Below are 72089 nucleotides of genomic sequence, written 5' to 3'. Positions count from 1 at the left end.
CAAGATTTCTAAAGTGACTTTATTGATTAAACTCTTCCCTCTGGTGGGTTTAGTCTTTCTTGTTAACAGCAAAAATCAGATTTTACTGGGCACAGCTCTATTGATCTTTCCATCACATGATACTGTTCAAATTCATGTGAAGGACTGACCTGACTCGTTCGGCTGTAGAACAGCAGGAAACTGTTGGTCTTATTTGTGTGTCTGTGGCAAATGTGGTATAATACACTTTGTTTAACTGTGTCAGACCTTGTGTGACGTTAATCCTGGCGGGACAATAGTGACACTTCAGATTGACAAATCCTTTTCATCTCACTCTTTCATAACACACTATGTCCTCGTGGAGAGGACCTCAGATAAACCATAGCCTTTAGCCCACGTCACGCACGGCTCTGTGAGAATAACCTTGGGCACTCTCCTTTGATGCCGCCGACACATGGAGATTAGCAGCCTGGTGTCAGTGTGTCAAAGCTAATCTAAGTCCAGTAGCTTTCTCTCTGATGATGCCTACTGTCTGGGGTGGTGTATGAGCTGGCTAGCAAAGCTATTAGAGCTCTTATGAATCAGGTTGCTAGGCAGAAACCATGTCTTGAATCACAGAAATATATTTATATGAAGCTAGAAGTTCTTTTTTGCACTGGATAAAGATAGTCCGACACTGGACAACCTCCACCCCCCTGACATTTCGGAAAACCCTAATGCGGCCAAGTTTGTTGCCCAAATGTCAGGAGGTGGGATTAGAGGAAAAAATTACACTCTTGCCTGAAGCAATTCATGTTTAACCTATATAGTTACCAACAAATAAACCCACTTGTGGGCCACAAATGTCCAAAAAGGCCCCACTTGCACCCCCTTGGCTCAGTTATTAATCCACATGCACATGCAGTCCAGTGAAGTATAGTCAAAGCAACAGTTCACCCCAAAATCAAAATACTGTACATTTTTTTTCCTCTTACCTGTAGTGCTGTTTATCCATCTGGATTGTTTCGGTGGTATCAGGTGCACATTTAACAGAATGCAAAATGCGAGGTGAGTTTTTTAAATTATTATTATTATTATTATTATTATTATTATTATTATTATTAGCCTTACACTGATATTGCTGTAAGTAATAGATTCTATAACTTTTATTTTGGCTATCTCGAAGTTGTTAACTTCCTAGATAGTAGTCACAGGAAGCAGCATCAGCTGGATGATGGACAGTTCAAGTTTTTTTGGGGGGATGACTCAGGCACAGTTTGACAATGACGTATGATGCTTTTCTGCTACGAGTTGAGCTGAGCTCTGATTTCCGAGGAGTTAAGAGCAGTCCTGTAAAAACACGAGGCCCCCAGGGCAAACAACTGGAGAAAGACTTGTCTCACTGCGAAAACTGTGCTCTGTCTGATCGGGCCCTTCAAGGTCTTGTAGAATATGGTCAACACATCTGACCCGAAACATAAGAAATGTTGCTTAATAAACTGGGAATTTCAAATTTCACAGAAATAGCATAACATAGCTAAAATTACAAAACATTATTCCAATGACATTACCCTAAAAGACCCTAGAAAGTTCTGTCAGATTGGTTAGCATATGCCTAATTGAATATTTCCCACTCCAGCTCTAAACTACATGGAAATTGCAACTTCCTGTTTGCATAGTTAAGTGCTTTTAATTAGACAGCTCTAGATTTTAATTGTGACAAACACTTTGGTAAATTACTAGTTTGAAGCTAGCTAGTTGTTGCTAAAGAATAGTTAGTCAGAGGAAGGGGGGCATGTAGCAGTTGGAAATGACTGCTGGACCCACTTGGACAGACAAACTGTACAGAGTTGATGGACAAACTGTTATTGGATCCAGCACATCAATATCACATGGGAGGCTCACATGGACATGTCGACCATTTTATTCAACTGTTCTTCCACCGGGCATTCACTTCTGTTATTCATAGCACTTAGATGCAATCAGAGTGCCAGGGACTGGAGCTCATTTGCTTTAAGACTTGATTAAAACAGGTCCTCAATGAGAATACCAGTGTTTACTCGGATGATAATGGTTCTTGCATGTAGGTCAGTCTGTGTGTAGTTGTGCATGTACAGTTGCGTCACAGTGATGTCTCATGTGTAAATGCAGCAGCATGTGGACTCCAGGGCATCGAAGTGGGTTGTAGAGGGACGCTTTCAGCTCCCTTGTCTCCCTCGTCAGTCATCATCCATACCCGAGTGCTTCTTTTTGGTTTGGCCTTTAGTGAAGTAGTCCATTGTGCACCAGGGTATGAGCCCATGACCCTGCTGTGCCCCCCAGGAAAATATACTGTTCACACTGGTGCAACAGAACAGTTACAACTAATATGTCAGTGATCAGTGGCTCTTTAATTCAATACACTCCATCATTTAAAAGCGCCTTTGTGTTTAGATTTCGCTCCTCGGGATGCTCCAGGGCTACAGAATTGTCTGTCGTGGTCACAGTTGCCTTTATCTCAAACTGAATGAAATGTGGCTCCAAATCCTCCCTCGAGGCTATTTTTCCCCCACGAAACCTGTATGTCCACGGGGTAGAAAACCATGCAATCCCCCTTTCCCTGGGCACCACTAATCACCTCTAAATCAGATGCCTTTAGCAATTTCACAGGACAATAGTGTTGCCACTGTTAAACCCTGAGGCAAATCACCATACACAACAAGAGCAGGAGGTATCTGTAGCAAAAATGGAGCACCATATGTTTCTCAAAGGGTTTTTTTTGATAATAGTTTTCCATGATATGAACACACACACACACACACACACACAGAAAGAGAGGGAGAGGGGAAGAAAAACTGAAGCCCAAAAGGCTCAGGGTGCAGGAAAGCCCTAGATTCGCTCACCAGACAGGCTTTACTGATGAAAGCCCTGTCAGTGTCACACACACACACACACACACACACACACACACTCACACATCATCACATACATGTATACACACAGTAGACAGAGCCCTGGGCCAGCATGGACAGACTGCTGATTACAGTAGAGAGCTCCATGTTCATGGTTCAGGTGTGGTGCTCTTTCTGAAGTCACACTAAATGAGATTTCCTCAGCCTCTCAAGTTAACCTCACTGGTGTTTCTTTTCTTTTTTTAAAGATTTATTTCTTTTCTCCTGAAGAACACTCTAAAGATCCCCTCAAGATATATTTTAAGACTTAAAAAATTCTGCTTGAATTAATAATGTGAGTCTGATATGGCTTTTCCACAAAAAGATTCAATGACGGCCTATTAATATGCAAATTGTGTTCTTTTGAAGACTTAAACTACATCGTCCAGTTATGTTTTCATGTCACTAAATCATGCTTGAACGTATATGTTTTAAACACAGAGTCAAGGTGAATACAGAATATTTCCCCCTTCAGCAAAACACATTTTTAACATTAATGAAGCAACAAGGTCAGCGCATGAATACCAAACATTAAAGGGACAGTTCACCCCAGAATAGAAAATACATATTTCTCCTCTTACCTTTAGGACTATTTATCCATCTAGATTGTGTTGATGTGAGTTGCTGAGTTTTGGAGAAAGAGATGTCTAGAGATGGAACGAGATGACACTAAAAGCACAAAAAAAAAAAATGAGAATCTCAACAGCAACTTCTCTCTCCAGAAATCGTGGCCCGGTTGCTCAAGATAATCCACAGACCTTGTTGAGAGCAGTTTCATGTTGGAACTATTTTCTTTCTAACAAACTACACCCACAAACCATATCACTGAGCAGAAACAGGCGTGCATCCATTGAGGCATGTGATTGTGATTTTGGGCCATATAAATCATTTTGATTTGATTTGATTTGTTGACAATGCTAGCTAACTTATAGCTCAACTGAGGAGGCTGCCATTAACATTAAAACCCAATGCTTACTCGAGCAAGGTTCTTGTGAAAACATAAGAGTATCCTGTCTTGTAGACTACAAGAAGAAACTCCAGACAAGTGACATTGAAAAATGTTCATTTTAAAGGTTCTGGTAGGAGGATTTTCAACAGAAGCAGCCGAGTTGTTTTCCCCCTGTTCTCAGTCTTAAGGCTAAGCTAAGCTAAAAGGCTGCTGGCAATAGCTGAACATTTATTCTACAGACATGAGAGCAGTATGAATTTCCTCATCTAACTCTTGGGAAGAAAGCAAATAAGTGTATTTCCCAAAATGTCAAACTATTCTTTAAACTGCCAATAGACATAGAAGTGTTCCGCTTTAAGGTATCATTGTGAAGTAAATGCTGATTGCACAACATGATGGCTACAGAATAATGAAACCCTCTGAGTTTAGATTGGTTCCATTTGAACTTCACTTTCACTGAACAATTTTTGTCCACCGGCCACGAAACCTCCTGGGAAAATGAAGGTAATTGGCGTTTCAGTCAGGTTCGCAGCCTGGCACCATTTTTTATCTTCTTTCACGTCTCCATTATAAGCTAAATGACTGAATAAACCCACATGTTGTTATCTGTGACTCTGAGGAAATCAAAAATGATCCAGTTGTCTTTACAACAATGGCACAAACAAGTTGTCTGTTCCAAGAATACCAAACGTACTCTATTAAAACCAAGCTGCAGTGTCATGGACAACTCTCTGCTGGTTAGCCATGATTTCCATCAGCAACAGCAGGTTAATATGTTGATGTGTTCTGACAGTTAAAGCAAATCTGCTGTCACTCTGAATGTCTCAGCTGTGCGATCCTGACAGCCAGTGCATACAGACAGAGACAGAGGAAGAAGATTAAAAAAAAGAAACAACCAAAGAATTCAGTCTCATGTCTCAACCTACCTTTAATATCGTGCCGTATTGCACAGCAGCAGAATTAATATTAAATATTTAAAGATTTATATTGACTTTGTGTGTCTTGTGCTCCATTATGATATCGCTGTGAATTATTCTGCCGTGGCAAGCAAATGTAAGGTTCTGAATCAAGACAACACGGGCTGTATCTGTAAGAGGTGAAGGTCAGAGACTGGCGCATCAGTCATATCTAGACAATGGCAGCACTGGAGAGCGCTGGCTTCTGCTGAGGAGGAGAAAGCCTCAAGGATCCCCCTTCAGCAGATGGGGGTGTGTTAGCGGGGCAGAGGCAATTAGGCCAGTTATAATCCTCCATCTGCTTTCCTCCATCGTCGTGCCTCAGCTAGAAACAAGGCTGCCCCCAAACCCAGAAGACCGGGCACCTACTGTAGCAAGAAAAACCCTGACAGAGCACGATGAAGCTAGATAAACTCTGGTCAGCTCTTTTTCCATTTAATTGCACTCAACCGCTTTTTGCTCCGTTTTCTTCACCTGCACCTGCGTGGGCAGAACTGAGACGTGGGCATCTTGTAGCTTCATGGTGGTTCTGTACACATACTGGATATAAATAGTGAAGAAGGGACGCAAACATATTTTACTGGCGGTGTTAACATATTGTCACATTAAGATACTGTATTATATATCTCAACATAAATAACACCCTACCAAAGCGTGCAGCGTGTTCCCATTTAAATTATTATCACATCTCGGCTGGCTCTATGAAGGCAGGCTTTTTACCACTCACTGGTACCACTGGAGTTTGTCCGTTTGGAACAGATAAACATAGTTATGCTAGGGGAGGGTATGTACCTGCCTGCCCGCGCAAACTCTGCCCGTGCACTGGTTGCGCATGGGAGCGTACCTATGTTCCCCGGTCCTATGTTCCCCGGTTTGTTCATCAACCGGCAACAGCGGGGAACATAGGACCCTTTTTTAAAACAAAGGTCCTATGTTCCCCACTGTTGCCGGGGAACATAGAAAGGGTCCTAACTAACTAACCCTAACCCTAACCCTTTTGGGGGAAAGCGGGGAACATAGGACCCTCTTACTAAAAAAGGGTCTTATGTTCCACGGTCATATACACAGCGGGGAACATAGGACCCTTTGGGTGAACAGCGGGGAACATGGGACCCGGGGAACATAGGGATGATCCCGTTGCGCATGACTAGATATACTGCTAAAGCTAACAAGCTAGCAGCACCAAAAAGGCAAGCCAAAATATCCCAATGCTAACATGCTAGCTTGACAGCTGAGAGTACTGACAATAGAAATGTTCATTGTTTATGTTTGTCACAGTAATGATAAATGTTTCTTCATATGAGAATAAGACCTGAGACAGTCGGATACGGTTAGCAATGACAATGATGCATTCTTCTTGGCTTTTGAGAGAGGTCTATAGGAGGGGGTTTTACTTTTTTGGTGGGACACTTTCAAAATCTAGTTCACTCTCTATGGGTTCTCCAACGTTAGCAACCCCAGCTTAAAGCCAGAGTCCTTTTAGGAAAGTCTTGCTACTCAGTAGCCATCTTGGCAATGCCCCCGGAAGTTATTTCAGGCTAACAAGACCAGGCCCCGATCTAAATGAATAGGGAGAGGCACATAACAAACTGCATGCACAGAACTACCAGTTAAATCTGATTAAAACAAAAGTTAAAAACTACTAATACTACATATGTGCACAGTTGTGATGACACCAACTCCTTTAATGGCTCAATACAAAGTGCCACATTGTGAAGTTGTCAGCTCAGCCCACCAGAGCTCTCAGACAAGTGTGGGGCTACGGACCTCTCTATTCAAAATGCCTGAAAAGTGATCTGTCTCTTTCTTATAATGTCCCTGTTAAATTATAGTTTCTGCATTCACATGATGGCAGGGTTTCACAAGATGTACATTTCGCCATACAACCAGGGTACATGACATGAAGTGTGTGTGCTGAGAAACAAGCGTGAACAGGTTTGCAATCATTTTTTTACCATATCCGTCCCTGTAGACATGGTTGACCGACCATTTGTGCTAGCTAGTTCATTTCAAGCTTACCCCAACCTTTAGCCCTGACACATTGGACCGCTGAAATTACTTAGAGTATTTGTGGTGTGAACTTTGTACCACTGTTCAAAGTTCAGGAAACTTAAGCGAAGATGGAAGAATAGCTGTTGAATAACCGCTGATGGCTTGTTCTTGTCTGCTTGGCCTTTTTGCCTTCTGTCGCATTCACGTACCAATTGCTGTAATTGTGCCTTTATCTATAAACAGGGCTGAGATTAAGTGCTTTTCCATTCATTCATTCATCCATTCAATTCAAATTCTAAATTAAAAATGTGGCAAAAACGGAGCACACTTTCTCGAAGTGTCTTCGTGTCTTCGAGAAAAATGTTTTTTTTAACAGCAAGAAGCTTTGAATTGTGAAGAAAATGTACTTGATTAGATGAAATTGGGGCTGAACTGACCTTGCCTCCGAACCACCATTGTCACCGATGATTGTCAACGCTGCGCATTTTGCTTGCCGATGTTAGAATCAGCCAGGTTTTTGTTCTGGATGGAAACCACTGAGCGAGAAGGAAGTCACAGTGACTGTGCATATGCTGAACATAAAGAGACCATCTGCTGGAGTCTTAAGAAAAGACGTGACATTTGCTGGTTCATTTGAGCTGTCTGTTACTTTAATTTGTCTTTTGCTGTCAAAGCGTCTGTTAGTTACTGTTGTGAGAACGGATTATAATGTGCTCGAGCAGTTAGAATTCAGATAGTGGCTGGTGTGGCTGCTTATTTAGCCATTGTGTATAGAAATAAAGACGACTAGCACAGAGAGGATTTGACAAAGATAATTTTGTACATGACGGCTTTAAATCCACAGTGTGGCTCACTCCAGAGAATATACAGTAATAAATGCTTGACACGCTGCCTTGTGGGACCAAACAGAGATACAGAATATACTGTATTAGGTGTCAGCAGAGCCAGGATAGCCTATATATCATACGGGCTGTTTTCTTAACGCCTACCTGCCCCAGGGACAGTGTCAAGCAACAATATATAAGTGTTGCCATTGCCACCAATGGTGCATTGACCTTCTGCAGTGTTAACAGGTCACAGGGAGTACAGTTTCTGCCTCAGGACGAATCCACAATCAGCCTGACAAGAGTGGACAGAAACAGCATACCAAGCATACGTGTCAATCAAATGAATAGCCTTTTCACCAATTACAGCAGTTCGTGGCACCTGGTTTTACTTTGACTTCCGATTTATATTAAAACTAATTTAATCTTGATACAGTGAGCTCCACTCTGCACAGTCACCAGAATGACCAACACCCAGAGGAAATGGAAAATGATTCACTCAGCTAGAAAAAAGTGAGCTCTCTTATGTGTAGTCATGTTCCTCCACTGAAAGAAAAGGCTTTTTTTCTCAGCTGTATGGAGGTTTGTTCCATCTGGCGCTCTGTCCGGGGGCATCAGCCCTGCTCTCTCAATGGTCTGTGCATGAACACAGGTTGAGGGGTCAGTGCATTAGTAGCTGTTATCCTCTGAGTCTGCAACACAGAGGGAGCCAAGAATAAGGCCAGATGGAGGAATGGTCATGTTCGAGGTTCATTTTGGAATTTTTAATACAATGCACACAATTTTGAGTAGTTACAAGGGGTAAGTAAGGGATACATACTTTACCAAACCGTAGACAGACAAAGTCAGCAACTACCCGGTCAATATATCGGCACATTTAGCAGCAGTTGATGGAGACCAAAAATAGAGCTACTGAAAAAGGGGCATAAATATTGGATTTAGATTCACTAGACACAGATACAACTCCAAATAAATGGCACTGACAGTGCACCTGCTTGATGTTTAAAAAAGTGAGTTTACTATAAATAATTTCAAAGCTGATAATATGTAAATGTTGTATATACAGCTTATTACATGGCAGTCAAATGGCCAAAAAATACATTAATTCAGGTTTTACAAAAGTTACTTAGCTAGTTACAAGCCCTGCTATGCTACTGTTAGCAACATGTGGAGGCTTGACCAGAGAGTGACAATAATCCAGAGGCATATAGTCTGGAACTGCAGACCAACATTTTACACTACACTCAACAAAAATATAAACAAAACACTTTTGTTATTGCTCCCATTTTTCACAAATTGAAGTAAAACAATTTAAAACATTTTTATGCACACAACAGAATAATATCTTCCAGATTTGGAGCAAAAATGTGTTAAAATCCTTCTTCTTAGCTAAGATAATCAATCCACCTGACAGGTGTGACATATCAACATGCTGATTAAACAGTATGATGAGTGCACAGCTGTGCTTTTGACTGGTCCCAATAAAAGGCAACTTTAAAATGTGCAGTTTGATGTTAAAAAAGACATTTATTAGACACTGAACTATGGGCTATGTAATTATGTACAGATTCTCGCAACATGGGGCCGTGCATCATCATGCTGCAACATTAAGTGATGAACAAATGGCACGAAAATGGGCCTCAGGATCCCATCATGAAGCCAGATATGGAGGTCCTGGACTGCCGCGGTTACACGCAGTCTGCTGTTATGAGGTCGGTTAGACATTGGAGACAGCTTATGGCAGTGAAATAAACATTAAATTCACCAGCAACAACTCTAGTGCATGCTCCATCAAAACATGGAGGCAAGAATGCTACAGTCTCTCTGGGCAGTGTCTCCTCACCTCCCCTTTCACACACTATGTAACCACAGCGCCACGCCCCCTACAGTGGTTGCCTTGTGCCGTCCTCTGCTGGGAGGGAAGGATTTAGAAGAATTTGGGTGTGCAGTTACACTTTATAGTTCACATTGTCAACAGCGTATGAAAAACAAGTTGGACAAGGCTTGCTCCTGTAAATCGGGCTTTGGTTCCAGAGATTCTATTTCACAAAGTAGGTGTCAAAACTCTGGACTGGTCAGGTTTGTTTTCAGCCTCGGCTTGTAGTCTGGAGCTGCAGTGCAGAAGATCTGTCAGGTCCTCACTCTGGGGTAGATGATTACCCTGCCATGCCAGTAATAGTAGTAATAGTGAGGATCTCTAGTCAAAATGGCCGTGTGGAAAATAGTCTGATAAGGTATCAAAGACAAGATGTCACTGCTAGGTAAATGCATTACATGGTTATGTTTTGATATTGATTAAATCAACTCCACACAAGCCTGCCAATGACATACTGAGGTCATTGTATGTCCCTATATATCTGCACTAGACCCTATGAGCAAAATGCTGTCTGTGTTGTTTTTTGAGACATCCATCTTTTAGCGCCTCCACCGAATGTGAAGTATATTTTTAGCCCCAAAAAAAACAGAACTGTTTCCCCCAGCAAACATTTTGGAACAGGGAGAGAATCATCCTGTAATGAATATCAGTCTTATGCACCATTTTGGCCCCTAGATAGAAAAAAAATTACATCTGGCATGCACTAGTGGCTTGGGCAATCAGCGCAGCCATGGCCACACTTGATGAAATGCCTTCTGAAAAGGCCACCTCTTCACATTTGTAAAAGTCACCTTTCATTATCTTCCAATTGTGGGAGTCGGCTGTTCTTTGAGCTCTGTAATGCTATCTTTTACAAGTGTGGCAGGACCAGCCTGACATTTGTAAACAGTCTCTTTACATCCTATTCCCTTGATTCAATGTCTTTATGACCAATCAGATATGGCTCCTGTTCTCCTTATGGCTGGGGCTGCAGCCAGCTCAGACTCACCGTAAGAAGCCTTCCAAAGCTGCACTCGTCTGTCGAGCTAAATGCCACAGTGTCATCGCGCTGGTATTTCTCAGAACGGCTCCTCCAAATCATGCGTCTCATCCCACTAAACCGAATGTGACTGGATTTAGACGAAACACACTGGACTGGTAATAACACGGCAGTGTGACTGGTTGGCAGTTGATTTCAGATATAGTGTGTGGGTGAAATGCAATGTGTAATTGGCAGAGAGAATTGGAGTGTGTGAACTGGAAGTGTGAAAGACAAGCAACAGTCCCCTGAGCATATTGGAAAATCTGCAATCTGTTGTGGTTTTAATGGTCGGACAAGAATCTGAATTCACCCAGTATGATGATGATTCGCATGTGTGTTCAAAGTGAGACACTTTCTTGTGCATGTTTCTATAATCATTACCCTATGATGATCGATGATGCAGCTCTTCCTCATCTGTACTTCTGCTGGTTTTCATACTTACAAGCTAATTACAGATATTTAAAGGATCACAGACTGTTGACAGCTTAGCCTTTCCAAACTGGAGAGAGCTAAATTACTCTCGGCCTCTGGGAAAAGAAGTAAAGATTTTTAAACTGTATTAATTCTCACTGCGTTATTGAATATTTTTCTTGTTTCCATGGACACTGTACGTCATTGCAGGAAATTGACCTGATCTGATTGACTTAATAAGTTACAAGTGCAACAGTCACATAGCTGTAATTACAGTATTATGAAAATGTAAATCTGCTCTTCAAAAGGTCAGTTTTGTCCTTAATTATACGATTTATGTTCCAACCATTAGTATACTGTATATAATAAAGGACCAAACACAATCATAGACCTAACCGCTGAAACCTGTTTAACTGACTCAGGGGCAGTAGAAACACACTGTTAACTCTAAACTAAAAAGCTAACCTTTGATGGCACAAATTCACACATCCAACACATATGGAGTAACATTAACATTAGCATTGACTAGGATCTACATCACTCATCTTCCTGTGGGTTTATCAGAGCTGCATGCTGCTGCTGGAAATTAGGTTAATGACTAAAGTTGCATCCCATAAAACCAAAACAATGAGTTGAAAGATGCTAAAACGCTCTGTAGAGCTAAACTGAGCTGCAGGGTTGCATAATTACCATTGGAGCCTCCTTGGATTGAACACTGGGAAGACAAAAAAATGTAGGAAATGTCAGACGATGTCATATTGTGAGGACACTCTGCATGCTGCAACTGAGTTTGGGTGCAGAAGGGGCAAAGCAAGATAAAGTCACCCGGCAATCAATCAGCTGATCCTCTTCATAAATACATAGGCGGTTGCTGCACGACATGTTTTTATACTCTACCCATGATGCTTCATTCCCTTTTTGCATATGTTGCTTTTTAAGATCTGCACCGCCAAACTGTACTTGGAAGACCTCAGGTTTTAGGCTATTTTAATTTACATTAGCCTTGCTGAAGCCACTCTGCTGTGAAAAATGCAGGAAGACACCGTAGTAATGTTGCATGAACACTGACTTTTAATTTCTCTTCCAGCAAGAAAACATGATACACAACCCTTCAGAAACTAGTAACTCAAGGGCGACGGCGCATTCTCTGTTGTGGATCTGTTTAACAAACTGCCCCGCTACATCACATCAGCCACCTCCATCGAGCCGTTCAAAGGACGGCTCAAGACCAACATTTTTTCTATGGCTTTAAATCAAACTTAAGCTGCTACTTTTTACTCGGTCCATACATGTTGTTTCAAAATGTGCTATAGAAATAATTTTGACTTGACTTGACTATTATGCTGCAACATGAGCATCTGGACTCTTTACTGCTGACTAAAGTGACTTAACTACCCCTGATAGCATGTACTTTTCCATGGCTGTGGCACTTGCTCCCTCACTCCCCACAGCAATCTCACCAGACTACATCGCACACACACTGGTAACGCAAGGTTAAGAGCAACAAATTAACCCACTAATGTATTCCTCATCATGTAAATCTAACATTAAGGACGGGGCTCTGACCTGGCCCCTGCAAAACAGCCAACAGCGTTTTAGTGTTGCCAGACGTTGCCCACCCATCTTTAACTTCAGCAGGGCAATGCCACCGCGTAGATGGCGCCAATGGTAATTACTCTGTGGTTCATCACTATGAGAGAAAAACACAGTAATCAGATCAATTGGTAATATACAATGTTCATTATAGCAGTTTAATTTTCATATGACAAACCATAACCACAAAAGGATGTTTTTTTAGCCCTAACAATGCCTTAAAGTTAAATTAGCATATTTTCTACATTACTGAGCGCGCTCCAATGCCATGAAAGAGGAAAGAGAGTGGGCTGACAAGGACTCAAGCCCACAAAATAATAATCCCATTGTTTAGACCCCATCTGGCTGATTCATCGCAACGGCCTACACAAAGCGTATTCATCAAAATAGTGCAAGAAAAAAAGTGCAAGTACAGTCATGTAAATTCTAGTGCAGCTGCCAAAACGCATCCTGTTGGACGTGTGCATGAAGAGGAAGTGGTGCTGTGCTTCTGGCAAAATCTCCACTGGTAGCAGCTAATGTAGCATGCAGAGCCTTAGAGACTCACTGCACGTGCTGTCGTTCATTTCCATTATCCCTGAGTGGGAGTGCCAATGGAGATATCAATCAGTCTGTGGATACTCATGCTGAAGCTGTCATGTGCCACCACGCTGGAGTGAGCTGTGACGGATAAAGATGGATGACACGTCCCGACACGGGGAATATCCTTAACAGGAGAATAATTAGCTGAATGCAATTCAAGCAGGACTCAACACTGGATGAATTTAAATTTGGTTTGTGTGGGAAAAACATGATCAGACTCAGAGGAGAGGAGCGATGCCCATCAGATTTCCAGAGTGATGCAGCAGAAAAAGTGATGACAAAGATAACTGTCCTCCTGTCGGTTGACTCCACGCATGTTCAGGTCCACCAGCTACAGAAGTAGGTCACAGTGTGGCAGAGAACACTTGAGCCAATCACTGGCTGGCAAACAGGATCAAGGTACTCTCGCTGGAGCCCTACAGCTTTGATGGAGCAGCGTCAGGTGTCTTTTCAAAAGCTTTATAAATAGCACATAGCTGCTCCCCAAGCTGCAGATCTGCCTCCCTCTCAGTGTCATTAAGCCCAATTGGAGCGGTAATTGCTTATAGCGAGGCAGTCAACCACATCACTGATGGATGGAAGGAGCCGAACAGACTATTTTTGGCGGAGCTGCCATGGCTGTGCGTGGCAGTAACAGGACACCTTTTTAGCAGCGAACCATTTACTCATCAAATTTTACCTTACAGGTGCTGCCAAACCCCAAATCTAATTTCCTCATTACAGCATTTAATGCATTTATGCATGAATGGAGAGAAAAAACTAGATGGAACTGAAAGATGTTTCGCTGTATCATTTCCTCTGTATGCACGGCATCAGTGTCAGAGATCAGAGTCTTATTGTTGAGCCTCCACACAATGAGCTATTATAGCCTCCCTGATTGTTTTGTCACAAACATTACTAACCTGAACAGCAGCAGGCCGCTGAAACGAGAGCACCCATCAAAAAGAAGCAGAACGATGCACCTATCTTTTTCAATTCTTTGTCTTTTCTCATGGGGGTTCCTCTTTTTGGAGCCACCAGCCAGAAGGTTATTTTTCACCTCGCCAACTCACCTGTCCTGCAGTCTGCTCGCTGACAGATAAGCCCAGTGGGTTTGCTCCGAGTCTTGTGCCTGCAGATGGCACGGCGGTGCTGATGGGGCACTCTGTTGTGCGCAGACGGGAGGTCTTACAGAGTGTGAGTAATAGTAACACTATCTGGACTGTGAAATGCCAGCGAGAAATGTAAAGGATGGATGAGCCAGCGCCATGGCAACAAAAACAAAGGGAGGCAGCATAGCTCAGACTCCCAAGGCGGCTGTTCATGCTCTTTTCCTGGATTTCCCTTATCACCAATAACAAGATGTTCATTGGGGCTGACAATTCATGAATACTGTGGGGTTCATATGATTTTTATACAACATTTGTATATATGCTGCGAGAATAAATGAGGAAAAACAACACACAAGCTGCTATTTCACCATTTTTGCCGGTGCAGATTATTCCCAAATCAGATACAACTTCTTTTGGATGCAAAATTAATTAGATTCTGCCTGAATAATGAACCGTGTGTGTGTGTGTGTGTGTGTGTGTGTGTGTGTGTGTGTGTGTGTGTGTGTGTGTGTGTGTGTGTGTGTGTGCTTGTCTGAAATAGTTTTAACAGGTTTTTAATTAAAAAAATGTTTTCCCCCTCTCACTTTGTAACAAATGAAGCAAAGACGAACGTACAAGCAAAAGATTCTGAACAAATCAGCAGAGAGAACAGAAATGGGAAAGAATTGAAGGTAGACTTCAGGCCTAGCTGTTCCCACCATGTTCATGATCTCAGGGTCACACAGAGACAGATTCCCCTGGGTGGTTACAAAGGGCTCCTCAAGTTCACTGCCTACACTGCAGGAGGAATGGCTGCTTTAGGAAACCTCCTGGGGAGACACAACACAGTGACCTCATGGCTCTGCAGCAGAGCAGGATATGGCAGCCTCCTCCACTGTCCCTCTGCCAGCTGTATATTATTAATCTGCCGGCTGTATATTAATAAACCTCAACGACCTCAACTCAAAGCGCCACTGCATGTTTGCTGTTTGCTTGTACTGCCCTTGAAGCTGCTGTGGTCTTAATTCATAATGTTTCATGATGTTCCAGACTGGACAAGGTCAGTGAGGTAGGAGGACAAAATGCAGTTTGTATTTGTTTCATGCTGCTGCAGATATTTTGGAGGGGGTCGAACTGAGGTCATTTAAAGAGAGTTTGTTTTCAGCCATTAAGAGTCCCTTAACGCCTCAGTTATATCAATAGATTTTTGAAGAAAAACAGAAGTAGATATACATATTTATGTTTGGGGATTCCCAATAGGATAAACATGTTTACTGGCAATTAAAAGTGATAAAACAAAGCACAAGTTGCCGTACTTTTTAAAAATAAATGACCTAATGGTGTCTACTGCCGATAGAATGATACTGACATCCCCACAATTAGAATGCTAACATGCCAATGATCAGCAGGTATAATGTTTGCCATGTTCATTGTTTACTAACACAAATTTACAGGAAAACTGAGGCTGATGGAAATGTCATGATTTTTGGCCTTGGACAAATTGAAACTCTAACCTGATGATGGCAGAAGATGAACAGCCCCATCCTGAGCAGAACGTGAATGTATGTACAAAACGTCATGCTAATCAATCAAATAGCTGTTGAGATATTTGAGTCTGGACCAAAGTGGAGGAGCTACTGTATACTGACCTGACAGTGACATTATAATCCATAAAGCCATACCTTTAGCTGGGCTGCAGATTACATCTAGACACACATCCTGGTATATTTACATGTACACAGTCTCCTGTATGCATGCTATGATGCTAAGCAGCTTATTGATGGTTGTGTGTTAAGATCAACACAGACCGTCAGACTTAAGAGACTGTATCAATAAGGATCATTAAACTTCTGCACACTAAGAACCAAGTGATTTTGTTGCAGTATGTAAGGTATAAGGTATTTTCCTTAAAGTAAACATAGCAAACACTATTGCACTGCTATATTGGAACATCTGTAATAATCGTTATGATATGAATTCAGGAAAGCGCAGAAGAAGCGAAAGGAAAGCTTATTTTCAGTATAAAATTCAAGGTTTTATCAACACCCACCTGATTTGCTGAGACTTCAAACTGAATGAGGAAATGTGTCAAAAAACAGAATTCAACATTTCTACATTCAGGTTCAGCTGCCTGGCTTCTGAGAATCCACAGATGTTAATCAGTTCTGTATTGTTAAAGGACTGTATCTTAGCTCTAAGTGATATATATCGTAGGCAACTCGGCTCGTTTCAGTTTCTTGAAGACGTTCACCTCTCATCCAAGAGGCGTCTTCAGTTCTAACTTGCTGGTGGGGAGTTGCAGGCTTTAAACCTTGTGTGGGTGTGAACCCTTACTGAGCCATTAAGGTACATGTGAATAAATATACTGAAGCAGCATGCATATTTTTGTATATTTATAGTGTAGTTAATTTATAGTTCTGCTTAATGTTTGTTGTGTACATGTGATACTTGATTGCTTTTTCTTCACGAGTAGATTAAAACTACATGATGGATTGGTGATTAAGGCCTTGACCATATATCTACAGTATACCAATAAACACCTGGATTAATATGCAAGTGTGACATGCAACCAGTTTATGATACAGTATGTGACTGTGAGGTGAAACTGGGGTTAATTCAGATTAAGGTGATTTAGGTTATGCATTAGGGTATTTGGCATGGGATGGGATGTATGTATTGGACTTAATCTATAAATGTGCCACTCTAATCAAGAGACATTCAGCAGGCACGTCTCTGATTCCCATGACTGAGAAAGCTTCTACCTCCTGCAGGAGTTTTAACAGATGGTGCTAACAGTCCGAGTTTCTTGCACTCTGGTGCCCGTGTGGCTATTTATACAGTTGTGAAAGTTACTGGAGCAAACTAATATATGAAGAGGAGCCACTGCAGGACAAAAAAACACCAGGATAGTCAAATTAAACTTGACTAACACAGGTATATAAACCTGTTTTGGATGATTCTCTTTTAGGTTTATACTACAGTACATTCATTTCCCATTTTCATTGTTGGGAGACATAAATCCAGTTCTTCTTGCACTCAAAGGAAAAAAAAGTCAGTGCTTGAGATTGCCTGTAAATCGAGTTTGTGCCTGAGGTAAAATCAGAGCAGAGACTTTTCTGTAAATATAGTGAGCCCTCGTGTCAGTGAGCACAAGTCTCCAAACATCGCACAGATCTGAAGTTGGTATAAGAAATCTACTACACTGGATGATCCCTGTGCAATCGCACACACGCACATTTTATAACTTGATTGCTGTGTTTTTCTTGGTGTCATGACACCATACATGCAGCTTTAATCCACTCTCCAGCTCTGTGATGAATATTGATGTTTCCATTTAAATTTATCCTGTGTCCTGTAGCTGCAAGTCTGCTTACCTAGCTTTAGCACTTCCATTTCATTTGTATAATTCATACCGAAGGATTGTCACGCACATGCAGGCAGCTGTAATTCTAAATATTTGTAGCCGTACAATATGATTAATATTACATCCAGGGACATGTGCTACCCTGCCATGGCAAAACATTTCATAACTACTTGGTTTTGTTGGTGGAGAGGAGCTGCAGATTCCAACAGTCATCTGTTCTCAGAAGTGTGTTACTGCCTGCATCTTTTATAGATATACATCCTGCCCTACAGGAATACTCGCATCACTATCCGTTTTTTCTGTCATTCTCCATTTCTTCCTCTCTTTTTCACCCTGCATCCATTTTAAATTCCAAATGGCACTAATGTCCTTGGGCTGCTCTTCATCATCTATTTGTTGCGTTAGTGTGTGCGCGGTGAAAGAGATGGGAAAGTTTAAGAGGGGCCGTGTGGCTGCTCTTGACACATTTATTAAAATGTTGCATATCTCAAGGCTAAATTTCTATAAATAGTTTGTTGAGCTCTTGTAAAATAAACTGAACATTGTGTGTGTGTGCTATGAGTGAACGCAGAGTGACCATCCTGTAATACTCTATTACCCGTGGATCCGTGTGATGTTTATCACACACACCTGAAGCTAAAAATGTCAAATTGCTTGGTAACAATTTAGATGAATATTTTCATTCACACCAAGGTTTTATACTCTTACTGTGAAGACATTTTTATTCTCCAGTGTCAGATCAAACCCACACAGTGACCCCTTTCAGCTGGATAGGCAACATAAACCCAGTGCGGTGTCAACCCGGGGTCAACTCAGCAATCTGTTATGTGAAAAGGCTCCATATTAACAACCTTAATACCAGGTCACAGAGGTCAGCAGAGGAGCTATCTGAAAAATATGGCCAAATGGTGATATGTGTGCTTAAATTACGCAAAGTAATAACATGGCCCCTACACTGATGATGTATTGGTCCAGTATTGACCCTTTTATTAATATATGAAGCAGTCAGTGGAGTCCAGCTCTTTAATTCCTTAGACACAGTCTGTAAAACCTGCACTGACATTTCATTTAGACATTCAAATTAGCATGTTAAGTTGTAAATACATTATTAAAGCCACTAATGTACTGTTTTCTATATTCCCCAATGGTGCGTTGTGTTAACTAGCCTTATACCATGGTCTGGGTGAATACTCGAGTCTGATTGGCTGGAGGGTGTGAATTAACTTTTGAGGTACGGACACATCTGGAACACCTCAGGTAGTTCCGGTGAAACTGTCTGTTCACCGTTCTAAAAATAATATAGCCTGTATCTAAAGAGTGGCGTTGGCATCAGCTGGCCGCAGACACCTTGACGAATTGAATAGAAAAATATGAATATCTTATTTACAACACAAAACGTAGTCCTTCAGCGCATCGTCCTCTGAACACCAGATGAGTCGGACAGTTCTGGCTTCTGGCGTCGTCCATTACTTCCTGATCATGGACACCTTGTCGGGCGGTATCCCGAACCTAAAGTGATACTTTTACTCATAATCTACTTCAAGCACAGCTTTGAAACTTTGAGAACAACAGTGAGGCATGAGTGCACTGTATTCAGCCATACTTTGGCACAATGATGACTTGAACTATACGAAGCATACTGTACAAACGATGACTGGATGAGTGCACTTTGTGGCTTTCCTATTATTAACAGTATAAAACCAGCAGCACTAGCAGAGGTGTTGCAGGCATTAGTGGCCATTTTGGTCACTTGAGGGCAGAGCAACATCAGCATGTTATCACCACATAATGCCACAGCTAACATACCAATACACCCATTTACACATTAAGCAGACACAGCGCGACGTTGTGTTCGTGTCCTCATGGCAACATTTACTCTCCTTTTAGCTCCGTTTTGGTCTCTACCAACTTAAGAGGGAGATATCTGGCTTTTCAGCTGCTAAATGCTCCACTGGTGCTGAGCAGGGAGCATATTGTGAGTTGTTAGAGCTTTTTTGCTTGCTGCTGTGAAAAAAGAGCAGTCGATGTGAACCAAAACAGTTAAATTGCAAACTACAGAACCAAAACAATGACCTTAAAGACGCTGCAAAGGCCCATAAAGCAGCGGAGAATTGCAGAATTGGTGAGACCCCTTTCATATCACACATAGTAATTTAATCCATTGTTATAAAAATGTTGATAAGAGCAGCTTTACATATATAATATATAACATTTCTGCACAAAAATGTCTGTACATATTGTTATTGCATACTCCTATTATCCCAAATGTTTGATAATAGAGTGAGAAAGGTAACGGTGTGTTTCATTTGGTTGCCTGCTGCTATAACTTCCGGGAGAGTCAGATTGTGTGGTAGGAAGTTGGGTGGTTAGGTGTGTTATTTTGTTTTGATTGAGAAAGTCCTCGCAGCAAAAAGTACATACTGTGCTTCTGAACTGTTATCACCTGGAGCACAGAGTGTCTATATTTCTCTTGCTCTGAAGATAAAACACCAGCAGTCCTGGATTCAGAACCACACCCAAAAAGTGAACTTCACATACTGTGCCGGTATGTCATATCCTGACTTTCCTGTTCTCTGTGGGTGCAGGCTGGTCTAGACAGACTGACAGACTGACAGCTGCTGAGAAGCAGCATCTCACATCAGCACCTCCCTCCCCTGGACAGGAGCTCCTTTAGGTCTCATTAGGTCAGACTGGCAGCTCATGTGAAAGGAAAGAGGGCCACGCGCCCAGCCTCCCATGGCAAACACCTCCCCATCGCTCACAGGGGCTCTCATTACTTCTCTCCCCTTCCCTCCGTCCCCCGGTCCCTCTCCTACAGGCAGCCGGCTCCATCCATCAGATCTATCGATCCTGTCTCCCCCTGGTGTGGTACCTGCCTGTTTTTGAGACTAAGTGGGAAGGATGGCAGAGCTGGCATGATATTTCAGCTTTCCAGTGACAGCCACGTCCCCCAGGGATTTTACAAGGTGAACCAGCGTCTGGGCTTCATGGAGGAAGTGCTCCCCTATAGATCTAAATGGAGGAGCTCTCCCTCGAGGAATTACTAACAATATGGTTTTTCCTGCTTGGACATCGAAGTGATAATCAATTCTCCGATGCTTCTGCTGCTGGTTGCTAGAAAAAAAAGGGTATCCCATTCCTCTTGATACTACACATGCAATATCAGCATGAAGCATCTGTTGGCTCAAAACAAACCAAAGCTCCTGTTTTTTTCAAAAGCACAGTCACAACAGTTGTGTGAAGCTTGTCAGGGATGTTTCACAAAGGAACATGGATAGCTTAAATCTCCTTAAAGAGATGTGATGGTGTGTCACACAGAGCTACTCCTGGCTTTGATCTTATTACTCTGATGGTTTTTGGGCAGAGAAGCAAGCATAAGCTTTTAAAGCGATTGCCTTTGAGAAAACCATTTGAGAGCAGTCTGACATGAGCACTTGCTATACTTCAAACTGGGATTAAATTCACAGGATCCAGCATTTTAAGGAAATATTTCTCTTTTTATAAAAATCAATCGAAAATGTGTCCAATATGTTTCTTGAAGGTCAGTCATAGTGTGTCGTCTCTATGTAACACAGCCATTTTTGTATGTTTTGGCTGAGACAGAGACACCATCCACCCTATTACAAGACACTGTACCATCAGAATGATTTTGAAGCTGTTATTTTAAGGTTAACAGTTATATAATGTTACCTTAAAGGTGTAATTCGTAAGAAATGGCCAGAATTCAAAGGTAGCTCCATGAATAAGGGGCAGTATAACTGCATACTGCTGCTCACTACACTACACTGGACTTGACGCTCTTTGCTCTAGCTATCTTTGGCTGTAGCAACTAGCTGCAGTTAGCAAGTAGCTCAGTTAGCTGTGGAACTTAATAGCCCCATTAGGCGACTGGAGTCTGCCTGGACCTTGACCTCGGATCACAGTGGCAGTCACCGCGGGCGACGGGGCTCAGCTCAACAGTATGAAGATGGCTGGACACCAGACAGGGACTGAACACAACCTCTGAGACAGACAGAGGTCGGTTTGAAGCCCGGAGATAGAGTGATTCACAGCAACTCTGATCTGGACTATGACTCTGGGGATGAGAAGACATGGCAGGCGGGAACAGGATCGGCATGAAGCGGCAGAGGAGAGAGAAAAAGTGCATCAGCAGTAGGTAAAAACTACATATAGAGGTTACTTGCATTTTTAAAATGTTGCTAACTACCAAGTACTTCCTTGATTTATTCCAAACTACTGAAAAATACATCACTTATTGTGTGCCAGAGGAAATAGCTGCAAAAAAAATAGGCAATAAAACATTGATTGGTTCAATCACTGTTTGGTCCTCTTCCATACAGTTGGAGTGTGACAGAGCTTATGATTGTCCCGTTGGTGCTATTAAATAGTCCTGTTCTTCAGTGGTCTTCTTCTTAGTATATTATTATCATCATACCACTTCCACCATCAGTCCTGTAGTGGCTCTCAGTACTTACACAGTCTCTCATTATTAAGGAAGGAATCATCAGAGATTTAAATATATTTTAATGTAGCTTTCTGTTATTTTTTCCTCGGGGGTCTTACTCCTCAGATAGATCACATGCAGGCTAATTATTCCAAATTCAGTCTGAATGATTAAATATGTAAATGAGTAATATTTCTGATTGGGCTCCTGCTGGATCACGCTGCACTTGCTCAGACACGTGTTGCATACTCATCCTCCACTTCTGCTCTCTCTTCTGAAACTCCTGTGTTTCTCCAGAAGGACTCGCAGTTTTTCTTTGTGTAATATCTGAAAGGGCCAGCGTGTAAATTAGACATATCAAAATGAGGATGAAAATAGACATGTGGTGGCCTCTCCAAGTGCATTTTCCTCCAATCCTGTGATTTCTCATACAGCCATAAGTGATGAAATAGGTCTGTTTCTGAGGAGACTGCAGCTCCCACTGGCACAGTGTTTATAATTAAGTGTGATTTTCGACGTCAGGATCAGACCACAGGAAAATGAAAAAGGCAGGCTACTTCCTCTTTTCTGTGCGCCATCCACTCTGTTGTTCATTTGTGTTGTATTTCTTTCCTGGTTTGACATAGAAATATGCAGATTTTGAGTTGGGAAGACTTGCAATTAAATGATTTAAAATGCTTATTAATTCCACAGGAATTTCCTCCCTATTAAAATTACTCGGTTGAATTTATTCAACGGTTGAGTAACATGCAGAGTGAATTTGAATGAGATCCTAAAACCACTGGGAAGAGTCAAAATAAAAGGCAACTTGCAGACAACGGTGAGTTCAGTGTCCAGTTTTGCTCTCGAACACCTCTCAGGAGAGTTAACTTCACTGACTCACTGAGCAGAACTGACATGCACTCGCTCACACGAAACAGAAGGTGTCTGTTTCAGAGGAGAATACAGAAATGTTGAAATGTGAAAGGCATGAATACAAAATAAAAAGCTCCATTTGCATTCATTAGCAGTGTGTGCGACGCTGGTTGCAACGGTGCAAGAGGGAAATCTGCAACATGATCTATGATCCTCCCATGGTTCAGAGAGTTTGTACATGTACCTGTCAGACAACACAACAACTCAGCAGGGAATCAAATAAACAAATGCAGGTCCCACACCCAAATCCCCCGATACCCACTCCTAAAATCATTCATATTCAGTCACGAAATATTCTTCATTAATCCAGAGAAACATTCAAACAAGGAGTGGAACAACATCAGTGGCATCTGCATGCAATTTTCAGCTGCTTAATGGTCTTTTCTGTCTTTTTATTGTTTATTGTCTTCATTACTTCAGAGACTCCTGTTTGTATGAACAAAGTGACACATGAAAATTCCTAAAAAATGAATCAATTTAGATGGGAAACAAACCAATTTATCTCACGTCACCAGCAAATCTTCTATCACTACATTTATTGATTCATTTTTTTATTCAATGTAGAAAAATAAAATGCTGCCTGAACAAAAAACTGTGAGACATTACAACTTAACATTTACCAAACCCCTCTGCTGAACAGCGATGGTCCAATCACAGCTTGCCATCTTAGAATTGTGCCACATGTTGAAGTGGTTGGTATGAGGCTGAAATAAGAGTGGTACTAAGATTATTAACCCTGTCCAAAAACAAAATGACAAGAACTAAAGTGCAGGTGCGTGTCCACGCTTATTTAAGCTGCAACTGCTGGCATGTCCAGCAAACTAGTTAACTAGTTAATTAGTAGGCCTATCGAACTGCGGTAGCCTCAAAGTTCATATTGATAATATTTTTATGTCAAATCATGTTTTTTTTAAATAAAACATCTATCTTTTCTGTAGAAACATTATTATGGTTGTGAATTAATAATTTAGTAAAAGTATCATTTGTAAGAAATGGACAGAAATAGAAGGTAGCTCCAAAACTATAAGGGGCAGCATAAGCACGTTCTGCTACTCTTTGCTGTAGCTGTCTTCGGCTGTAGAGACTAGCTTGCGTTAGCAGGTAGCTCAGTCAGCTGTGGAGCTAAGTGGCCCAATTAGCCTTTGGGAGTCTGCCTTCACCCCAACCTCAGAAGATGGACAGTGGACTCAGTTTAACTGGGCTCAGCTGCCAGGAGTGATTGAAAGACAAATCAGGAACCAGTTTTATTTTGTAAAGAGTTTGTATGACACATTTTCCGATACATAACAAGCCTCGTCTTCGCTTGATAAAAGAGATAACCTTGAATTCAGAAGGTGTACAGTTGTATTTTTCTGTTAAGTGAGAAAGATAGGTGAAACTACGGGGGCAGATTATCACGTCTTGTTATCTAGGCTTTTTTCACAGCAGACATGTTTGACTTGTCAAAGCAGGAAACCCACAGTTGTGACCAACAATGTTCACAATGGCTCCATTCTATGAAGTGTAACAGTAAGCCAACACCAGAGCCCTTTAACTAGCTCATCTAAATGGTTATGTCAAATGTCTTCCAATGAAGAGGGACTATTAGGAGACGGGATGGGCCAGGGCTAGCTGGTTAGCATGCTTATTTCAGTAGACCTCTCGACAACAAAGTTCATACAGGTTTTTGACATCAACACACTGTTGACAAAGTTACTCCGTCTTTGAATGTTTGAAACCAAAATTCTGGCCATATTTTACAAATGTACCCTCTAAAGGTTATCTTATGAAAGAAGCCTATTCATGGCTCACACCTCCTCTGTGTAGTTTTTCTCCTGTTACACATCAAGAATGCTAACCTTCTGACTGGGAAATGTAGCTTTAGCCTCAGTCTTGTGGTACAGTATTACCTATCTACCCTTAAGGTGCATACACTGATCAGGCATAATGTTATGACCACCTGCCTAATATTGTGAAGGTTCCCATGGGGCAGCCAAAAACAGCTCTGACCCGTCAAGACATGGATTTAAGACCTCTGAGGGTGTCCTGTGGCGTCTGGCACCAGGGCGTTCTATAGTGGATCCTCTGGGTCCTGTATGTTGGGGGGTGGGGCCTCCATGGATCAGACCTGCTCCAGCACGTCTTACAGAGATCGTTTTAGAGATTTCTTGCTTTAAGTTGGATGACAACATTAACACGTTAGCTGGAGATGATGTTTTAAATCAAGTCCTGTAGCTAACATTCAAAACAATTTGCTAGATAGCTGCAGTTTATACAATCTGCTAGCGAAAGGGATAATTTCAGCCAACAAACTGGCATTTGCTGACTATAAATGAGCCGCCTGCTTTTGTCTACCTGTCTGAAATCAAGGACCTATTGTTGTGAAAATAACTATGAATTTCAAGTGGTAAACCTGCCTCTGTTTGCAGCAACAGAAACTAAAGGGGCGGATCTGACTGGATTGTATGGAAAAATGATGGTAAGATAACAGATTAGAGTATTATAAAATAGCTTTGTACGATATTCTAGATACCAAATTGGAGAGACACAGGACCAACACTGCATGTTGCTTCATTTTACATCAGGAAACATCTCACCCTGCTATATCTGCCTGCTGAAAACCATCTGGGTTTTTCTCCGTAGCCATTTTATGAGCAGAGCTGCCACGCGGGGCACAGTATGGTGCAAGCACAGATTCAATTATGAGGTGGGGGTGTTTGGCAGTAAGGTGTTTGTGCCAGGCTCTGTCTGTATGCCGCCTGACGCTGATAGATGTGGAGACTTGTAGCCTGGCAAGTGGTTTGCAACCTGTCTGTAATGTCAGAGAGGCCCATTGTGCTGCTGCAGAAAAACCCTGCGCACTCAGCTGTGTTTACAGCCCCGAGCGCCGGTCTGCAGACACGCCTCTGAGGATCCCTTAACAGCCCCCTGCTCCGAAAAACACAGGGCAGAATCAGATGGAGACAAAGCAACACCATCCCATTTCCCCCGCCATGTCCTCAGTGAGGCTGCCTCCCAATTAACCACACCGCCGCTGCTGAGGCAAGATAACAATTGAAGCCTGTGTATCCCCTCAAGACCTCACTAGAGGACCTTTATTACCGTATTGATATCTCCTACATGTCACTACTGCCCTCACTTGCCTGGCTGCATGCCCGCACATCTTATATGAGGGAAAATCACCAGAGGGGCTGTAACTCAATACAAAAAGAAAACAGCAGGACACAACATTAGGCTGAATGGGACATGCTGTAATTAGTGAGACGCTGTAAGGAATAAATATAAAATATGATACAACAAGTTCAAGCTGCACAGTAAAAAAAAAAAAGATTTATAGGTGAAAGTACAAAAATGAACACGAATATTTTGAGCTGGCATAAAATAAAATAAAAACAACACAATCAGTGGCAGATAAAATCATTTTAGAAAAAAAACTAACAGCAGTTGCAAACACTTATCTTCTGTGTCCATTGATATTTTATCCTTCAATATTACCTACATGCATAAGACACAACATGTATTTTAAAATGCAGAGCATCTCTACAAGCGTACGCTGCTTTAAGTCTCGGAGAGAAAACAAATCTAAATATTGCATTTTCCACACAAAGAAAATAATAAAGTGTTCAAGTTAGCTCACATTCTGTAGCACCACAAATGAGTTATTTCATGGACAAAATTACACGCAAGTCCAATCGTAAAGAAACACACAGGAGTGGCGAGCTGACCTAAAAAGTGAAGCATACATTTTAGTTAATGTGCAAGAGTGTTAACAGTAAAACATGTTCAGATTGTCCATTTGGTCCTCAGATTCAAACAAGTGGTTCAGGTGAGCAAGTAGTGATTTTTCCTCTTCAGTTTGGTTTCAGGCTGGCTATTTTACGGTTTTGGTGATTGAATTTTAAAGTGAGACTATGTAACTTTAAAAGCCTATAATGTCAGCTAATATTAGCAAACTCTGTGTAGATATCATTGTGTAGCTGACATTACTGAGTCAGTTCATCGACTGTATGACTTCTCTTCTTGTACTAATGTACACTATGTTTTACCATAAGTTATTAAAGATCCAGTGTGTAGTATTTAGTGGCACCTAGTGGTGAGGTTGCAGATTACAACCAACTGATCTAACCCATCCCTGTGGGGGCTGTTAAAAATGTGAAAATGCAAAAAGCCCTCTCTAGAGCCAGTGTTTAGTTTGTCCATTCTGGGCTACTGTCTAAACATGGCAGTATAACATGGAAGAGGACCTGCTCCTCTCTCCATATAAAAGGCCAATTTTAAGGTAATCAAAAGCACAACATAGTTTCAGGTGATTGAACACTAATGAAAACATCATCATGTCTACTCTTGTCGAAACAAGACTACAAGTCTCCAGAAGCTAGCATGACTCTAAATATGGTAAAGAATCAGTGTTTAGGATTTAGCTGCATCTAGCAGTGAGGTTGCAAATTGCAACCAGCTGAACAGCCCTCATCTCATCCTCCCCTAAGGTAGCCACTAAAACGCAAACGAACATAAAGGGCCGTCTCTAATGTGTGTTTTGTTCTGGGCTACTGTAGAAATGGTAGACCCCTCCAGAAGAGGACCTGCTCCCTCTGTAGATATAAAAGGCTCATTCTAAGGTAACAAAAACACAGCGATTATTATTTTCAGGTGATTATATACTAATAAAAACAGAATATGCTTGCGACAAATTGCTCTTGTTCAGTAAAAGTTAGACAGTCTCGCTTTAAGGCTGTTCATTTCCAACATCTGAGACTTCAATTTGCAATGTTTTTACAGTAAAAACTGAAGGAAAATCATCTAATTGCTCAGAACTTGTACGACATGACATGAAAACTTGTAACTGCTGAAAAAATAATCACTATGTCGGCTCAGTGGCCTAAGGCACTCTTCCCCTGGTTAAACTTGTGCTGGCAAGATTTGAGGAACTTCCAAATTTTGCATCAAAGTGTCTCACATTCTGCATTTATATCAAAATTCTTCCGATTTCCCCCCCCCCATTCGTAGTTGGATAAAATGCTACACAGACTTTCTAAGGCTTTGTACTGGAAACTTTCAGCAGTACCACAGCGGCTGGTCGTAAAGCTCTCTGAGTGAGTCGGTACAGTAAATGGATATGGGGTCACTTCTCCTGCAAAGCTGAGGTCAGGCTCAGAGAGAGCCGCTCTGTGTGCGAGTGGTCATAAAACACGACAGGCATCCATTTCAAATGCCCCAGCTGTCACTGAAGTACTGGTCCTCGTCTTCCTCTTCTTCCTCATCTTCTTCTTCTTCCTCAGTCCCGTTTTTCATGAGGTCATCATCTTGTAACTCATTCACTTCCTCTTCCTCCTCTTCTTCCTCCTCTTTGAGCTGTGCGAGCATGCTTTGTAGAGTGGCTTTCACTTCCTGAACCTCCTTTTCTAACGACTGTGCGGTGTGAGTCAAGGAAGAATCAGAAGAAACTGAGAGTCACACATTCACATGTAAATAAAACAGCATGCCAGCAGACAAATCTCGGGGCAAAAGTGCCACTTGTGGCTCCTCCATGGTTAATGCTAACAGCAGCGGACAGCCATAACCCGATGAAGTCATCAATCTCCAATTTGGCCACCAAATGGATTACTGGGACAGATCATCAAGTCATACCCAATTTAACCCCATCCAATTCACTATTCATGAGCTCATCTCGGCTGTGGGGCTGGGCGGCAGTGTGGGGACCCAAGCAAACAGACTGCCCAGCTAAATTATTCATAAACCATGAATGAAACGGGATAGAGGCTGTCATCAGTGGGGGGATTGTTTAACCTGCTTAGAAACTCAAATTAATCGTGTGAGTGTCCAGCTTAAGTGGCAAATCAAAGGGACGGCTTTGATGGCAGATGGGGCCTGATGGCTCGTTTTACAGTCTGAATGGACACAGATTGTCCTCATTCATAATTAACCAGCCGTTAAAGGGCTCTTCATGAATACTGCAGAAGGTTCGACGAGACTTTTAAGGCAACACGGTCCAAATGGGACGATGGAGTTTGGAATTATGTTGGGAGGCTTTCAGACAAACCACAGAGATTGACATGATTTTGTCTATCCATCTATTCCAGCCCCTGTGGTCGTCCATTCACCTCCTCGCATTGAGTGCAGGGACTCAATTAAGACCCTTAGAGACTGGAGGTTTGATCTTCCTGTCACTATGGCAACAGCAGCGCCATCCCGAGATGGGTTTCTGCTCAATTTCTGCAACCCAACAACCATATTGTCCTGCATCCTCAGTGTCCTGAAGTATCCACAGCGCTTTTGCACGCACTGACTTCAAAAGGCTGAGATGAATGACACGTAAGGACACAAAAACAGAGAGGTGGAGAGATGCGGGCCAATCTGCGTCTGTCTCCGGCTGCCAGGCTGCATCCATATCATGCACAGTGGAGCAGCCTGTACTGACCCCTGACAGCACAGCGGGGGACTTGAATCTCTAATCAGATGTGAAAACAGTCCGGCCCCACTTCGGCTAAGAGTGAAACACGCAGCTTTTTGGAGATTATAAAACCAAATATCATTCATCAGATTAGGGGAAGTATTTCTGGCAGCTCATGTTGAAAGAGCAGAAACGTGGCGTGACACTAAATAAATAAATAAAAACCCAGCAGGTTAGGTGGCAGTTTTTCTTCATAACTGTGCTGAAATATTGCTTTTTCTATCTGTCTTAATAAGCCCACAGTGCAGAGGGGAAAAGTGGAGCGAGAAAAACACACTAATCTATTTCCAATCAGCTTTCTAATTAGCACAGAAAATGATGTATTGTGACCTGTAATCAGCTTCAACACTTTCATTTGAGTCATTATCATGGATATTGTAATTTCCTCCCAGCAAGTGGAGGTGGGCATACGGATGAGGGGAGAGAAGTAGGAGCGAGGAGGGTCAGCAGGAGGATGGACATTAAGATATGACGGGAGCGCAATCATTAGAGTGACATTCCTCTATCCGCCGCCGAGCTGCCCCTGTCAGCCTACTTTAATCTCAGCCCGTGGTGAGTGGCAGCCGACATCGAGGACCGTCTAATAACCTCACTTTGACTTTTACAATTTCATTGTCCAATCGGCACGTCCAGCCTGCTAGAAAAAAATCCTCTGATCCAAGTTTATCCCAGTTTTATCCCAGTTTATCGTCAATCCCCTCTCTGAATGGACCCGTGATGTCAGATGACACAGGTGGATTTTCTTTTCCTCGAAACATAAGTCACAAAACATCAGTCAGCCTGAAGGTGGTTTACTTTTGAGAGTAGGAAGGCTCTGAGGAAACTAGGTCCTTAAGATGGATGGACAGAGACAGAAACACATACAGATAGCACACAGTTTATATGATATACGTTCATTTAGAGAGCCGGGAAAGGATATGGGTGAGGGCCTGATCCCTGTTCAGTATGGCCGTCTGCAATTCATCTTCCAAGGTCATTAGTCTGTCACTGATCAGCTCGCAGCGCTCCGTCAGGTCTGTAGCCTCAGCCCCGCACCCGTCCTGACAGGAGGAGGAAACAAGGGAAGAAATCATGGGTAAGGAAAGGACGGGAGGATCAACAAGGGAAGCTGCAGTGGTTCAAATATATGGGTTTGATATTGAAAATGAATGACCATAAAATACAGTAATAACAAGCAACCTACCAGGCGAAACAAGACTATTTGGGGGTTTTAAGTACTGGTGTGACAGGATGACTGAAAAGTTTTGTCATCCAGCGAAACACTTTGAAAGAAAGACTGAGGAGGACGTAGTTGGCTGGGAGGTTAGAAGTTCCTTGCACAAGAAAATTTTACAATTTATTTCTAAAAAATGCAATTTCACATAGGTTTGGTCCATTATTATTGCCTATCTTTGTACCAAAAGTCCTAAATAAAGTAGAGCAGGTAATTAACAAACAATAACCCGTAATGCTTGATGACAAACTTGCAAAAGAAGTCCACTGGGAAACAACTACATCCATTAGATCTGGGAGAAGTCATTAAGTTAGTTTAATCTCCACATTGATATTAGATTCATTTATCTTTCGTGGCGCCCAAAATAGCTTCGGTGCAGCACTTAGTCCTATGCGATGGGGAAAAACCCTGTATTGATCTGACCGTGTAACTACATTTTAATGGAGTGATACACCTTCTAACTTTAAATACAAAGCATAGTTATGTTCTTAATAATGCCGCAAATTAAGCTGAAGGTGGAGCCTTTGAAACTACAGCATGGCTCCACCTTTGTATAGTTCTTAAAGGGATACAAAGCAGTTTAGTATTGCACTTACATAAAGTTAGAGGACTCACAAAGTCTCCTACATGTCCCATCATGCAACTAGACAAGATGTTAAGTTCAAAAGGCAGGCAAGGAGACACGTACACTACCGAGGACAAACCAGAAGCCACGGAGAACAAAGCGAGAAGACAAAGGACGAGGACCAGGGAACAAGCACAGGAACGCAGGAGACAAAGACGAGCCAACAAAGAGTGAGGGGAAAACACAGGCTTAAATACAGAGGAATGATTAACAAATGTAACGCAGGTTTACACAGCAAAAGGATGGGAAAAAGACAAAGATTGGAAGAGGAAAGTGAAAAATGACACACATGGATATAATCTCCAAAATAAAACAGGAAACAACTAACCAAAAACACCATTACAGAGATATCCTGACTTTTAGTCTCTTGTACAGATCAAGCTCCAAAAACACTGGAGCTGAGTTTTAAGGCATTATGTTTACTTATCTGTTGTTTCATTCTCTCTTTAATCTTACTTTTAATAAAAACTGCATATATATGTGCTCTTATAACCATGAGTCAGAGTTTTCCAAGACTCTCTTAATCTCTTTCACACTGAATCCCTCATAATGTTTCGACCAGATACAAGTCTGAAGTGGAGAATAGCAGGCCAGACAAAAAATATGAGCCTGCCAAGAGTTTTGCTTGGTAAGACGCCAAGGTCACAATGTACACAATACACACCAGGGGGGCTGTGTGCACAACACTGAGCGGTGTATCTGCAGATCACCCGAGGAGGCGGCGAGGCTGAGTGTGTATTAGAGGGAGGTGGGGATGTCAGGTTGGTGGAGGAGCAGAGTGCAGTGGGGCAGAGCATTCAGAGAGCAGAGCTGGCCATAATTAGAACAGGTCCCTTTGCAGACGTCGTGTCCTCGTTTCTTCACACTTATCAAGCATAGAGAACACAAACACACGCACAGGAGCACACAGACTCGCTAGGAGCAAATAGACACACACACTATACGCGCATGCCTACCCAGTGCTCTCGTCAAACAACACCTAGAAATATGACTCTTACAGTAGCTGCAGGTAGGAAATATCAACTCCCTGCAGCTCAGAGGCGTCAGAACAATCACTTGAAAGTCATGTCTACGGTCTGTGTCCTGGAATAGGCCTCCTTGTCCGGATGATGTAACACCCCAAAAGAGGTGTACAACAACAAAAGGCCTGAGGTGAGACAATATGTACAAGTCATCCCTGATGAAATCAAGGAGTTAAGTGACACTTAAACATCATGTTTTTGTGTGTGGGGCACTTAAGTGAGTCTGTCCTCAGGCGTCACCTTATGTGACGCTGGGGTCTCGAAGAAGTCAGTCTCGAAGTTTGTTTGTCAAGCTTAGGGGCCTCTTTAGCAGGTAAGAGCCTGTGTTTGTGTAGCTGATTGATTCTATACTTTACAGCCTGCAGTCAACATCTGCAAAGTCAATACAACCACCACGTAGAAAACAAAAGCTCGCCGTGCAGTGACACTGTTGAAAACATCCCTCACAGTCTGTTACACAAACCTTTTAAGAAACTACTCAGAAGCTGTTGTGTTGCTCCTGGTGGCGATCAAAACAATACAAATCATCTATAGTTACCATAGTTACATCTGCCCTGGACAAAAGAAAACATGGGAAATGAGATTTCAACAATATGTCGATTTACATAACAGACTCGCAGGCATACATGTATTGACGTGTTGATTCCTAAGGCGCATTAGGTGCTAATGTTGTTAGAGCAAATTTAAACAAGGTGCACTGCAGAAGCATGAACTTATTTAGAAATTCAATTCAGACTGATATATGCACTGGTATGCTTGTTTAAGCAATACTGAGTGAGAGGTAGCAGGTAATTGTGCGTGTTCCCACGGGTGCTGTTAGAACCGACACTTTGTGCAGAGCGGGCAATACAAAACAATAACATAGTGCTGGCGCTACACTCAACATCATAATTGCTCTTACAAGCAATAAAATAGGTGAATTCATTATAAAGGAAATTAAGATTAAATTGTGTCTTTGTTCTAGCTGATGCCTTATTATTAGAATTTAATTACTTATCACTTACTGAATTCCTTCCACGCTTCAATCAAATCAGTTTTCAAGATCATCTACAAATATATGCAGTGACAGTATGAGGTGTTGGTCTGAAGCTGTGTCCCAAGTGTCTGAGGCTTCACTCTGGAAAAGTGACAAAATGAAGTGTACTCAAAAAAGTAAGCATGCAGACTACTTTCTTATTTGTTTTCAGGATCAGGTTTTAGTAGTTCATATACAATAAATCAACATACTTGGGAATACTTTATAATAACCATCATTGATAAAAGTTGAATGAGTACTTAATTAAACTTTAGTTAATAGTTATTTCACAGTTAAAGCTACTACAGGGAGGTTTTAACTGGTTATGAAACATTCTCAGTTTAATACTTTGTAAAGAGAGAAAAATGTTCTTAAATACTATAAATGTAGTTCTTTTATTCAATACTTTCTCACCACCATTTACAATTGACTTTGATTTTTCGCACTGTGGGACAGTTGTGTCCAAAATCATCAAAAGTACTCTCAGTGTACTCAACACTCTTTTAGTCTGAGTAAAGTTTTGTGTATACTTAATTTTGTCATTGTTCAAGTGTGACATTGTATTGGGACGCAGCTTCGGTTTTTTTTACATTTGGAGTGTCAACATGTATTGCACCTAATCACCTGTTAGTACAAAATGGCAAAGATGACTTCAGAGATACTTACTACAAAAACAATACACTGTTTATTTAGATAGTCTACATTTAATATGACGTATGCAGCCCGATGCAGCCCGGTGACACAGCAGTCATCTTATGCCTGAACCATTCTAACAGGGTTCGCCTAAACAAAAACTACCTGATGAACAATCTAATCAGGAGCCATTATTTTAATAATAATCTCTTTTCATGTCTGGTACAGTGGGTCAGTGTAAAGAGTGGGATGTAAGGACCTTGAGAGGATAAAAGAACAATTAGTAGAGATTAGAAGAAAAAAGTCTAGTGCTAAAACACACACTTGCACACATGCACACACACCAATCAATCTCCATTGTGGCAGCAGGGCAGCAGCTTGGCAGCAGCTAAGTGGAAATCATTTACTTAAAGTCATTATGGAAAGGAGAAAGAGGTCAGACGCTCTGCGAGGCAGAGAAACCAGCTCCTCTACAGTGCTATCACAACACCATCAAGACAAATAGACCAATACCATTTAACATCCATCATATCATTTGACTCAGTGATACATCATCGGGATTGAGGCACTTTATGTCAGCTTGGTTTTCAATAATTTAATGTGATTCAAAGTTTTGTAGTTCTATACACCTTGTGCATGAGCATAAACTGACTGCTTTAGTTAAATATCATGCTATTAGACATCCTCACCAGTTTCTGAACTTATAGGACACAGAAGTAAAAAAAAAAAAGGGTTTATTGTATTGTGGTAGAGACCTAGTTATTCTTAGTATTATGAGTATGATAAGGAAAAACGCAATATTAGTTTTAACGTAACCCTGTTTGATTACTTAGCTTACAGAGGTTACATGTACTATCCTTGGTTCTTTGGTGTCTTTTGTTAGGCTACCAGGTGTGAATGAGTCTAAACGTATGAATTTAAAGCAGGGAGGTGCTGGAAGAAGAATACAAGCTCAGCAAAACCCTTCCCTGTATAAATAAAAGTCTCGTAAAAGGCATTGTCAGACAGTCAGCCACACCGACCGAGGCTTCTCATGTAGATCAGTATTGATCCGACGGTCAGAAAGGCGACAGAGGTCATGTTTAAGTTAAGGTCAACTAATTGATTCTTCTGTGTCCAAGTAAGCCCAGCGTCAATGTAACTGACACTTTAATTACACTGATAACATAGTGACAATGTTAACATTACCAACCTCTGGGTGATTATCCTCCATGCAGAACAAAAACTCCTCCAGCTTCTGCAACAAAAGGGAGAGATTTGTTGAGGCCACACAGTCATAAACCTGCTCATGAATTATTGAAAATGCAATTATGTTGGCTGTGTACTGTATGTGTGCAGCATCATCATAATGAGACGAGGTTGTAATTATTCATCACCAAAACTGACAAGGAGAAAATAGATTAACTGGCTCATCTGTACTGCAGGTTTCCTTTGTTGGTATTCCAAGTGTGTAATTGTGCATTCTTTACTAAGGAAGGAGGTAATTACTGTACCTATTGGAGGCTAACATATTGTTTGTGGCTTTAGGGTAAGTACATAAGAAGGCAGGGTAGCAACATGTTATTATCAGCAAAATTTTAATTATTATTTTGTAATTAAAATGCGTCTAACAGCCTTTATCGCTCTGCTCTCCAGTAAACACAGTTGACCATCTATAACTCTTCATACAGCAGCTGAGATCAGATCGGTTAAACGCTGCAGTTTTTGAGCCTGTCACACAAACTGAATTGTTTTTGCTCTCACCAATTACATCCCCCCGCACAGCAACATATAATCTGCCACATGCCGTTCTCATGGTACAGACTGCAAAGGTTTTCTGGCATTCAACTGATGTGCCTTGGGATGAAAACACTCCAAACTACTGAATACAAACTGAAGCACATTGTTGATATGTGGGTCCTTGAGTATTGAGAAAAATACATTTGAAACTGTACATATGAAGGAAGATAAATAATGGCTGAAATATAAGAATAACAGTAAAGATTTGATGTTTGAGGGTTTACACTAAAATCTAAAGAAAACAGTGAACAGGACGGAGACAAAGGAGAGAAATCTTCGACTGTCTCACCTTTTAGTTCTTGGAGAAATGTTAGGAGGGGCCGGGCTTTAGGAGGAGACGGAGAAGCAGAGAGAAACAAAGGGAAAGCAGAAAACAAATCCATGCAGTTTGTAAAATGTGGTCAGACAGGGCAGGGAAAGAAGACATCAATGTAAAAGTGTGTATTTATGGTGGCAAAGAGCAAGACAGTGAGAGAAGGTGAAGAGGGTGCAACAGTAGGAGTTATTAAACATGACAATGAAAACCCACAGCTTCCAGTTTTAATGCATGCAAGTGGAAATTCAGCCAACAGCGCCAGTAAAGATCATTGACAGATATTTGCTTGTGGCTACTGTCCAGTTAATCCATACTGGGTATAAACATAAATAAGTCAAATTTAAAGTTTCAGCTACTATCAAAAAACAGAAAATACCTTAAATCACAATCTGTGAGCCAAACTACCCAAATATAGTCTCATAAAAACATGTCTGGAAAGTGTGCTATTTCTTTTATTAATGCTGGCTCTGTTGGCTTTGTTCCTATCTCAGACGAGTCTGTCAGACTACGTGGGTGGAGGAAAGTGTGAGGAGAGGAGAGACTCTGCCCTGAGGCAGTGGACCTCAACTCACTATGGGATAGACCAGCACTGAGCGCTCAAACACACGTACATGCACACACACGCACACACACACACACACACACACACCAAAGACATGCATTCCCACTAAACGCAGGTAATCATGCAGAAACAGACTCTTCAATCTGAGCTCTGTAGAATGAAACTCTTCAACGAAGCCAAAATATTTCCAAACGGTTGCCTCCCTCACGCCCACATTTTCCTCGTTTGGAAATACCTTCGGGCTAATGACTGCTGCTCATCTAACTGCAGTCCACAGACTTTTGTACTGTGACAACAGCTGACTGCATCGACTGAAAATGTCCTCTCCGGTCAAGTGGGAAGACTGACCGAGCAGGAACATTTTATCTGAGGTCACATATCTCACCACAATAAAGAAAAAAAGCTATTGAATCTGAAAAAGTGTCAAAGATATGTATGAGATATGTCAGACTACAGCAATGGAAAGGGTATCTTTTATATTCCAGATACTCTAATTCCCAGTCTGCACTTTGTTGTGAATGCACAGGCATTCAGATGAATAACACATCGTCTGTTGTTAACAAGATATTGTTGCGTTACCTTGGTGAACTCTGAGTTCTGTAAGTTGGCCTCAGGACACCAGCGCCCTCCCAACGCAGTCAGCATAGCGCAGTCTTCTTCTTCTTTGGTGCACGGCAGCGTTGGAACATAAACTGCTGCAGTGGGGAGGTCTTCCATGTCTGCACCGCTGCAGCTGGGAGTCCGCAACTGGAGGCCCCGCAAGAACAGGTGACACGCTTCCAGGTCGGCTTCCCAGATACGCTCCAGGCCTGGACAGCCACAGCTAAAGACAGAAACAGACCAGTGTGTCATATCATACCCAACCATACTAAATCATACCATGCAATACAAGGTTCACTTGGGGACTGGGGTTTCAGAATTATATAAATGGACGGTTATCACACCATGTACATGTACTTAAAAGTACAGTACGGTTCTGAACTCTACTGTAGTAGTGCTTTTTGAACAACATATATGTATTTATATCGTCACATTTTGTTACTGAAATATCTTCCACTATAAAACATTTGTACACAAGGTAATACAAATCACCATATATTAAAGTACATAAAGTACAGTAGGAATAGTTCAACATTTTGGAAAAACCCTTTTATTCGCTTTCTTGCAGAGCGTTAGATGAGGTTGTAATCAATCCAACGGCTGTTAACTTTTGACCTTAAGCCAGGAAACAGTTAGCTTAGCTTAGCATACAGACTTGGAAGACTTTAAAGAGAAGAAGGCAGCTGTTTGCCTGCTTCCAACTTTTGCTAAGCTAGGCTAATGATCTGAATGTAGCTCGACACTAGATGGACTGACGTTATGGTACTGACCTTTTCATCTAACGCTCAACAAGAAATTGATGCAGTGTACTTCCCAAAAGTACAACTCTGATTCCAAAAGTTAGGTAAATAAAACAGAATGTGATCATTTGCTCATCCTTTTTGACATATATTCAATTGAATTATTCTGAATTTGATGCCAGCAACATGTTTCACACAGGTCGGGGCAGGAGCAACAAAAGACTGGGAGAGTTGTGGAATGCTCCAAAAACATCTGTTTGAAACATTTTACAGGTGAACAGGTTGACTGGTAACAGCTGATAGTATCATTAGTAGGTATGACAGGGCTGTATCTGTAAACACCGTAATATTTATCAGTATCAGTGCTAAAGTATGCTTAAGCCTGTTTTGCAAATGTATATAGAATGCACATTTATAAGGCTATAAGATGCAAAGCATATGGTGTGTTGTGAAAGGAATATAGACATCACGAGCACACTAATATCAGTACAGAAGCTCATACGATATCATATAAAAAGTTAAAAAGGTACAGCGTGCACGTCAGGACTGTGAATTGCTGCATGACAGCTGAAGCTGCACAGGCACATCTCCATAACAAAGCACTGACAAAAGAGTGACAGTGAGGAAATGAATCATTCAAAGATTGTAATTCCATTGACAAAATGTAATGAGAGTGAACGTCCTGGTCGGCTGCCCTTCTCCTCAAAGAGCTGCAGCAGAGAGCGAACGAGAGGCCTGGATGTGTTCATCTCTGCCGGGGTCACTGAGCACGAGTTCAGGGGGAGGACAAGAAGATTGCTTTTTGTTTATCTACTCATTGGGTTACAATCAGTCATCCTTCACTCTCCCTCGACCTGACCTTCTCGACATCAGGCGTAAAAACAGAAGAGAGCAATTAAAGCAGCTACATCTGATTGAATATATTGTTCAGAAAATGAGCAGTGCGGTCACTGACCTGTGGAGCTCTATGTTAATTGAGCTATTATTTAGGTTAGGCTGGTGGCTTGTGAAAGTAAACATTTTTTGCTTCACAGCAACACCTGGCACCAGGTCTTTTGGGCTTTCTGAAAAAGGTTTTCCATTTCCTTTAAATGAAATACTCCTCCGCTGACTCACATTTGAGACCTCTGACCTTTAAAATATTCATATTTATTCCTCTTCTTCTTTCACTGACCTTTAGATAACAAGTCACTCCCAAATAATTGTGGTCCCGAGTGACATTTTAGGAACCAAATCCATTGATCTTGTTAGAAATTCTGCCTTTAATCTGCTTTAAGAGACACACAAAAATGCGAAACCTTCACTTAAGCGCATAAATACTTCAAAGTAAAAAACAGAATCTGCCTCTTCTTTCCTTCTCAATATTAACCTTGTTTCCAGGAATCAATCATGTGTAGAAAACAAACCAAATCTGACAGGATGTGGGGACAAAGACGTGGGTTTTATACCTACAGTACGAGACGGATCAAACATCTTAAAGGAATAAATGTCCTCGATCTCTCTGTGCGTGCCAATTTTCAATCCAGGAGGAGATTCTCTGTCACAAACACTAATTCTCAGATTGACTGGCTCGGGATGATGAAAACAAACAATTTCACACTCTAAGCACAAATAAACTTACGTATAAGCCTCTATAATGTGTTCAGTATTTTCCCGTATAAAGCGCCTCCCTGCTGACTTTAAATTGCTCATTCCCCATCATACGTAAACAAACTCAAAGGCAGAATGCACCCAGACAACATTGTTAAATCTCTCCCTCTGTTCCTTCCCCTCTCTCTCAGTGATGAGACCCCCTAAAAATTGAATGCCACTTGTTTTCCAGCCCATCTCCTGCCTGAAAAGGCTGCCAACCTCTGTACCCTGCCAGCGCACGCCTCTCAGCCGTTCTCTAACCTTCGTTTGGCACACAGACAATAGAAAAATTGCTCGGCCCAGCCCCCCCCTGCCCTCGCCAATTCACTGCTCGACGCCTCTGAATTCTGCTATGGTCGGGACGCACCCAGTGAGCCATGCCGTTGTTATTTTTCTCTTCTGAAGTGGAGAGGCACACACTCACACAAACGCACACACAGATATGGGTGGGCACACATGTGTTGACTTACACACATACCCATAAATCATCCTCTGTGGGGATTCAGTGCGTACAATTATAAATTCCTCGAAAAATGTCAAAGCTGGCCTCATCTATCACAAAAGCTTCAATGACGACCACAATTCATTACAAACAACTGGCACCAGCATGAGGGCTCTGTGTAGTGAGAATCCAGACAACATGTCAGCCCCTAAACATCCCTGTGATGGTGCCCGTCGGTATGAACTCCTCGACCGGGGGGTTAATTGGTGGCAGCCGCTCGGCCTGCCATCTGACAGTGGCAGGGTGTGGGAGTGCTGCTCCGCTGATGGCCCAGTAATAAGACGGAGAGACAGACAAGCACACTCCTTCTACAGTCTCGCAGCCCCCCTGTGGGACCGCTGACTGACAGGACTGCTCTTTCTCCTCAAGGCATTATGTAGGCACACAGACAGCGACGGAGGGAGGATTATAAATATAACTGTTGAGCGAAGGAACAGCGGCCCGGTCCTGCTGGTACCAGTAGGCTCCGTTAGACCTCTCGGGGGTTCACGCACTGTCTGGCCAATATTCTGAACTCCACCCAGCATCAGGCCATATGCTCAGCCAAGAACAGACAGAGTGTGAAAAACAGCCCCTATCTCCAGTCACAGCTGGGGTTTTTGGCGATCTACAGATCAGGATATGAGTGTATTTTTTTTTGGGTAGAGTGAGCACCGACTCTCAGAGACATGACTACCGAATAGAATAAAATAAAATAAACGCAACTCTCACCTACATACTCTCATGTCAGCATCTGTGATGTTTAGGATCATGAGTGAGAATTCACACTTTAGAGAGGGAAAAGGGAGCTGGTAATGTTTCCCCTTAATCATGCAGAAGCATCTCAAGTAACACCAGCAGAAGAGAAGTGCTAATAATATGGTGAAATACAAGGTGGTGTCTGTTGGATGAGGTGTGATGGATGGTTTGCAAGGTGGGTGGCTCGATGGCTGGGGAGGGTTTTCACAGCAGACAGCTGAGCAGCCGAGGTCCCTTTGTCTCAAACACTTTACACTGTACAGTCAAGATTTTGTACATTTAAAGTGATAATAGAGTCTTTATTTTCACTCCCTGCTCAGACGCCCTGAGCATGTCCTCGATTTTAACTAAGAGAACACGTCTCGTCCGAGTATTTTAATGATTTCTGCACCAGTTGCATTGCATCCATTAAATATGATAAACGACATTCAAATCTAAATAGAAGAGCGCCTAAATGTAGGAAAAACACGAGAGGAATTTCCTAATGAAACATCTACATAATGTATTAAACAACTGTGCGGTGCTGCTAATCTGAATAAAATGTTTTTTGTTCTGGTGACACACTTACAGCATCTGCGCTGCTCCAACATCCTGTTTTAGTCTTTAGCAAGGAAGAGATAATTGGTTTTTTCAACACCATCCGTCTCCACGGAGACCAGACATCTCACCAGTACTAATCTGCCTCTCTCCTCCCCTCCCCCCGCCTCCTCCCCCTCTCCTCACCTCCCATCACCAACCGCACTCCATCAACAGTAATGTACATTAGAGCTGACTGATAAAATTTACAGTTGATGATGGGTGAGCGTGTCTATCTGTGTGTGTGTGTGTGTGTGTGTGTGTGTGTGTGTGTGTGTGTGTGTGTGTGTGTGTGTGTGTGTGTGTTTGTGCTCATATGGGGACAACTGCCCATTCAATCAAGCCCAATATGTGTCACTGTGCCAAACTGGAGCTGATGGGAGCTACTGGTCCTCGCCTGGAGCCAAAGCTGTGTCTGTGATTTGATCCGGACCGCCTCTGGTTATGGAAGCAGATCCAAGGCTGGAGAGACAATCAATTAATACAGACTGTGATGAGCAGGACAATTAGTTTACTGCACCCAGGACCAAGGAAGGTGTCCTTTAATGTGATTTCTCTTTCAATGGTGATGAGGTTAGACACATGTAATCTATATAATCAGCTATCCATGCAATAAAGCATCCACTGCTGAGACTAAAAGATAGGATCAGCGAACATAAGAGCTCAATTAAAAGGGGAGATATAAAGCAGACCTTGTCCTTTGTTGGAGGACAACCATTCATTTATACAGTTATTATTACTGTTATTTAATGGGGCACTTTAAACATGAAGTACAGTTTACTCGTCACAAGGAGTACTCCTCAGAATGTGAAAACAGGAGCTTTACAAAATGTGAAAAAAAACAAAAACTGATGTCATTGGGTTTATCTCAGCTTGGAAAGAAGTGGAGTTTAATGTGGGCTTTATGTGCATTGAAGGATTGAGCATTTCAAGATCTTTTATTATTCTATTTTTTTTAATTTGATTTAATTTATCCTAGATTTAGCCAGAAAGGTCGAACAGAGCATATTATTATCATGGCAGCCATTTTCATCTTTAGTCACACTCAGCGTGGGAAGCTCAAATGTCGTACTGCTGTGTTCCAGGTTGCAAGTCCTATAAACACTGAGAATCTGACAAATAATTATCATTTCACTGCTTTCTGAAACTGAAAACATGAGGGACAGTGAAAAACCAGAAGGACATCGGGCCATATTTTAAGGTAAAACAACAAAATTGGTCACTCATTAGCTCATGTTAGCATTCTACACTCTTTACATTGGCTTCCTGTTAATTTCAGGATTCATTTCGAAGTTCTTGTCTTCACATACAGAGCCATATACAGTCAAGCACCTGCCTATATTTCTGAGCTGCTCCATCCCTACCTTCACTATTAGGTCCTCTGACCACAGCTTACTGGTTGTACCCCATTCTCATCTGAAAACAAGAGGTGACCATGCAACTGAAGACTTATTTATTCAAATTGACTTTTCTCTCACCTGCTGCTATCTAGAGTTGTAATCTGTATGCTTTTATTTATTTATTTTTTCCTCCCTTTTTGCTGTTTTTTTAGGGTTTTGTTGTTTTCTTACACATGAAGCACTTTGTGACCGGTTCTATGAAAGGTGCTATATTAAATAAACTTTACTTACTTACGTACATTCAACCACTTCCTAGCTTCAATGTGATTGCATCCAGTGCCTTTTGTTTTCAGGCTTAAATAAATGTGTCCAGGATGTATGTTAGAGTTAATTTACGCCTTTCTTTTCTATCCTATCGTGTAACGCTATCACACGGTGATGTTAGCTGGGAGGTGGTTGAATGCTAACGTTAGCTGTTGTCTAATGAAAGCTAATGGGTTATCAAATATGTTATTCTACCTTGAAATGTGGCCTAATGTCCCACTAGATTTTCCCTGTCGACTGTCTTCTCATTTGCTGATCAATCAGGAAGCAGTGAAATGAGACCAATTTGTCAGATTCCCGACATTGAAACTTGGAACACAGCAGCTCATTTAAGTTTCCAAGCCTCAGTGTGACATCAGAGGAAAATGGCCGATGTGCGAAGATGGTCTGTTGAGATAAAAGAGCTCATCCTTCAGGCAGTCCTTGTGACCAGCATCTTGGCCCATAGTACAAAGTCTTGATCAGTCAGTACAGCTTTATTTAATTTTCTTGTTTTGGGGTTGGTAATAATTTGTGACTGGGAAGATTTCTGCTGTATTTAACCTCGTGTTGTGCACATTCATTTGGAAAATTCTGTGTTGGAGGTGCAGCACCCTTCAGAGGCTTGCCATCTACGCACAATTTTCCACATTAGATTCATGACGCAGACAGGTACTCTCTCTCTCTCTCTCACTCTCTCTCACTCTCTGTGAAAAATCAAACAAACAAAACACAAAGCGCCATCTGCCCTATTGACAGAGAAGGTCCAGACGCATGCTTCCCTGCTGGGTGCTGAGATCTCAGCCATGTTGCTCCTTGACCACGCAGAGCCCCGGCCCGTGCATCCTTCAACAACAAACAGCCCTGCAGTGTGTGACTGACTCCTGGCTCCCATCCAAAAAGGTGACCCTGCCTCTCCAAGGATGCAACACACACAGCTACCCCCTCTCACACACAACACACAGGGACACGGGTCAGGCAGGCAGTGTCTCTGACAACATAGGCTTTTCCTGGCTCAAAGAAAGCCCGGGCGGCTTAACCTTCCTCCCTAACACTTGGTGGTGTACACAAAAACATAACCAGCTCTGTCCGTCCATCTATGAAACAAAATGGTTCCAAAATGCCGCAGAATAAGAGCCGATCACGTCACAGCTGTCTTGGTGCACTGAGGAGGCAAGCTCTCCTCTCCATAAGGAAGCATAAACAGGCGTACGGTGTTGACACTTGACTGGGTTCCACACCCTCTGCTCGAAAAAGTCAGCCACTCAGCACATCACAATCCTGTTGTGTAACCATCGGTCGGCGAGGCGACCACCCACAACACAACAGACACGTTCTCTGTGATTTAGGAGCTCCGGGACGCAGATAGAAAGAGTGAAACAGACAGAAAGAGATATTGTTTTGTCTAAAATGGTTTGCACAGAGGAGGGAGAAGGCGAAAACAGAGCTGATGTAAACGTATAGAAAATATGTGCGAAGGTGAGAAGATGAAGACAAATTGCGCAGGTGAGAGACGGAGAGAAATGTGAGAAAGGGGCTCTGGGAGACAAAAGGTGTGAGTGCAGGTGATGTATTGGGGAGACGGCGCTCTGGTTAGAGGACGACAGAGGTGAGAGGAAACTCCTTGGAGGCGGTTGCTCTGTTTATGTCTCCTTGTTTTGTTTTACACCTGTGGAATATTGAGTCTTGGTGTCAGCTTTAAAGAGAGAGAGAGACAGCAGCAAACACTCTTACCTGTGCAATCTGTCCTCCAACAGCTTGATATACTTGGTAGTGTTCTCCTTCAGACGGCTTTCTGTAGCAAAGAGAGGAGAGAACAACAGCAGCTGTCACTCCATTCACTACTTTTATTAGCCATGATGGGGTATCCAAGCAACAAATCACAGCTCTAATACAGTTAAACTGACTTGTCATTAGCTATATAGTACATGAGCTCTGAAAGGTAAGTAGTCTTCACAGTTGGCGATGGCATTGTGCTGTGAAACTGCAACAGTACAGTTCAGTAAAAAAGCCCAGCTGGCTCTTTATTAAGACAAACACACAATTGAGGAAAGATGATTCTCATTGCTCTAAGAAGGGATCAAATTGGAGACGTCCTGAGGATAAAAAGGGATTTTATCATGGCATAGGTCCTTATATCATGCCAGATTTTCTGTGAGGCATGAAGTTGGATGGATAGCTTATGTTGCTTCCTGCGCCCTTCTGCCAGCAGTGAGCTGCGCCTGAGGAGGCAGACGCAGGCTGGCTGAGCGTTAGTCGGGATGGAGAGGAGGGCAATCTGAGCACCGTTAATGAGCTCATGTATGAAACATGAGAATATGCCCCCTGCAGCAGCAGATCTTTGAACACAATAGGATGCACTTATATCAAATTGCGCTGCGAATATATGTGCACACCAGCCATAACGTTTAATAAAATTCTCCTATAACCCTCCCCTACTGAAACACACACACACAAAGCTGGCCGAACAAATCTGCCCATCCCAACATCTGTACGACTCAAAAAACAGTCAGAATCAGTGGTTTCCCACATGGTGGGGCAGGGGTTCTCAGCTTGGGACCAGAGAGGCCATTAAATGATGTACAATGTAGGAAAGAATAAAAAAACACACTGTAATGTACTCAGCTACACATAATTGAGTATATTTTTTCAGACTTTTCTACAGTCATTGCTGTTCTCTTGCAAAATACCAGATGCTTATACTTTTTCAGACCTGTAAAAATATTAAAGGTGCAATATGTAAGAGGTGGCTACATGTCAAATTCATTAAACAAATACTACTACTGTAGATGCTGTTCGCTAGATAGCTCAGTTAGCCATGCAGCTAGTGGTCTGGACTGGGAGATATATTGATTTTTATACCACTGGCACAGGAGCTTTGGACCAGGACAGGCTGAGGCTAGCTGGTTAGCATGCTAATTTCACTAGATATCTCCGCAACACAATACATCGTTGTCATAATGGCATAACTGGGGGAACGGGGGGGGGAAAACAGCAAGCCTGGCTCTGCATGAACAAAATAAGCCCTCCAGCAGCTCTGGAGCTCATATCTTGCTAACGTAGGCTAATTTGTACAACAACACGCTGTGGTTTTATGGGGGGTTATGTGACTACTTCCTAACTGACAACAGTTACTTCCAACCAGTGTATACTTTAGGAGCTGACTGCGTCCAGCCAAGAAATAAACCTGCACACTACCGTGATACTTTTTTGTGTACACACTGAACAAACAAGTTAATTAGTGAGCTTTAGAGCTGGTGGCTAGCTAAGCCAGGCTAGCTGTGTCCCCAGTTTCGAGTCATTATGCTAAACTAAGCTAACCGGCTGCCTTTGGTAGCCTCATATTTATGGTACAGACATGAGTCTTATTAAAATCAAGCTTCTTTTGAATTCTCAGCGAGAGAGCAAACATATTTCCCAAAACTTCAAATAGAGAAAGCCATGTTAAAAATTTATAAAGAACGGGCTCAACTAGACATTGCTTCATTTTAAGGAAGCACAAGCCAAAAATAGCTGGAAACTACTCGTAAAGCCACTTAGCTCGCTCACTTTGACCAGAACTCACACAGAGAGGACGTCATTTAATTGGCTGTTCTGAATCACAGTGAAGTTTGAAATATAATTTGTATCATTGTCTTGATGGTGGTTATTAGACAGCATCAGCTCCAGGATGAGACAAGCTGGGGGCTGGCACAGTGGGGAGACAAGGAAAATGTCTGGGACTAAGTGGCTGTGACACACACATGCAGACACTCACACACACACACACACACACACACACACAATCCTGCCCATAGTTTGGGGAAGTAATGAGCGAGATAGTGAGGCTATTTATGGGGTTTGCATCGGCTTGTCACAAAAAGCGAAATCTTGCCTAAGAGTCGTTCTCATTCAAAGTGGCCAAATCTGCTCTATCAGAGGGAAGAGGGAGGCCGCTGGGGTAGCTAAGACATATCTGGCGAGCAGATCTGGTGTTCGTGGACCAGACAGCTCACTTACCACCCCTCTAATTGCTATGTGAGATCCTATCCTACCTGACAGAGTTTCCCTTGTCAACTTCCATTCATGCCGGCTCTGTTAGGCAGCGTGCAAGGAGATAGCCACTGAATAATACATTGGGGGCATTAAGCCTGACTTCAGATGGCACAGAGCATGTTCAGATGCAAGATGACAAAGTAGGCTGCCGCTCGAACAAGAGTGAGATCCATATTTAGAATTAATATACAGTGAGCAATGGAAACAGTCGATGCAGAGGCAGATGAAGATGGGCGACAGACATGAGTCCTAACTTAATATTTCCTTTCTCTGCTGATACTCTCATCAGCGGAGGAGAATCAGTGTGCCATCCTGTCGCCATGCCAACCGGTGGCAAAACTAGTGAGGCTTCTCGGGTGTGACCGATGAAAATAATCTTCTCTTTATAGAATGGGACAAGACATCAAGCGGCAGAGCCTCCTCCTGCGCTGAGTGGAACTAGAGCACTGGGTGATATTACCACTTCCTGTAAGTCGGCGGGAGGCTGCTGTCATTGGCAGGCCATGCGAATAAAATCGGCACTAAAAAAGCCCATAAAAGAAGAGAGCCACTCTGTTAGTCCCTGATACATGCGGCAGTGAATTCGGTGTTGAAGGAACCTCACAAAGGCGTTCACAGAGCGAGCATTGGAAAATTCATGAGCTCAGCCTCCCGTCACACCAGTGATCTCAGCAGGCGCTAAACATCACTGATTGCTGCCAAGGACCCCGGCCAAAATCGAACAGGCCATTCATTCATAATACAAACAGAACCGAGACACTCTTGAAAGAGGATGAGAGTGTGTTACAAAGAGGCCATTTCCTTCATATAGATCAAAATACTCATCCATTAAGTAATTACATTAGCTAAATAGATGAAAATTTGATAAAAATGAAGAATCTAATGATTATGATCAGTAAACAAAGCAAACAGAGCAGACGTATCGCACAGTGATGCACAGTTCCCGTTGATGAAGTTATGGGCTTTAATGAGCCGGCAGAAGTTAACGATGGCAAGGTGTTTGGATTTGCTGCTGCATTATGAGCTTTTGAGCAGCTCTCTAATTGAAAGTGAATAATGCAGTAATTTCTTCATTGCCTTGTAACAATAAAAGCGCCCAACATCTGCAAGGCCTTCGTGTTGTCAAACAAATTAGAGGCGGCTCCGTGCTAACGCAGCACCGCCGATATGCGTGTTCTAAAAGCCCGAGCATAATAAGGCAGAAGAGAAATTGTGTGTCTTTGTAATTGAGTTGAAGCCACCGACTGTGATTAATGTGTTTAAGCTCGGCTCGGGCTGTTTGAGCGCAACAGCACTGCAGGTAACGCAAACACACAGTCAGCATATGCAGACAGTCACATCCTATGACTGTTTGTGAACTTAACAGCAGCCCAGCAGCATGGCTAATGAAGGAAGAGGGGCAGGCTGGTATCTCAGACAGACACTCAATAACCCATGATGCTTTAAGACTGCGGGATCACAAAGCATAGCAGTACACAGATTGCAGCTGGCACGGCGGAACACATTGTGGGTCTGTGCACGGATACACAACAAAGGGAATCATTTGACAAAAAACTGGCTGTGTGTACAAAATCTGCGCTTGAGTGGAGATATATATTTCAGTTCTGGGTGCTGAATCACTCTGACTGAAATGTTAGACATGCTCACATTTTAACTCAAGTCAGACTCAGTAAACAGTGTGGGTTTTTTCAGAGGACTCTCAACTGACTTTGCTGCCGGGTGCAAAATATTTGTTTTTCTGATGACTGAATCCGGGAAGCACTAAGAAGTACGTGAACTCATCTGAATGTGCACTCGTTAAAACTCTACAACTCTCCACAGCTTACCTGCTCACATTCCTGCTCCATTAAGCTGGTATCTTATTATTTCCTCTGGATCCGTTGGGAAACTCATTAGCAGCACGCTAATACATTATCCAAGGAAAAAGCTTTTCTGAATTTGTCACCTCCCCCCAGAGAAGAGTTTGGTCTAAACAAGACTAAGAGTCTCCAGCAGCCAGCATGGCTCGAGACACGCACCTAGATTGCACTTAGTCACAGTGGCAATTTAAAGGACCAGTGTGAAGGATTTAGTGGCATCTAGCAGTGAGGTTGCAGATTGTAACCAACTGAACACCCCTCATCTAACCCTCCCCTATGGTGGCTCATTCTATGGTAACGAAAACAAAACCATTCTTAGTTTCAGGTGATTGTACGCTAATGAAAACGTAATTATGAATATTTTATTCTATTAATGTCTCCCATGTTTACCATTTTAGTTTATTGTGTTAGTATGCTAAGGTCTGCTAATCAGCATTAAACAGATGAAGGTCATTAGCTCAACCCAGAACTGCTCTACCAGGTGATGGCACGAGACGGAAAGTCAATGGGTAATCCACCCAGTAGCTGTTTAGCTTGTTCATTCTGGACCAAGGTAGAAGTTAACATTGCCGTCTCTAGAGCAATACTGCTAGAATTGCTAAAAACAAACAGCTGTGAACAACATTTTTGAGCTTTACTTTGTGCCTACAACGTAATAAAACCAACAAGACGACACTCAAACTCCTTTTGAGTACAGTAGTATTTATTCAAAGAACAGAAATTGATTGATGCGCTGGTGTGAGTTGACGTAGTGGTAGCTCAATCAACGTCCCTTTGTTTTTGCAATAATTCTTAGGGGTATGGACGTCGTAATACAATGAAACCACTTCCTCCACTGAATCACAGGAAAAATGAATACTGCCAAAACTTCAGAGACAAAAACCAGGAAACATTCTCCGGGGCCCACTTAACCACTACACCGCTCTCAATCATTCAGACACTCTTTAGGAGAAGAGCTGTCATACGTTCCATCATGTTCTCAACAGAAGCACCCTGAAAGAGGCAGAGTCATGAATAAATCATATATGTCCTGGCCTTTACTATTGGCACTCCATTAAGAGGAAATCGCAATTGTTTAATAACACAGAGTGACAGTAGTTTGATGTACACTTCGGCTGCTGGACGAGTTCGACCTGGACGAGCTCCCAAATCCTGCCGAGGAAAAGGTGACACTGGAGTGCAGGAAGGGAGAATAGATGGTGGAGAGCCAGGCAAGGACAAAAAAAGACACTAATTAAATGTATTCCAGTGAAGCCATGTGGAGAGGACAACCTACTGTCTTTATCACAAATAGCCAAATTAGCTGACTACTCCAGAATATACTGCCTGCATGCTAACAATAGCATTAAATAAGCATTACGAGAATACTTGAATGAATCAAGGGGAACACACGCTGACACACTGCCTCCACATTTGAATGTCCTCACTCCTGGGGGTCATTTGCTCGTGTTATTCAGCTCTTCAATTATTTATTTGTAAATTTAGTATCACTCCAGATCTCTCTTGGGGACAAAATTATACTCTCAGCGGGGATTCAAACCTCCAGCCATAATGGGTTTGGTATTCATCAGCACTCGTGCCAATAGCAATTAGGGACGTAATGGCTCCCAGGCCAAAAACCCCCCACACCACAATGTACGCTGGGCGGAGATGCTCAACAAGCTGAGGCTGTGTGGTTGAAGTGAACGTATGTGTATAGATTTTTGTCAAGGTGTCAGCTGAACTGTGCCAAGACAATAGGCCTTTTCACGAGCGGGCGTGTGGTTTTCATGTTCAAAGATGACACTGGTGTCATTAGCATGAGCTAGAAATGCCTCAGAAACTCAACGGATGGCCATCTTGACTTTGAAGTACACTGTAATTTCTAATCCCCTCCAGCTAAAGAAATGCTAATGTGCTGTTTGTGGGCTATCAGTTTCCAGCTAGCGTGTGCCAGCCCCTTATTACCAAATAGGATGACAGTTTAATGAGCCCCTTGCTTGGTGTCAGCAACACATTGTGAAATTGCGCCTGCTGCCATATTGTGTGCGCCCACTTGAGCATTTGAGCATGCCGCACAACCAATCATTAACTCGGCGTCTCTTCCCACATTTTGTGACGTGTCACACACCTGATTCCCGTTCCTTTGTTTAGCATGTCGCTGGTTTCTCAGCCCGTGTCCCTGAGAGCTCTATTATTCCGTGTATTTAGGATACGGAGGTGAACTTGAACGTGTCTTTGGTGGTTGTCAGGGGAGAGATTAATGCTGTCCCTGGCTGTTTAGCAAGTCAAGGTGTTCAGGCAGGCAGGTGACTGAGATTCATGCTCATAGGTGAAAGGAAAAGAAACATAATCGCTTTTTCCAGTAAAAGGAATTCTGCTATAATAATATAAAATCATGGACCTTACATGAACAAAAAATCAAGTCCATGCATTACCATATTCCCAATGAAAAACCCAATGCATCTCAGCCTGACTGCAACAATGAAAGGGTGCCCCCTAGTGACAGCAGAGGGTGCATTCTCGACAAGACAACAGGTCGACACTGATGACGCTGCAGCCACGGTCCTTAATGATCCACGTAACAGTGCATGTTAGACGGCTGATTGCACGCCTTGGGGTTGCAGCAGGAGCCCGATCCAGAGCTCCAGTCTCTGGTCTTTCACCGCTCCCTTTCTCTCTCTGCACTCAAGTCTCATTGCCTCAGAGAGTGAAATGACCTTTTTTTAGAAATCTCACAGTGACTGATGGACTAGAGAGAGTAGCACTGCAGGTAGAGCCGTCAAAATCCATTTATCTCTCTGCCAGTGCCAGGAGGCCAATCCAATCTGACTTCCCCCCCCCCCAAAAAAAGCAAGCCCCCTTCTCTAAGCAGCATTCAGATCTCCTCTAGTTGGAGAGTGTGCGAGTGCTGATACACCATGTCTGCACAGAGTGGCTCGGAGGTAATTGGCTACTTCACACAATCTAAAGCTCATTTCCCCCTGCACTACCCCCCATCGCTCCTCTCACCCTCCTCTTAACAACTGCCAATCCTGCTGGTAACTCATTTGATGCCAAGTCCCCACTGACAGCAGATCACTTCTCCTTCATTTGGGAGAAAAGTCATCGTCCATTGATGTCCTCCCAGCATGGAGCGACATCAAGAGAGGACTTCTCTTTCAAAGAGCTCTCGTGTTTCACATTTGAATTGATATTTTAAAAGGTGTATTCAAAGAGTGGGAGAGAGGTAGCTTTCAAGAATACAACAAACGCTTTCTTGTCTCAGTGGGCAGGTGAGTGCTCTTTCAGATAATGGTGCATTTATCTCGTTTAATATTTTTATATAGCTATTTAAAGCTGCTATAGCCAGTATTTTTTATAATTGTGATGGTACAAATTACCATGTCTGATGCAAAAGGGGTTGATTGTAGTGATAAACCCACAGACACTTATTAAACAAGCTCTACAGAGCATTTCAGCATCTTATTGTTTTGTTTTTTATGGCTCAATACAATTTTGCTCTCATCTCTTCCATCAGCATTGTTTCCAGAGGATAATTGTCATAGGCAAGCTTTGATAAACCCACTGCACACAACTACAGCTTAAGAACCAGATGACCGAAAGTTAAATAAAGTTATGAAGAGTGCAAAATGGAGTGAATTTCGGATGTGCATTCACCAAGTGGCCAGAAACATGACTTCAAACGAATGATAACATTACTTTCTAGGTGCTGGATGTGTAAACCGAAAACTGTTTGTTAATACCGCCATCGCCATATTTGTGAGTATTTTGTCTGCAGCTTGTTTCCACTGCCCCCAAGTGGCCAAAAAGTTAATGTAGTTAATGCAGATTTGGAGGGGCAAAGATCAATTACTGATTGCTCTATAAATTACTAGAAAATTAAGTTGTGTCTGCGGTTTTAGCACAGGTTTAATTTCTGTCTACATGACTATTGTGTTGCCCTGGTAAGCAAAATAGAAAAAATACAGTCATAAATGTTTATGTTTTTACAAATGCGATTGAGATTTAGGTCTAGAAAGAGGATAAACTATAGACCATCATCACACGGCAGCCAATTTCCTCTGACATCACTCTCAGGGTGGGAAGCTTGAATGCTGGGATAACACCATACTGCTGTGTTCCAGGTCATATAAATGTAGGAAATCTGACAAATTGCTATCATTGATCAGCAACCAGAAAGATGATGGATAGTGAAAATCTGGAGGGACATCGGGGACATTTTTCAAAGTAAAACAACATATTTGATAACCCATTAGCTAACGTTAGCATTCAGCCACTGATTACATTCAGTGTGTTTCACTTCCAGGCTTAAATAAATGTGTGTTGACATTTTAGATTTAATTGACGGCTTCCCTGTCGTATTGTGTAACACTATCAAACAGTAGGCTAATGTTAGCTAGGAAGTGGTTGAGTGCTCACGTTAGCTATTGTGTAATGGAAGCTAATGGGTTAGCAAATATGATGTTTTACCTTGAAATACGGCCCAGTGTCCATTAGTGAGAAGGATCTGTTGCCTTTAGAAAGTCTTTATCACATTAATGAAGATGATTTGTTGCTATTAGTTCTAGTATCGCCCACAGCAGCCCAGTTGGATATAACATATCTCCTTTGGGATAACAACAGTTCACATTATCTCGATGTCGACTGGCCTCAGCGACTCACCGTGCTGGGCCTCCTTCTGCTCCAGCTCCTGCCTGAGCTGCTGCCGCTGCTCCTTCATCCTGGCCAGCTCCTGGCTGCTCCCCGAGCTGAGGCTGTGCAGCCTCTTGGCCAGAGCCTCCAGCCGGTCCCGCTCCAGGTACACCGCCTTCATCTCAGCCTTCAGCTCCTTGGCACTGCTGAAGTCATTACCTGCACCGGTGCGCCACAGGAGGACATTAAGCTTACACTGCCCATTAATGAGCACCTCGATCATTAATAGCGTAATTACGTGTGGCTAATGGTGGGTGATTTGGTTAAATGAGGTAAATAAGAGATGTGAAATGTAGGAAGGGTTGCATTGGGGCGTGGTTACCTGAGATGGCTGCCAGCTTGGCTTCATGCAGTGCCAAAAGCTGAGTTTCAGTCTCGCTGACTTTCCTCCTCAGGCTGCTGCCCAGCCTCTGACTCATGACCACCTGGGGAAAAGGAGAGAAAGGAGAGGCGGAGGAGAGAGAGGGGGGAGGGTGGTAACTAACAAAACCTTTGCAGACACATGGATCCCACAGGATGCATAGCTCATTTCCAATTCCGCTTTCATTTTCTTTTTGACACTCATTCTTACAGGACCTTACAGATTCATTTCCGTCCTTCTGTGTTCGCCCTGCTTTGAATACGCCGCAGAGCATCAACGCTGATGTGTTACCTTGTCTATAACCTTTAGAAAGAAAGAGAGTGCGTCTCCTTTCACGTGGACGGACAGGGAAATGTGAAATCTCCATAAAAGATGCCATTAGAATGTCAGAGAGGAAAAGAGGCCCTGAATGTCAGCGGCCTGATGGTGATGCAGCACCTCAGCTCTGCGGTGCTCACAGCAGAGCTGATGGCTTCAGATACAGCCTGTCTGGCCTCCATCTGCCCTCACCCTGCCCTTTAAACCTCTGGTCTTTCCAATGTTTTCACTTTGACATACAGCCAGATACAATCCCCATGATGCGCTTCCATCTTTTGAGGAAGTATTTTCACCACTCAAAGGGATGTGCAGCCGGATTTTCTGACGCATTTTCTTCTTGAATCTGACACAGTTTTGTGCAACACTTTGAAAGGGCTGTCAAATAGGTTGGTATTTCTGAAGCAGAACATCTCCAGGGAGTTTTTCTTCCAACAGAAATATAGAAAACTGTTTGGTTTTTTTTTCAAACAGGCTTGCATAATTTTATTTCACGCATTACATGAACTGGAAACGGCTCTGGAGCGCCTTTTAAACTGTAGAAATTCAGACACTGGTGATTTAATTTCAAACCATCAGGCTGTTTGCCAATTTTGAAAAGTCAATAGAGGAAGTGAAAGTTACTCTCATGCCAGTAATCATTTTGTCACAGCAGGCGTGCCATTTTCCACCTGGTGGAGATGTCACATGGGAATAAAACTTTTCATTTCACCTTAACAATGGACAATCTTGTGATTGTGCTTAAAGTGCCTCTCTGTGGAGAGTCTATACGTCCCTTTGAGGCTCGGCTCCAGAATCAACCAACCATTTGATGACGGGGTTCTAAAGGACACCGAAACACTAAAGTGGTCTTTTCCGATCCCTCCTCTCCCCTGCTGATTCTCTCTCTCCCTCTATCCACAAACCACCGCTTCTTACAGATTTCTGTTGCTCCTGGCTTTATCTCGCTGCACACATCCGTCTATCGAGATCAGTGGGAGGGAAAAAGCAAACCCCTGAGAAGCAAGGGGAAACTCCAGAGACACAGCACACACAAAGGGAAGCATGCAAAGCCTTTCACACACAGGAATACACCAGTGACACGACAAGAAAACCCACCAAAGCCATCGGTGCTCAACAGATATTTCACCTAGGACACAAACACCTGAATGTCACGGCCCACATCCTGTAAAATATCAACTCCTTCAAAGAAATCACTAACCAAAGTTAGTAAAAATCAGATGATTGTATTTTTCTTAAGTTTTGCATTTTTTTATGGAGGTCTTTCAGGGTGGATTTTTAAAAAATGTCATCTCTTACATGAATCAGCTTTGACTTTGGAGACCTTTGTCAAATAGAAATAAGCACATGGATACAGACAGTGACTTTTAGCATGTATATTTAACACGCAGGCGCTGCCTCACAGTACCTACTTTCTACTTTGACTCGCTACTCATCAGATCTTCGTGCACATTCAGTCACTGTTGGCATTCTGCAGGGAGGCTGAGCTGAAATGGACTAAATCAGGTCAGAGGAGCAGTGACTTACTTTAGCAGTAGCCTCCTTGATGGACAGGTTCAATGCCTGCTCCTGCTCCTGAAGTCTGCAGGAAGAAAAACAAATGTTACAGTGCAGAACAAAAAGTAATTTCTTCTTGAAGTGAAATCAATAGATAGGTCAATGAGAGCATGGGAGGAAGTCTGACTGTGCTCATATAGCTGCCGACCACCAGAGTGATGAATCAAATATCAAGAGAGTTACTGAATTTATTTATTTATAACTTTTATAAAGGGGAGTCTTCAAAGACTTGGCACTAATTATTCACTAATAAGTCGACATCTTTACATCCAGTTCAAGCAACTTCAAGCAAAGACTTCAAACGGACATCCACATCAGAAAGCTTACATACTTTCTAGTAGGATGTAAAAGTTGATTTATACTGATATTGTGTGAATACATGAGAGCATAGGGCCTGTATTTTTGAAGTACTGTGCTTCAAAATTCTCATTTGGAACCAAAACACTATGTGCTATTTGTGCTGTATTGATTAACAAAATGATTTCATCAAAAGTATCTGATGATCCACTAACTGAATGAAGGAAGAGTTTAATATTTGGGGAACACTCTCTCTTGCTGAGAGATGAAAAGGTCGATACCGCTCTCGTGACTGTCCGATTAACATGAAGCTCAACCCAGCAGCCAGTTAGCTTAGCTTAGCATAAAGAGTGAAAACAGCTAGCCTGACACTGTTCAAAGGTTACAGAATACGTCTACAAGCATCTCACTGATTAACATGTTACATCTCCTTCCTTTAATCCAGACAAAAACTGAAGTGTAAACATGACAGTTTGGGATTTAATGGGGGTTGTGTGCCTGACTGTTTCTTGGCTGGATGCAGTGACTTCCTACCTGCTGCTGACAGTGAACGAGCTCACTTCCCAACATGTTAAACTATTCCTCCCTGTAGAGCTATTTATCCATCTAGATTGTTTTGCTGTGAGTTGCCAAGTTTTGGAGATATCTGCCATAAAGATGTCTGATTTCTCTAGAACATAAAGGAACTAGATGACACTCTTGTACTTGTTGTACTCAAAGCGCCAAAAAATACATTTGAAAGCAATGTGAAACAGCAATGTGTCTTTCCAGAAATCATGACCTGGTTGCTCAAGATAATCCACACACTTCGTTGGGAGCAGTTTAATGTAGGAACTATTTCCTTTCCGTATCACTGCGCAGAGGGAAGCATGCATTTACCTTTAGACAAGAGGCTAGCTGACCACGCTAACTACAGTCGCTAACGTTACAGCTCAGCCAAGGAGGACGCCAGTCCTGTTTATGTACCGCGCTGTCACAAGCACGAGCCTCTCATTCATGAGTGGATGCCTCTGTGCAACAACAAGGTCTGTGAGGAGAAATATGTATTTTTGATTTGGGGGTGAATTGTCCCTTTAAGATAATAATCTTGCCTGTCACTTTTAATTTGTAAATGCAAACTCACACGATGAAATGAGATACAACTGTTCCCAAAAGCTCTTTCTTAAAATGACCAAGCTGTTGCTCACATCTTGAAATCAGGTGGATAAAAATGTGGGGAAAGCAGCTGAGCTCAAAGCTCGACTGAGAGATGATTTGTTTCTAAGTCACAGCTCAAATCTGCCATTTCAAACACGCAGTATTTGGATGGTTGGATTGTTTTATTGTTCTTACACTGATTGCATGAATAGATATTCAGATATCAAGGGTAAACATCAAATCAGTAATGTCATTAGTGTACATGTCTGAGAGCAGGACAGAGATATAAATCAATTAGCAGACGGAAAAAAGGAGCATACAATCCATTATCTACAGCACAGTCACCTTGAGATAGTCCTAAACGTCTCACATTACAAAAATCAGTCTGCCCTTTTCATGCTATTCAAGCTAATGCTCAGGATGAATCAGAGTTAAATGTTGTCTTTGAACATCAGTGTAACAGCATCCTTTTTCTTAGGGATGCAGCATCTCTGGACAGATTTCTTTAATCCAGTCGCCATCGAATTTGAGAAAAGAAATGTCCTGTGTTATTTGGAAAGGGAGCTGCAACACAATGACCCGGAGATGTGCGGCTGAATATCCAATCTGAGGTTGCAATTTCAATCAGTGGCAGGTATAAATGCGTTCCGGTCGGGGTGAGAATATGTCAGATATCAAATTACGGCGGTGACGGTGGGTCACGCCACCGAGGAGGCGATAAGTACAATTTACATGTCTTCTAACGAGTGGCAAGACAGAGAGGCTTTCCACAGGGCTCCCTCGTAAGCTATTAACTTCCGAGGATATGATGCAAAGTAATCATTTGCATCTGAGAAAAAAACCATTAAAATTCAAAGCAGGTTCAAGCAGGTGTGAGAGAAGAGGATTGAGGGCACAGGGGATGCGTGGAATAATGAAAAAGTAGCTGTGGCTGCTTGATAACTCCTCTCCGAACCTGGAAATAAATAAATCACTCCTCATAAAGTCTCGTGATTGCATTACATTCATTTGGCAGGTGCTTTTGTAGACTGTGGCTTTACAATAAGTGCTTCAACCTTCAGGCACGACAGCCAAATGCCATCAAAAACATCCAAAAGTGGGCGCAACCTCAGCTGCTTTTTGTATCCTTCAGTCAAACTCCTCTCTGCATTTAGCTGAGACTCAATTGGGTTGAAACACAGTGGTGTGTTTTTGACTCAGTTGTACTTTTTTGGTACGAGATGAGACGATCCAGCTGATTTCTTCCAAATGCCACTTTGTTTGTCAGAGGACGAATGAAAGTGGGAGGCAGAGAATAAGTGAAACAGAGGATCTGCACTGACACATCCACTTCCAAACGAGCTAATTTATTGATAAGAAAATACTTGACACGATGCAGGAAAAACATTCTAGCACTGATCACTGCTGTAGTGTCACCGCCACTCACGGCTCTCTAGCGGCCCCACCTGGCGGCTGACAGTACTGCAGGCACTGTGACAATGATCCACTGCATGGTATGGCTTCAGTTTTGTAAACCTATGCCAACCTCATTGTTTTATGTTGAATGAATGGACAAGACTACTCGTTTAGTAGTTTTGTCTATTGTTACTTGATTTTTTTCTGAAGTCTGATCTAAATTGTGTTCTCTCCTGTGTTTATGACTTGAGAAGTTGTGAAATTAGGTTTTGCATGTGTGAAAACACAGGAGAGAACTCAAGTTAGATCAGACTTAGAAAATGGATCAGCAGAAAGAAAAAAAAAAACCTCACTCGCCCCACGGGGCTTGCGTAAAAGATATACAAATGTTTTTATATTTTGGTTATATTATGGTAATATAAAAAGCTAATTGTTCTCTAATTTGTCTGTCTTTTATATGTAAAATCAGGTATTTAAAGTCCCCTGGAGTTCTGATGAAAGCTGCAACAGATGAGCTTCTTCCCAAAAAAAGGTGTTTCTCGACTTGCTGCATGGTACCTGTTTAATGAATGTGTGTCCTTTAGATTGCAATAAAATCTCCCTCTAAATTCAAGTTTAAGAACTGACGGCTGCTCTTGAATAGTTTGCGGTCAGAGGAGATGTTGGCAAATGTGGACATCATGACTGACGTGAAGGATGCAGTGAGAGAAAGAAAGCTAGTGTTGGTTTTTGGTCCTTCTTCTGTTGTCACTGTCTCAGCTTGTTGTTGTCGTTGATGATGTTTTACAACAACAACAATTTATAATCTGGAAACACCCCTGACCTAGACTGTTAGCATATGAGGTTTATTTTGTGTATCTCATATGAAACTTATTGTATAAAATGTTTAGCATCAACATCATGTCACTTCTGAGTAAAGGCGATGTATGTGACGGCTCAGTCAGCGAATTATTTTCAACGTTCAGGCTCAACCAATCAAAGTTTGACTCCAGAGAAGGATCATCATAAAAAAGTGCAAGATGCAAATGTTTAAAGTGTGAAAATGTTTCTTCACAGAACACTCCAAGGTGTCATTTTACATTTACATTTTGCACATTTTCTTAACTATGTTGGACTAGGTAGAGCAAAACAACATACACCTTCTGGAGAGCAGCAACATGTCCATCCATCTGCACCGAACGCTTGTGTTTTTTTTATCTGGATTTGACTCTCTTTATGCACTGATCACGTAAGGATGACAGCAGCACATTTCCCTAGTTTGAGTCCTATGCCAGGGAACAATAAAGCTGGCTAACTTATTACCTAAGCTTTTTTTCATGGAGCCTAATATTTGATTAATAATGAGATTACGTGACGCTGACCTGAGCGTGGAGGCTGGAGGAGAGACGGAGATCTGCCTGCGGTTCTCAGAGGTGACCAGGTCCTGCAGGGTTCTGCTCATGTCGCGGAGCTGGGCCACGGTGCAGCTCTTCAGCATGGAGCCCTCCAGCTCCTCGGCCTCCACCTGCTGCTCCTCCTGCTGGATCTGCTGCTCCAGACGCCGACTGCGGTCCTTCAGCTCCGTCAGCCTCTGCTGCAGCTCTGCTATCTCCTCCTGCACAAAGGTTTCATGGGGTTTTATTACTATTTACGTCCGTTACTTTTATTTTGCAGGTGTGACTCATCAATTGTAGTTTTGTTCTGTTCTCTTCGTATTTAACGTTGTTCTCAGACTGGTGAAATAGTGACACTTTATCCAAACAAGAACACAACTTCACTAATTCTGTAATTAACAATTGATTACTAATTAAGTATTAACAATGACCTATTTCAATATTAAGCCAAAGTAAATTAAATATTGACTTCAATTTTTTTTTAGAAATTTGATTTATTTTTTACATGTGGGGAGAGTAAATGATGAGTCGTACACACATCAGACAGGTCAGGGATGCACAAGTGACACACGGTGCCACAAATGACCTTAAAGACATAATGTGAGCCGAGTTTACCTCCACCAGCCGCTTCTCTTGGATCAGACGATCTCGTCGATGCAGTGGACCTTGCAGTGAGTCGCACCTCTCCGCTGCATCCGGCTCCACACCCTCCCTGACAACCAGTCACAAAACAGAAAACAAGCACCATCACTACGAAAGCACCGGCAGTTGCTTTTAACATTTTAAATCACGACTTCTTTCATTTCTCAGAACCACATTCTGGTGACCTTTTGGTTTCTGTCAGGGGCAGTTAAAGTGAGATGGTATGTGAAATACACTGTGTACTGAGACGCTAATCTTTGGTGGCATGTGTTTTTTGCTTTTTATCATTTTAAAAAAGTGGCACTCTGTGTGATGTATGTATGGAAAACAGACACATCGACACATTAGTGCATTAGCTTTATGACTCGTTTGTTCAGGATTCCCTCTGGAGAGAGAGAGGCCCCACCTGATTTCCTTCCTGTTATAAGAGCTATTTTTGACATCGCTCCCTAACCGCTCTGTCGAACAACATCATAATGGATGTTAGAGCAGGATCAAGATCACAGGACAAGGGCAGTAATGTTTCATATTAAGGTCATTGTAGTCTGCGTTAGTTAATAGGTGATAAGGCCCTTATAAGTCCTGAGCAGATGATATTAACAATATTTTTGCTTTAGTAAGACTGTCTAAGTGTTAATTATTGCATCATGAACACATTTATTGTTAGATTATAAGACATTCATGGAAAAGTTAACAGTTTACAGACTGCTGAAAAACATTAATAAAAGCCCTATGAGGCTCTTATAATTGTTTATAATAACATTGCAAATGCATTTATTTGGTATGGTAATGTTTCAGAGGAGTCTTAAAGGAAAAGTTCACCCCAAAATCAAAATTCAGTCAATATCTACTCACTCCCATGCCAGTGGAAAGTCGGGTGAAGTTTCATACCCCGCAAAACATTTCTGGAGCTTCACAGTCAAAAAGTGTTGCAGCATTCTCCTAAACGACTGAGGTAAACACACATCAATCGATTCTAAAAGACTTTATTTACACCCTTTTAAAAGCCAAACTCTCCGCTGTAGCTGCTGAGCTAAAGGCGTTGGCGTGCATCTTGTCTGAAGTGTGTGCACAAGCTCAGCTGCACATCGAGGGTGTGAATACTGTCTTTTCAAATCAGTCCTGGATCTTAAGGATTCTGAAGTGTTGGATTGTGCCAGACAAGCTGCATGGAGCCATTTTATGTTATTTTTGTTGTTGTTTTAAGTTTTCAAACAAGTCCCCATCTACGTCAGTTGTTTAGGAGGATGCCGCAACGCTGTTTTGCTGTGAAGCTCCAGAAATGTTTTGAGGACTACGAAACTTCACCCGACTTTCCATCAGTATGAGGGTGATTAGATAATGACTAAATATTTATTTTTGGGTCAACTTTTCCTTTAAGTTTCTTTAAGTGTCACACAATAATATTTAATAATTATAATTAATAATTAACACTTGCATATTGACATTATTATATGTTAATACGACTATGTATCTTCTTAAGGGCCTTATTTCATCTGAACTAACACTTGATAAAAGGATCTTGATATAAAGCGTTACTGACAAAGCTTACAAACTGAATTTCACCACATGCAGCTGTGAAAATGCTAATTTTAACCAGGAGCTGAACAACCTGTCGGCTTCAATACTGCAAACCCAGCAGGACTCTGCTGTTGCTAATCACCATGTAATAGTATCAGGTTGTGATTAAATTACAATATGTTGTTATTGAAACAGAAACTGGGAAAGAAGGAAGTGTTTTCTTGAATTCAACCACATTTATAAACATGTGATTCTTCTTACGTCAGTACGGAGAAACATTATACTTCAGTGTCAAATACCATAATGTTCATTTTGACTTTATCATCAATCTCGTAAAATAGCATGACAGTGTGTGTTGTGGTTATCATTGTGGCCCCGATGTGTGACTGACCTGCACTGGCCACAGTCTGCCCTCTGGAGGGCGCTGTGCACCACCTGTGTGAGCCGCTCGAGGAACAGAGACACGCTGGGCTGCCTGGAGGGTAAACCCAGCTTCAGAGCGCCTCGCTCTCTGCACAGCTCCTCCAGCTTTTTACCAAAACGCTCCGCTGAAACACACATACACACACACTGAATAACAAGCAGCAACATGTGATAAAAAAGTTCTGGGTTCAAGTCAGAAAGTCAGTGTAGAAGCTCTCCATGCAGGTAAAGCCGTGTTGTGACAAAAAGTACATTACTCTCAGGTCATGACGTCTGCAATATGAAGCCTACATTCACTGCACACACATCACTCCCTATTCAATTACCAAATTATCTAACTAGAAGCCACTTAAAAAGAGCACATTTCTGTCAACAGACTGAAAAATTCTCAGCTTCCTGTTTCCAAGAATTCCTGTCATTGAAATCTAAATAATCCTTCATTTCTCAACCATGTAAACACACATGAAGGTTTTCAAATCAACCCTCTCAGTTTGGTTCATGGTTAAGTTAAGTAACATCTAACCATCAATCTAATCAGCTGTCTAAGTTCTTGTTTACTGCATTTCGTGGAAAGTTGTCGTTAAGTTTTTCAGGAATCCTGCTGACAAACAAAAAACTCAAACAGAAGTCAACAGGGGTTGAAAAGAAAACCTGACGTACTGACCTAAATAATCACGGCACTTAAATAGATCAAGGTCTTCAGGACAGTGAGAGCAGATGTTGGTGATTATTTCTGTCACAAGGTCCATGAAATAGGTCAGGATACAGTCCTCTTTTGAAAATAAACTTTGCTCAGACGAGTTAGAAAAAGTATTCAGGTCAAACAGGGTCTTCCATGAATGCAGTTTTTATCTGGAGGCAGATTCAAAGTAAAGTCCAAATTAAATTTGTTAGGTTTAAGGACTTGCTGGTTGTCTCCGATGCAGTCTGCAAAATTAAAACATTAGAAGCCAAACGTGGATGACGAAACATGAATTAGCGTTTTCCCAAAGTCCCACGAGCCGGGAAAAGTGCGTCAAACTAATCCTGAAATCAAGAGAACAAGGATACCGTTTTTTATTTTTTTTACTAGTATTCCAATAACAAACACTATATTTATGAGCCACATTGTTAAATATAAAACTTTGCAATTTTCAGTAAAAGTCACTAAACTCTGCAGTGAGTTCAATGTGAAATGTGTGTCAGAGTCAGTAAACAACAAAGCATTTATTCAGCTCTAATGGAAGTGCGTCCTTCTGCCCTCACATTCTGTATCAGATATGTCAGCACGATCTACAACTAATTCAGTTAGCAAGAAATCTAATAAGACAACTGGGCAACTTTCCATATCTGACCACATCTTGAGTACGAACTGTAAATATCTGAACCCTGACTAAACATGTCAGTGAAACGTTTAACTGTCCTCCTTCCAATATACTACATAAAAACAATGTCCCTGAGGACAAAAATAATAAAACTTATTTAATCCAAAAAATTTGATTTGTAAACGATCACGTGTTAAATTCCTGGTTGGCTCTCTACAGTCCACCCACTACTGCAGTGTCCTGCCAACAGAAGCTGAAATGACCCAGTTATTATATCAACTTAAGTTCACCTGCGTCATAGTCGTCATCCAAAATGGCTTTCTGCTGGAGTCTCTGGAGCTTCAACATCATGGACTCGATCTGAGAGGGAGACACATTTGACAGAAGACAGAGCGGATTACCCAACAGTCCTGAGGCCAGTGCTCTTTAAATATGTGTGGGTGCAATGACCACAAAGTCAAAGTGACACCAGGTCAGCAGGTTGAGGACTGGCTGTGAAGTTAAAAACTCATCATCATCACTAAGTGTTCCTGTAACTTATCGGGGAAGACTAAATGTTTTGAAGGTTATTTTTCACTTTTTTATCGTCCTGCTTGGAAAACTATAATTACTTTGGTGGCCATTTCTCCGGTCTGTGCTTTTTCTTGTGAAAGTCTTAGTTTTCTCCCCTTCAAGCCTGTAAAATTCAAATTTAACAACCTGAGGTTAGAACTCACCCTTCGCTATGTTTTGACAGAGGCTTGTGAGGAAGGGAGCTGAATGTGATGTATAAAGTAGGCCTGTAGCGTAGAGCTGCAGATAGACAGCAGATAGAGCTACGTGTGTGTGAGGTTTGATGCTGACGCTTGGTCTTAAAGAAAGACATTTGAACAATTAGCTTTCTTTCTGCGAGGTAGATGAGAAGATCAATACTTCACGTCTGTGTGCTAAAGGTATACGAAGCTAAAGCCAAACAAAGACTAGCAACAGGAGGAAACTATGAATAATCTAGAATCCTGATGTGTTTTGATCTTGGAATTGACTTAAACTCAGCAGGCCTAAAGGCGATTGTGACTACAGCCCTATATCTCCTGCCCACTGACCTTAGTGTGAGTGCGGTTGTTCTGGAGGCAGTCTTGCAGCACGCCCTCGTACTTCTTCACCAGGTTGTCCCAGCCCTGGTCGTAGGCAGGCGTGGCGCTGTCGTAGCCGGAGGTGACAGAAGAGGCGGAGGCGGTGTCTGAGTCCACAGACAGCGAGGAGGTGATCTCTATGTCCACAGAGTCACAGTCCGGCAGGTCGGACGTAACTTCCCTGTCACCCCACGGACATTCTCGCCAAAACCTCCCATCTGATGACAGCTCCTCTCTGTCTGCATGGCTTCCTGGGGCGGAGGAGGGCAGTGGTTGGACAGGAGTTGACAGCTTTGAGACATTGTGCTCAAAGGACAGGGTTGCCGGTTTTGTTTGGGGTGAATTAGGTGCTTTAGTTGACTGATTTAGTGGTTCTGGTTCTCTGGATGGTGTGGCAGTGGAGTTGAGAGACTTTTGGATGAAACTGAAGCTGGAGTTGAAGGAGTCCTGCGGTGAGGCCTGAAGGCCCGGGTTTGGGCTTGAGCTGAGTTCATTCTGCGGCAGAGAGGACAGACTCCGAGGGCTGGACGTACCATTAACGGCACTGCAGTCCACAGGGGAAAGGGGACGGGTGAGAGAGCAGAGAAGACTCTTACTCTTCCAGGAGCTACATGTGAGTTTATCAGGCTGTCGCTGATTCATTAAGGACGCTTTGCCGGCAGGCGTTAGACTCATCCTCTGAGCGCTGGTTGCCTCAGTGGTGTCAGTGTGACGTCCAGATTTTCCATTCCTAATGCAAGTGGTCCTCCCTTCCTCCTCCTCCTCCTCCTCCTCCTCCTCCTGCCCATGGGCAGTGCTCTGTAGTCTGGACTGCTCTCCTCTCATGTACCCTGGTCTTCGGTGGAGCCTCTTACGACCGGCGCTGCCAGCTGTCCCTGATGCTCTGCCACCTGTCGATGCAGAGATTAACCATTAAGCAGGACAACACGGTCATGAGGAAGATAAGGAGTGAGCTCAAAGGATTAACTGCAATCGTGTGGTACATAAGGAAAATGTGACGCTTAATGTGTCAATTACACAAGAATGTAACACATCATGTTGTTATTAATCCAAACCAAAATGACTTTCTTACAGTCCCTTAAAGCTAGCATGGCTAACTGAGGGAAAAACAACTGGGGCAGCTGTGTGACATTTCCCAGGGTTCTGCTCCAGCTGTTGGGAAATACCAAAGCCACACAGTCATTTTGAGTTAAGACACGCCTCTCAGTGGAAGAGGGGGAGACATGGACAGTGTTTGAATGTGTTGGTCTGTAAAAACACAGACATGTTAGCCTGATCCAGAGCTTCTCAGACTTTGGTGTGTGCCATGCTTGGGGGCGTACAGGCAATGCAGGGGGTGGAGTGGAAGTAAAGATGAATGAATCTGATTCATGTTGGAACAAAATACAAACAAAACTGCTCTAGTGAGGCTGACGATTGAAGCTAGAAAAGACATTTAACAAGGCACTGACAACATTGTGGGTAAGCTCTTTAAATTGCATGTTTGCACTGCAGAAACTCCTAAAAAGTTGTACCAAAACATGCAGCTCATATTCTTAATAATGGTACAAATATCCCTAATTTTCCTCATTACACTGCAGACAGACGTGGCCAAGCCAAATATCAGTGTAAGTGGAGCAAGATGATAAAGAGCAGTGTGTGCTGGGAGCCGGGCACCTGCTGCAGCTTCGTGTGATTAATACATATAATGTGTAGGATTCAGAGAAGGAGACAGGCAGACATGTTGGGAATCAACAGCCCCTTTGTGTACAGCTGTGCTGCTCTTTCTCTCTGCTGCCTCTCAGTTTTCTCTTCCCACTCACACACACACACACACACACACACACACACACACACACACACACACACACACTCAAGACACACAGAGACACACTACTGACACACAGACTTTTGTGCTGAAAACAGTGGGAGCATTCATGCTCTTGTCATCGAGAAAACCCTGCGACGCTTTATAGAAAGAGTTTAACAGCACATCTGTCACATCTGTACCTCGTAAGGACATCACATTGTATTAATATCAATTTAATTGTATGTTAAGACAGCATATTTATATAAATCCGTGTCTGTAAGTCAAGACAGGAATGCATCCACGAACCAAACCGTGACCACTACAAAGCGACCACAGCTCCCTGCTCAACCCCCCATGACCTCCAGTGATGTCACTCCCAAACCATCCCGTGTGACAGGGGAGGAAGAGACACCACTTAAGGGAGAGCTGGGACGTTAGCCTGATGGGAAGGCTGGATTTGTAGTGAGAGTAACATGGGGTGTTTCCCATTGTGCCCAGTCTGTGTATGAGCAGAGGACGGTCGTCAATAAGAGCCTTCTGTCCACTGGGACCACCTCACCAGAGCTCACGTTACATACAGCTCCATTAGTGTTTCTTTGCAGACGTGGCCACTGTTCCATAACCAATTTAAGAAACCCAACACTCACCGTAGGCAGCAAACACAACCGCACACCGCCCTCCATCTGGTGTGGTCGAGGTATAACATAGAGAGCACTCCAGACAGTCAAAGAGCTCAGGAGCTGAAAGAGGAAGGACTCGCTGATAGAAAGTGTTACTGTGATACTCGCCGTGCTTCTGTTACACAAAGACGGATCTTCCCAGTAAAGGGGAAGGAAATGCCTCAGGGCCCTTTGTGTGTGTGTCTGTGTGTGTCTGTGTGTGTCGGGGGGCATCTACATCTCGGCTGAAGCCCTTCAGAGGTATGTCATTTGCTGCTTCCTGCCAGGCTTTGTGCTGAAATAGTCTGCCAGGAATTCCGGTAGTGACAGAAAATAAGCAAAGGGAGACGTGAAGTGGTCCCGCTCAAATACCAGCAGCTTCCTCACTGCAACTTGTTGCTCACGTTAAAGAAACTCTGCACAACGTCAGAGAAGAGTCTCAGCCAGATTATTTACCTTTGGAGTTTAAAGAGGCCCTCCTCAGAGCCCTTAGGTTAAACACAGCATCCCATTGGTTGCTGAAAGCGCCTTGGCCAAAGAGCGGAGGAATGCGGAGGATCTCATAAAAACACAAACGTTTGAGGAACAAGCTCAGCACCCTCACACACAGACACACAGACACACACACACACATACATCAGCAGATCTGCATGTCAGCAGCCTCCTGAGAAGCAGCACCGACCAGCAGATGTGCAACACTTCATGACAGCAGCAGAAAGAGGGAAGTGAAAGTCAGCGATGAGTCTTAAAAAGTGGTGACACATGGTGACCTAGAAGGGAATCTATCTATCTATCTATCTATCTATCTATCTATCTATCTATCTGTCTGTCTGTCTGTCTGTCTATCTGTCTATCTATCTATCTATCTATTTAGCATCAATCTGAATTGAATCTCTGCTCGTGCAAGAGTCTTATGAGAAAACAGCTCCACACTTCCTGTATGGTCACACGAGGATCATAAACCAGCTGAATATGGTTCAGCTGAGAGGAGTGAAGGCAGCAGTGAGAAAGTGACATTGTGAAAAAGAACAGACCGCAAAAATCTACAAAATATATACATATATTCAATGTGTTCATTCTGTAGTTGAATCATCTTGAGATGGCCTGCTCACTACTGTCCTGATGCACAGGAGCTGCTGGACCAGGATGGGCCGGGGCTAGCTGGTTAGCATGCTAACTTTAGTCAGTCTCTCTGCAACGCAATTAATAAACGTCTCAAGATCGCAACTATTATTTGTTTACATTCTGATGAGAGTTTTAGTTCATACATATTGCACCTTTAAGATGTCAACAACGTGGACAAATGTCTGGTTGCAGCTTCTTAAATGTGAATATTTTCTTCTTTTTCTTCCTCCTCTATGACAGTTTAATTAATGTCTTTGGATTCTGGACAAAAACAAGACATCTGAGGACGTCACGCTCAGCATTTTTCACCATTTCTGACATTTCACAACCAAACAACTAATCGATTCATCGAGAAAAAAATAATCAACGGATTATTCGGCTGTGAAAATACTCGTTAGCTGCAGTGGTCATCTTATCTGACACGTTTATGGAGATAGTTGGGTGTCATGACACACTTGCAGTTGTAATTGTTTGATAGGATTAGCCTGTTTGTTCCACCAAAACAAAAAAAGTTCCGCACCTAAAGTAGTTACCTGATTATGGACATTTTAAATGAACCCAGATTATTTCAAGCATCCTATCAGAAAAACAAAAATATGTCACGGAGGGGCCCGTTTGCAAGGTATGCAAGTAAGTTATGCAGGATAGATAATGTACAAGGGAGTGCCGTCGTATGTCTACACATTCAGAGGAATAACAATCTTGCACAAGTGTTTAGTTACTTGCAACTCATCACCTATCATCACTCAGGGTGGGGAGCTTTGACCTCTCTGACCTGAAGACAGTTCATATAAGAGAGCTATCAGTCAGTGACACAGATCCTCCTCTTCTGGGCATCACAGTGCAAAGCAGCACATTGTCTCGCAGGTATTGTTTAGGATGATCAGTATTTTCACGCATGGACACTCTGCTTCTGTTTGTTTTCTTCACTTTATTCTCATCACCTCTCCTTTTCTCGTATATGATTTTAAAATAATGTGAAGCTCCTGATCAGAATTTAATAACACAGCCTTTGTGAACAGTATTCTGGTGTTTCATGCAGAAGATCCACTGAGTATACTTTGGTAAATGTGAGGAACAGAACAGATGTTGGGTTGTTTTTACCTTCCATGACTTCGCAGTGGTGAAGCAGAGAGTTTCTGTGGCATCCGAGCCCCATCAGTCCAGCAAACATCTTCCCATTAACAACAAGCTGTTTGTGGCCCACAAGTCAAACAGAGTCAGATCCCGGCTCTGCATGGACTCACATCGACCATGTTCCAGCAGAAGTGGAGCCAGGCAGTGGGGCTGATCTCATTTCCGTTGTGGAAAAGTGAGCCCGGGCTGTTATTTTCTCCCCTCGCCTCGGACTAACGTGAGAAACCGGCTTTTTACACTCGCTCCTTTGTCCAAAATAAACATTTCCTGACACAAGTATTGATGCTTGACGTGATCCGGATTCTTACATTTCTCCTCTGCGGCAAACAAGTGGCTCCAGCTGCGCATAAAGAGGCGGTTTGGAGAGCAGAGATCTTCATGTCATGCTGCCGGTGGGGAAGAAATGGAAGAGATAAACAAACCTCCGATGGTGTGCTGTGATGGCTGAAGTGATAGCCGGGTTAAATGTGTGTCATCGATCAGTTGATCAACAGTCCGTTATCCGCTGCGCCCCTGCGTCGTGCGTCGTGTTGGAGCAACGTGCGCAGCTCCTACGTGTTCAGGAATTTGACTCCAGACTCTTTCAGCCCGCCTCAGAGCCACAGCAGGCAGCCTGAGACTACTGCAGCAGACACATCACAGCTCCAACTCCTTCTGTCTGTACTAATGCTTTATATCAGGAGCGTTACTGTGGAGGAAGAGTGGACTATGAAGAAAAAACATGTTGCACTACACCTTCAACTCTGTTAAAGTCACATAAACAATATTACAAGTTCAAATACACTTACTTCTAATGTAATAATGGCCGTTTTATTATCTTTATTGTCGTTTTTGGAGTATTATAGCATTTTTTTTAAAAGTGTTATGTTGGACTGGGAAATATATCAGTATTATCTCGGATGATATCTCCTGTCTCTTTAAGGCCCCTCCTCCCAAATACCCAGTCTCCTCTGATTGGTCCGTTCACACGCGCCTGAGCCAGCACCGCAATCAACAACAGAGCAGCCGTTGCCGAAATTTTTCTGCCAAACTAGCTGCTGGGTGTGAATTATACAAATGTGTGACATGATGACGTAGTGTGATGTCACGGAATTAAAGGCGGGGCTACTGACGAGGCGTTTCTGGAGCAGTGTTTTCTATTGGAGAGAGGAGTTTGCTTGCCTCTAAAGGCTGCATTACAGTAGAGGGATATACTGTTCTCAACTTTCCAGACTGTTCTTCTTGTTCTAATACTTTGTATAGTCATCCCTACAATATTGTTGTACTATCCATATCGAGGTTTTTGGTATCGAGTTTGGTTTGTCGTCCATTCTTGGCATTAATGACGTGCTTTTCAGCAGATTTCTAAATATCGATATATATATTGTTTTGCAACCTTATTTTTTAAAAAAATCTTAAGATATCTGTAGTGTTTTGTGGAAGGAGTCACTGCTCAGCTGAATGCCGGCTAGAGTGTCATTGGCTGACAAGACAGACCTGAGGACTAAACAATCACAGCTGATTCTGCTCTGATCCGGAGCCGTATACTGACGGGAGGAGAGCTCAGAGATTACTTTTTAACTTTTAGAATTAAAAAGTGGATTTATATGTGCTCCTGTTAATCAGCCTGACTGCAGCTTCGAGGTCTTATTCAGGTTAAGTTACATTGAGTAAACTTGTGGGTCTCTATTCTTGTTGGAAACATTTGGGATAATGTAAGTACACAAATCAACAAACTATATAACAAAGACCTTTTTAGACATGTTAATGCAGAATTAATACATATTATATCTTTAAGGCCATATCGCCCAGCTCCAGTGTAAAGATATTGTCAAGGGCTTTCATTTTTAAAGAAATGCTCAGAAAATTTGAGGATTCAGAAAGTCAGTGAGAGTGTCAGAAGTTTGTTATTCTGAGCATAGAGGGGCTCTCTCACCATCAAAACATGGCTAGACTCATGGTTTCTAAGGGGGCGCATGGAACTCTAACATGCTTTACAGAAGAGTCGTATCCAAAGCGTGATCATGGCAGACTCAAAGTGACCACAGCATCAGAAGATCAGCACATCAAGCTTAAATACCTTTGAGATAGAAAAGCAACTCCATCACAGATATAGAAGTCACTCAATAAAAGGAAGGAAATAAGCCACAGGCTTGAAATAGGCTAAGAAATATTAGCATTTCACAGTGGACGACTGGAAATAAGTCCTTCTATAAGCCGTCTCAGACTTTTGGACCCTACACTGTTGACGCCATATGCTGGCAGGCTATCTAAGTGTTATTTTGGCCATTGAATATGTAGGTCAAATAGTTGTTTGTGTGCAAAAAATGCATGTTAGTTATGCATATTTTACACACCACCAACACATCCTGGTGTAAATACAAAAGTGCCCCTTTGTTGATGCAGCGGGGGAATGAATGAGAAGAGACCCCACATAGAGCAGAGTCTTTTCATCCTCCTTCCCACACATCCCAGCGGTCCTTT

The 72089-nt window shown here is 42.4% G+C and overlaps 1 protein-coding gene across 1 annotated transcript; it reads right to left on the bottom strand.

Annotated features, from left to right (window-relative positions):
• Positions 1-26094: 26094 nt before the first annotated feature.
• Positions 26095-70111, bottom strand: disc1 (DISC1 scaffold protein). The gene is made up of 14 exons (XM_073481427.1): positions 69594-70111; positions 64887-65806; positions 64095-64164; positions 62469-62625; positions 60530-60626; positions 59903-60135; positions 55683-55737; positions 53802-53904; positions 53450-53638; positions 44646-44706; positions 37060-37303; positions 35016-35060; positions 30236-30355; positions 26095-28276 (listed from the first exon to the last, which is right to left on the bottom strand). The coding sequence occupies exons 1-14, from the start codon at positions 69661-69663 to the stop codon at positions 28070-28072; spliced, it is 2571 nt and encodes an 856-aa protein (XP_073337528.1). The 5' UTR covers positions 69664-70111; the 3' UTR covers positions 26095-28069.
• Positions 70112-72089: the final 1978 nt, after the last annotated feature.

Source organism: Pagrus major, chromosome 15, assembly GCF_040436345.1.
Source record: "Pagrus major chromosome 15, Pma_NU_1.0".
Taxonomy (NCBI): domain Eukaryota; kingdom Metazoa; phylum Chordata; class Actinopteri; order Spariformes; family Sparidae; genus Pagrus; species Pagrus major.
This window is presented reverse-complemented; position numbering and strand designations above follow the sequence as displayed.

Excerpts from the sequence above, each read along its gene's own strand:
- disc1 (XM_073481427.1), bottom strand. The coding sequence starts at position 69,663 with ATGTTTGCTGGACTGATGGGGCTCGGATGCCACAGAAACTCTCTGCTT. Across the intron at positions 64,165-64,886 it reads ACAACCGCACTCACACTAAG|ATCGAGTCCATGATGTTGAA; the intron begins GTCAGTGGGCAG and ends TCTCCCTCTCAG. Across the intron at positions 53,639-53,801 it reads CAAGCTGGCAGCCATCTCAG|GTAATGACTTCAGCAGTGCC; the intron begins GTAACCACGCCC and ends GCACCGGTGCAG.